At 32.0% G+C, this 60,804-nt stretch overlaps 2 protein-coding genes across 5 annotated transcripts; one reads left to right on the plus strand and one right to left on the minus strand.

The window, feature by feature from the left end:
- Positions 1-15,697: 15,697 nt before the first annotated feature.
- Positions 15,698-38,780, minus strand: LOC124359261 (zinc finger protein 37-like). Of its 3 annotated transcripts, none has more exons than XM_046811867.1 (4): positions 38,577-38,780; positions 28,096-28,220; positions 25,352-25,397; positions 15,698-20,845 (listed from the first exon to the last, which is right to left on the minus strand). In XM_046811867.1, exons 2-4 carry the CDS (start codon positions 28,099-28,101, stop codon positions 18,483-18,485), a joined length of 2,415 nt encoding a protein of 804 aa, XP_046667823.1. In that variant the 5' UTR covers positions 28,102-28,220; positions 38,577-38,780; the 3' UTR covers positions 15,698-18,482. The 3 variants fall into 3 exon arrangements, with proteins under 3 accessions (XP_046667823.1, XP_046667824.1, XP_046667826.1); XM_046811868.1 differs by having other exon boundaries at positions 38,534-38,780; XM_046811870.1 differs by lacking the exon at positions 38,577-38,780 and adding an exon at positions 34,229-34,327.
- A 6,476-nt stretch (positions 38,781-45,256) lies between these two features.
- LOC124359262 (protein archease) lies at positions 45,257-55,960 on the plus strand. 2 transcript variants are annotated; one of them, XM_046811872.1, is made up of 4 exons: positions 45,257-45,456; positions 48,722-48,746; positions 54,992-55,196; positions 55,762-55,960. In XM_046811872.1, exons 1-4 carry the CDS (start codon positions 45,432-45,434, stop codon positions 55,939-55,941), a joined length of 435 nt encoding a protein of 144 aa, XP_046667828.1. In that variant the 5' UTR covers positions 45,257-45,431; the 3' UTR covers positions 55,942-55,960. The 2 variants fall into 2 exon arrangements, with proteins under 2 accessions (XP_046667828.1, XP_046667827.1); XM_046811871.1 differs by having other exon boundaries at positions 45,260-45,686.
- The last annotated feature ends 4,844 nt before the right edge of the window (positions 55,961-60,804 follow it).

Genomic DNA, 60,804 nt, shown 5'->3' on the forward strand with positions numbered 1-60,804 from the left:
CTATAAATACGTACAATTCAATGACTGACTAATGATTAATCTTAAAATATAGCTTCAAATGTTACTAAACATTTGAACCAAAACACATTTATTTTACACAATTCAAATAATATTCTAGCTAATTAACCAAATGTAAAAAGGAGCAAGATCTAACTATGTACAGTAACATCATGCAAATTCATTAAAACACGATCTTAGTATATTGTGAAGAAAAAAGAAAAGAAAATATAAAAGACCTTTTTATGGAGAAAACACACAATGAAAAACCCTTTAATATAATATTCGTATTATTGAATATTAGTTCAACAACTTAGAATTACTGTTATGATTAAGCAATGATGTTACCTAATAATATCTACTAACATTGTTTTCAAAACAATTCTGCTTTACTATTGTCTTTTTTAAGTGTATTTCATGTACAGTGGATGGAATAAACATTCATTCATTCATTCAAAATATCTACTAAGCCATTTAGTAATCTTTGATGACTACAACAAAACATTCCGAGGTTTATGTATATCACTACAAATAATGCAGCTTTTAACCCAATGACGTATTTATTTAAATTGTATTTAGTTATTTAACCCTTTGCTTTAAAGTAGCCTTCGTTGAGGTTGCATACAACATTTTAAATATACAGTTTATTTTTTTATCAAGATGTCCTGCGGACAGATAGGCAAACACAATCATAAGGAAAATATCTTTTTACATCCCCCAGCAGACAAAAGAGAAACTGTGTCAGCTTATTGAGTGATAGGCTTTGACACTCAGCTAATTCCATGATTGGATATGCACCATCATAGAACTCATTGTTGTGAATGCGGAATTAAGTTTACTGCAAAGTTTACAGATAAAATTTTCCTCGAGGTACTTGTCACACGACACATTAACATTTTTGTTAATTAAGTTGGGTGTCATATCAGTGTTTAAAAAATAGAAGTCTACACACCAAGTTACCAAAAGATTGTGTATCTGCTGAGGTAGTTGGCAACACGTTTAATACGTTACTTGTTAAAGTCTTATATGATTGTACTCAGTTTTTTACAATTTATTTATTCTGCTATTTTGTCGTGCCATCATTGTTACTGAGACCATTATAAAAATGTTCACTAACTTTCATCCAAATCCTATAGAGTGACATGCACCCTAATCACTCAGTGTTACATATTATGTAGACGTGGATTCAGGTCGTTTTTTGTGGATAGACAGACAGAGACAGACAAATAAAATTTTTCCCTGGAGAGATATGCTTCGCTAACGTTTAGCCAATAATTACTACCCAATTTAAAAATGTATTTTACTTATCCTCGTCAACCAATCACAGGGCCGCAGCAACATCTATAAAATACGATAACTTTGTGGCAATCATAGGAAGTATCTTGAAGTTATGCTTGAGTGAAATAATAAAGTGTACAACTCTTTTATAAAGAAATAAATATATAGTAAAATCGTGTTTGTGTTTTGTGCAACACCTACAAAACAATTGGTCAAATGTAAAAGAAAATCGCAGATTATTTTTTGGAATCAGCTTTATTACCGCAGTCCCACACCCCTGTTAATACACTCTGTCTAACCAGGACTATAAGCACAAGAACTTCCACATCATATACCTTTTTAATGGAATGACGAATAACGATTATCCTACAAAGAGAGTTTTACATTCTTGATGGTCGATTGAACAGTGCCATTAACACGTGTGAACAATGAACAAACTCTTCTTATGTTCAAATATTTCTAGCATTTTAGACTCCTCACGCAATCAGTTCTCTTTATTACAAGCCTAATGATAAGCATTTATACTTTTACTTCTATTAGTGGGTCACATTACATTGCATAGTCATCCGAAACTCCACATTGTAGAGCGCTTCTATTTATGCAATGTGGAGATACTAGAAATATGTCCTCCTCTTAATAGATATTTTCGTATTATCCCTCATAGAAATAATAATTACTGCATCAAAAACTTTTGCAGGAAAAATCGTAGATGGGAAGAGAAGCATGTTGCCTAATTACAAGACGAGAGCTGGAAGTATAAACAACCTCTGGCTGTAACATGGAGGTATTTAAAGTCAAGAAAATCCTTCAGCGAATTGACACAATGGATGCAGACCTCTCAAGAGGAATCGCCTATATCTTCAAGAGTGCAACGCCACCTTATCCTATACTCTGTAAGGATAAGATCTAAAATATTCTGCACTCGACATAATGATGCTAAATTCAAATAATCCATTAATATTGAAAGGGATAATATAACTTTTGTCTAAAAATTAGCCACGAAGTAAGGTGTATTTATAACAGTTATAACTCAGAGCATGAAAGTCGCACATAGTTGCAATGTTATTTTTATTTATGTCAAATTTCTACAATAATGCGTAGAGATAAACGTTCAATTCACAAATATGAATTGAAGAAACTGTGTAACTGAATTAAAATAAAATATCTTGCCTCCAGGAGAACGAATCTCAATCCAGATTCTTTCAGGAAAAGCTTTTCTAGCTATATTTGAAATAAAATACATTTTTTGCGACACTAAACGAAGGAACATCCTGCTGATGCACCTTCCTCGAACAGTATCTCATTAGATGTACACCATCGCAATAAAAACATTCTTTCGCGTGTATCTTAGTCCAGTTTGTTATATTTTAGATCCATTAAGTAAATGTTATTAAAGTATCTTATTTCTGTAGTACCTATTAAAATTTTCTAGTTTTTAATCTCATGGAAATTGTATAAATAATAGTTTTACCACACTATAGAATCACTGTCCCAATGTAAAATTAGACTATTTTTAGTATTTTTAACATACGATAAAATAGTAGTTAATGCAACATTTCTTATTCAAAGCAATAACGTATACACAAAGTATGTAAACTGGAACATAGGATTCCGTTGGGCTAGTTGTTAGAAGGTCTTGTTTGGATATGGAAGATACAAATAAATAGACTGAGGTATGGTTGACCTCCTTGTTACAATACACGGACTAGGTAGAACCAATAGCATGCAATCAGTATTGATGTTCCAAGCTGACGTCAAACTCTCCAATGCATGGCTAAACTAGTATGTTGAGATCTATGGAGGAAGAAATCTCTGGGTGTGATCAAGGTGAAAACGACACTTTAATATAGTAATTTATTTTTTCTGAAGAATCAGTTTATATGTTGCAAAGAAATAAACTCATAGATAATTTTATTTCAAAATGTGCCATAGCAAATTCAAAGTGTATTACCCATAGAAATGCTCAATAGGCGTATCCAGAGTGGGGGTTGTGGGTTGTAACCCCTCCATTGATACAAAATTCAAGGTATATTTTTACATGTGTTAAACTGAAAGTACATTCGTAGTCGAACAATGCATCATAGTTCCGTTTTGTTTGAAGTGTGTTGATTTTTTATAACAACTGACGTAGAGTAAAACACTCAGGCTTTGTATTTTTCTAAAATTACGATTCCGTCTGCGACCCATGGGGTTTAACAAATTACAATAAAGATCTCACTTCCTGCGCTTCGGGCGAGAGAGACAGCGAGCAATGGCAATCACCGCTTGTCTACCAGTCATCGTGTATTTAGAAGTCCAAAGAAAGCTGTCCGAATCATTTCAAAATTGAACTTCAGAGATTCATGCAAAACCACCTTCAGGGAGCTTGGATTGCTGACTTTGCCCTGTCTCTATATCCTGGAGGTTGTTCTGTACTGCCGTTCTAAGTGTAACTTGGTTCAAGGCAGGGACGTTCACCAGTACGGGACTAGAGGCAGGGACAACTTCCGCGTTCAACAACACAGAACTGCAGCATTCGAACGTTTGCCGTCTGAGGTTGGTGTCAAGCTAATCAATAAGCTCCCTGAAGAGATCAAACAATTGAATGACCAAAAAAAATTTAAAACTCGACTAAGACATCTTTTGCTGTCGGGGGTGTTTTACTCGGTTGACGAGTTTATGGAGAGCCGCTGGGACGAAATTCAAAACTAACACCACCAATCCTCTGGTTCTGGTGTGGCAGTGGCAGGATTGTCTGGTGAGAATGAAGATGAGAGTGAATGAGAGAACCATGTGACTGTGTGCGTGAGTGAATGAAGTTTAGGCCTACCTTTTTACTATTTAAATATTTATTTATGACGTTTGTATGCAATTTTATAATTGTTACCGCAATAAAAATATTATTATTATTATTATTATTATCTCTTTGAACGGCTAATCTGTAATAGTCTTAACGTAGTTCTCATTGCTTTAGTTGTTTAGCCTTTGCTAGTAATATATTAGAGACTTTTCTTATTAATGAATACCGATAGTTGTAGTACTAACAATAATAAAATAAAAGTACAAAACCTTTTCATTGCGGATTTTACCATTTAGAAATATCATAATTCTTAAAAGTGATTACATTTTACTAGTTATTATTACACTTCTCCGGTATTGTTTCAACTCAAATTGCGTAAGATGTATACAATATTATATGCTTAACAAAACGTGTTTTATTCTTGACTTACCTATAAAAATAAAATAATGAACTTTCAAGTTTTTGGTGGTGAACTTCTGATATATATCTGAGGTTATGAGATAACCCATTTAATTTGTTTTATAACATATTTTAATCAAATGTTCACAAAAACTCTTTGCTACGGCATCACAGCATACGTTTGTTTCACTTAAGCTTGTTATGTGACAACTACTACTGTGAATTGGATGCTGTAATAAATGAGTCAGTTTTTAATATTTGTAAGTTTATCTTGTAAGTCTTAAAAGTCTCCCTCTACTTGACATTTGTTTACGACCCTCGCGTTGCAGAATCATCTGACTGCCAAAAGAGAGCAGGCATGACAGAAACACGTGCTCCTTAAATTCATACACTAGACATTTTTAACGATTGCCCTTGATCTTTATTCACTATCATAGAAAAGCGGAGTTTACCGGGAATTCTAGTCTTCTAAATCGAAACAGAAAATCTGCAGGAATCATGACACTACGGATCATAAAGATTGTTATACCTGTCCCATAGCCAATGGATATGGTAGCCTCTAAGGCTTTTCCGTGCAGTCTTGTACTATTGCTTAGTTTATGAGGGATCTCCGTACCAAATTTATTCTAGTTCTAACACATACAGTGAGGGAAATTCCTGGTGGGTTAAGATTTCGGAGAAACTAAGTAAGTGTGAGAATTCATCAGCTACTAGAACACTGTAATGTGTATTCTCATGTTTACGAGCATAAATTACACTGTAACATTAGACCAAGGTAGGATGACTTAATACAAGCTTTAACTTCGTCAAATCGTCTCAAATACATAAATATATGTTCGATGAAACAAACTTATAATCCATGGGTTTCCTCTTGGATTCAATTACATCTGCTGCGATTTGAAGGATCCTTCTGAGGAAGGATCCATAATGTTTGAAAAATATGATACGTATACCTTGTCAAACAGTTCCAAATCTAAATAAATTTTGAAACTATTTTGATATGGTGTAAAAAATAACAATATTGTTTTAGTTATTTACATAGTTCTGGAGTTGTAGACCACGAATGTTATTTAGGTGTAGCAAAAAATAACGCGAATCCATTGTATTGTTATGTTGCCTTATGTTATTTATGAAATGCGAATCGTTCACATTTAGTTCCTTTAGATCGTAATGTACTTGTGGTTGTTGCATATTAACAATTAATCAGTTGTGACAACATGGACTAAAATTTTCCATTTGTGCCTCTGCAAAATGAAATGCGCCACAGCGCATGAAAGTTGTTCAAATGAACTTGAGTATGAGTATCAAACTTTCATAAGACTACTCATTCTTCAGTAGTCTAATGAAAGCAAGTAATCGTTCTAAGTGTGGATTTCTTCGAATATTGTTAAGTATGGTCTGTGTTCCATATGTCCGTAAAATACCTAAACAATCTCCCCGACTTGTATTTCTGCTCTGCCCAGTCACCAACATACAAAAATACACTTATAAAACACATAATTTTGAAATGTGATTTACATTATTAGTTTACGCTAAAAAATATAATTAATTCATTTTCTCTACAAACATTAATAAAAAATAAACGCTATTCTTTTATTAATAAACTACGCACATTCGTTCACACATACTGACTTCAGATCCAGCACCTCCAGATACTTCAGCAGCTCAACAGAGTGAAACTGGACACCAAAAGAGGAGGTATATTGTGAGCATTTGTGGATTACAATCTAACCATTGATTATCTAAACAGTAGGACAAAACTGAGTATGCTGATAATGAAAAATTACTTTTATATTGAACGCTTTGGGTAGAAACAGGGATTAACTAGTTAATACAATCAAAAACAACGTGAAGTCACAAATGCGCTATTGACCACAACGCTTCGGGAATGATCTTTTGTTAAATATTATACTCGTATGTGGTAGCTTAGTGATAAGCGCCAGTTATAACTATCGTGGAGGAAACCCGATAATTTAAATTGATTTCCATTTAAACAGGTCACCGATTGACAAGGTTGAATCATTTAAGGTTAAGGTCTAACCTTAATACTACTAGGTTACTTAATAATTACTGTTATAGAGCTATAAATTACAACGTACATTTTGAACTTTTTAAAACTGATTTATTTGTGGCATATTTGACTTTTTATCATTCTTAACACCTCCTGCGAGTGGCAACATTTTCCTCCACACAATATCATAGAACATTTCTATCCTGGTTCTGCATCATAATATTGGAAATCCCCCAGCTTTTCAAATGGCAAAAGGGTTTTGTATTATATTTGCATCAATGCCTTCTTGGCTATCTCAAAAGGTACTGGCGTCATATCATACCCACTTGCAGACGGGATATAATGTCCTGAACATTTTATATACAAGGATATGACAATAACTAAAGACTTGTTGCATGTTATCTGTAATTTGTTTCAAAAATACATGTTGCTTTTGGCCGAGGCTACTGTGATGAACAAAACCACACGATATTCTCCTGTTAGAATAGGCATAGAGTATTATCTGACAAAATATTTAATTGTTCACAAATTATACATCATTTTTTGGACCATTGTATAAAATGGGAAGGTCATTGATAGACCGAAAGATACTTGGCCAATCTACATTAAGAGGAATTTAGCACTCTTTAACTTTATACAAGTAATTTTCTCTCAAAACTCTTATTTTAGAACGTAAACACTTTTCTACTTGTTTACGTAACTTATTTTAAAAGTATGCACTTTAGATGAAAACTAAAGACTAGATATGAATTGTTTGTTTCTTCAAAATGAAATATCTCTTATAGTTCTATGACTAAAATGAGGATCTAAAAACGTTTGAAATTTGACATTTATTGGGCATTGGGGTCAAACTAAAGGTAATTTAACTACAGCTAAATTCTAAATAAACACCATTTTAAATTTTAGTGGTAAAACGCACAAGGTATTTGGTACTTGAGGATCCTCCCATTAACGAATGTTGGGTGTTATTCCACAAGAATAGTGATAAACATCAAACACTTTATGTCTTTAGTGTAAAGGGAGATATCGCATTTTAAAGGTATAACTGATGCGCTTCTAAATACTTTAAAGTTTATCTTGTAGTTTTTACTTTTTGAAAATGGGAATGATGAAGAACAAAATATTCCAATTTTTTCTGTATGACCATTAGTAATTAAAAAAAAATTAAAGTCATTTTAGTTATACTATTTAAAAAATGAGAAACCTTCCTAAAATCTGATTAAAATCAAGATTAGTACAATCAGCTCTTAATATTTTCTTATTGTTACATAATTAGTATTTTTTAATAAGTTTAATTACAATTAAACTTATTAAAATTTATGGTTTAGTATTTTTGCTGTAATATTCCGCTCTTATGTAGGTAACAATAACATATCCTTTCTCAATACCATTGCATATTTTGACTGCTGGAGTACCTCTCTCAATTTATTATCAATATTCAGTATCATTGACACTTAGAGCTCCTTATGATTGATTTATCAGCAGGTCACATTATTAGTTTACTTTGTGTTAGTTTCTCTGCTAAAACCTTGTTTATTTTTCAAGAGCCTTTAGTTTATCAATTTACATGCTTTTTGTGTGTTTTATTGTTAATTATAGTGTTTCTTCATACACAAATGAAAAAGCATTCCAAATTTTAATGGTGTTAGGTAAAAATGTTTTCAGAACTACTCAGCTGCAGCGTATCCCTACGCTGAAGGCTATCCAGACAGAGAACCTCAATCGCGAATGGTTTTTCAGAGATTTGCATGTTGTATGCAAAAAGTTATAGAGCATTATAAGTTTTGGCAGATGTTCACTAAATCCAATTGACTCTTCCTGGAGAGTTGCTCTTGATTTAGGTTTGAGCCAAATGTCACTGTTGTGGATTTTGAAAGACAATAAAATGCACCCATACAGGTTATCGCTACACCAAGAGTTGCATACATTCATTGAATGCATTTTTGGGTGTGGGCTAGAGAAATGTGTCAACAAAATGAACACTTTTTTAAAAATGTACTGTGGTGTGAAGAGGCAAATTTCCGCAATTGCAAAGTAAACCGCCACAACATGCGATATTGGGCCTATGAGAACCCACTCTGGAAGCAGTAAGTTGATAATTTGAGGTACTGGACTTTGAATGCCTGGTATGGCATTGTTGGTAACGAAATTATAGGTCCCTTTCTTTTCACACAATACCTTGTTGCAGACTTAAACCAACTTTTTCATTAATCACCTGCCTAACTTACAAGATTTTTTTGAGAAGTCTTGGAAAATATGTGGTTTATGCACGATAGGGCACCACCTCTCATTACGCCAACAACGTTAGACAAAATATCAATGAACAATATCCTAGAAGATGGATCTCAAAAGGTGGTCTTGTCAACTATCTTCCATTGTACACACCTCCTGATTTGACATGCCTGGATTTATACATATGGGGGTATGTTGAAAGATATAATGAACACTACATTACCAACCACAGGCGAAGATATGGAGTGCTGTAAATATGAACAGTAGCCAAGATGTGTTGCGAGCAGTAGACAACTTCATTTCCAGAGTAGAACTGTGTTTAAAAAATAATGGATTGCAGTTTTAGAACCTCTATTTGAATAAAATAAGTTGAGTAAAATGTTTGGTATTTTTTTAATGTTCATTTATAAATTACAATTTGTATTGCTTTAAAGTTTTTCAAATCGTTAAGAATAAACATGAGTTTTAGACCCGTACAACAGTATTTTGTTATACTGGTACCTTTGACTTAATAGTACCAGTCTTCTTAACAATACATTAATATTCAAAATGTTTTGTTTTCTTATATTGTAAACATTTTTCAAGCAGTACAAATTATGGCTAAGGTATAATAAAACATTGAAAAGATTACTTCAAAACAGATTTCTGCTTATTTTTTAAAAACCATAGGAAACATGAAAAAAGTTTATATACTCATTTTTTTGTCTTTAAAATACCATATTAACAGCAAGCACTCATGTGAACACTCCATTTTTTGTTGCATGATAGTGTTTTATTTTAAGCGAAAGTGTACGATAGTGTAACACAATTTATAAGATTGTCTATCAAGGACAAGAATTGTAATGTCTGAAGTCAAATTAAGGTTATCACATCATAAAAAAAACCAATGTTTTGGAGGTCAATGACCAAAGTTACACTAAAATACCTTGGAAACATTACGTGAAAAACATATTTTTGCATATTTTCAAAAACCATTGCAGATACAAAAAGAATTTAAACACAAACTTTGAAATGATGTAGAACATTATTCATGTTACTATTTAAACATTTTGACACATGAATTTTGAATTTTTCAAAATTTGAGTTGAGGGTCAACACTAAATAATCTTTAAAGTAGTCATGTGGCATATCAGCATATAGCAGAGTTTCTCGTGAGCATGAAATTGGAATCAGAATAAACAAAACTCAAGTAAATTTTTTTAATACAGAGTGTTCCTTAAATTTCAACATTAAAAAAAACGACCGCCATTTGGAACTAATTAAGATAACTGAATTCTGTTTTCACAAATGAGTTCCTTATAACAAGAGGTTTTAAATTATGATTTGCCCTATGCTTATATTTTAAAATCTTTAGATTCAAACACTCGATTCTTAAGAATACATTGAAATTTTCGTTCTGACACGCCTTTTTTCTCTGGTCGACTGGATTATCTACCTATATCTTTCATATGGTGTCGCTGTTTTGTGGCCATGATTCAATATAAAATACAAAAACAAAATATATCTTTAAATTACAAATAAAGCTTTAAGAACCATATCCAATTAAAGCAGACAGTTTTCATGCAGAGAACTATTTTGAGAGAGCAATCTCTTAACATTCCTTGCCATACACGTTCTATATATAGCTTTGTTTTTATTTAATTACATTATAAATTTTTGTGATGTGTCTGAAGAAGATATCTTGGATATCGAAAGGCCTCACAAAACAATAAAATGTATTAAATATTGGTTTTATGTTTTTAATGTAATTTAACAGTGACCAATATAAGCTCCATCTACAGCATAGCTTTGTTTGTTCGGAAGATTATTAATCTTTGTGACACTGCCGTCTGTAATGAGCACCACCTCTGCAATGAATTAAATCTTAAAATTCCAAAACATAGGGCCATGTTTTTCAGAAATCAGCTCGTTTATTATGGAATCAGATTTAAACATTCATTGCGGCTGAGGCAGGATAGCGGGGATGCTTTTGGGAAGGGATTAAGGAAACTTCTCTTGTCAAAAACCCTCACAGTATTGAAGAGTTTCTGACTTAACAACAAAGGCTGACAATGAGCATGTAAATATTTAGATATAAAAACATATTACAATTTAAAAACTTATAAACTAAAATACAAGTAGAAAATGTAACAAATAAAAAACTTTTTATAGAAAATTGATGCTCTTGTACAGTGTATACTGTTTTAAATAAAAACAATTTGAGTTTAAGTTTAATTTTGGAACACTCAGTACATAGATTTTGATGAACTTATTTTCAATAGACTCCATAGGGTTTTATGAGGAAATCACTTTCTTTTATTTCAATACACCAAAAACCATTTTCCCGCTATAGATTAAGAGTGGTCTGCCTCACCCGGTGTGTGTGTGTTTATATATATGAAACAAACACAAACATCCAAAGTTTTATATGGTTTGACTAAAACTTAGATTTTAGTCCTATTTCCAGAAACAACTCAAACTATAAAAGGAGCTTAAAACAAACAAGAAGATTCAATCAATGATTATTTATTGCTATAATGAGAAACAAATTCATGAAAATAGAAGTAAGATATATAAATATATAATTATATATCAAAACTGATTGTTTTTCAGAAAGTGTGTGTGTGAGTGTATATACATATATGCTATAGAATAATCTATAATGAATGAAAATATAGTTACACTAAAAGTATTTAACAATGCCTAAAAATGAACACATTTCTTAAAATATTACTATACAACAACATTAACAACAATAATGTAAATGATTTTGAATAGGTATGTAAACATGACAGATTAGAAGATAACATGGAAAACCCTTTCACTGATCCTGCTCTTGTAAATAAAAAATTCAAGATTTAAATAATACATTTAAATTCTTAAATATTAATGTAAATTCAAAGTATATTTAAGAACATATTATTTATTATGTATGTTCTTAAATAAGTATGATAAATTACTTTAAGAGAACCTATTTCTCTTAATAGTAACTTAAGAGAAATGTTATGTATTAAGAGAAATGGAATTTGTATTTTTATTGCATTTAATAAAAATGCAAATTGTTACTAAAGCATTCTTTCTGTTATATTGATACTGAAAATTTAAGTTAAAAGTACAAAATATTGTGTTATCTATACATGGTTTCAGTTAAATTGGTGTTATTTTTTAATTAACTAGCTAAATGTCAATTTGAATTACATAAATTAATGTTTTTTTGAAATCTTTACTAAGTATGCACAGTGGAGATGTGTATTTCAAATTAAGCAACCATAAAAATGTGTTCACTTGATATTAAAATACTTGTATCTAAAACAATAAAAGTACAGCAACAAAATATATTATTTAATTTACAATACCAAATTAAAATAAAGAACTTGAAACTTAATCTCCTAGCGGTGAGGTTGCATGCAAAATTTACAGTCCACAGATTAGATCTTTCTAGAGATATAAACATCAAACTATAGTAAAATAATAATAACAATAAATCTTTTACTCCATAAAACATTTTTACGAGAAATGTATCGGAATCGTCAAATTTAGAAAACTAAAATTTTCCATTCATTCTACCAAGTATCTTTCATACATACATTTTTTGCAGTCACTCTCTTCCATTCATTCGAACTGTACCATTCTAGTCCCTAGTTAGTCTGTCAATCGAGTCTACCAATTGAATGCCATAAACTTGTCTGTGTGTAAAAAGCGTTTGCAACTAAAGTTGATTTCAGACAAGCTTTAATGCTTTCAGCATTGGGGCATTCTTTAGTGAATTTGGTAATCTGTTGAGAAAGAGAATTCCTGCCTGGGAAAGCAGTTCAAAACGTTCAAACAGTACAGTCCTGTGTGACCCAGTTCGATATTTGTTCCTGCTTCTAGTTACATAAGAGTGTATGTCGACTTCTTATAGCATTACATTTACATTTTTTTTTAATGACAGGTTTCTAAAATATAGAGGCAGGGTAATGTCAACATTTTTAGGTCTTTGAAACTTGCTTACACGACTCTCTAATGCGCAGTTTGGCAATTATTTGGATCGCTTTTTTTAAGAATGCAGATTCTTGAGAAATTTGAGTTTACGCAACCTCCCCACACAGATAATCCATAGGATAGATGTGGGTAGATTACTCCATAGTATGCCATCATCAGTATCTGGGTCAGATAGTACTCGGATAGTTTTGTCAAAACATAGATTCCTGAGGATAGTTTTGAGCAAACATTGCCTACATGACAGTCCCACATCAACCCTTGGTCAAGGTGTATTCCAAGGAATTTTGTTGTGCAGACCTTTTTAATCTCAGTATTGTCCAACAATACTGTAGGACTTTTTTATCACACAAACAGAATTTTCTGAAATTTGACTTTGTTGAATTGGTTCAGAGATTGAGTTCAATAAAGTGTGAACTGTGTTGTTGAGCTCAATAAATGCTACTTTTTCCAGTTCTTCGATCGAATTTGCGTTGAGACAGAGAGTCGTGTCATCTGCATACTGGACGAGTCATCCTTGTTGTACAGATGAACTGAAAACTCAGTGTTGCTTGCATAAAAATAAAGCTTGATGTATATATATATATATATATATATATATATATATATATATATATATATCAGTTCGTTCTTGAGATGTTGTCAGAAATTACATTTTTAAAGCCACTCGAGTGAAGTCCACTATGTTTTGTGAACTGGTGCCATATATCACATGCACAAGTAGACAACCTTGTAAATTTTCACAAAATTTGAAGAAAGTGAATTTTGTGTGCAGATTACATTTTACATAAAAAATCCATCACTGAAACTAAGGAAAGATTTGATAAATTCTACAGGGACTTGGCTCTTTCAATTTCAATGGTTAAGAAGTGGTTTACAGAGTTCCGTTGTGGTCGTACCGGCACTAGTCACCCAAAATAAAGGTCGATAAAATCCATGAAATGATATTGGATAATCAGAGAATGAAAGTGTATGAGTTGGCTGTAGGTATCTCAACCAAACGGGTACATCACATTTTACACGAATATTTGGACATGATACAGATGGGTGCCACAATTACTCACACTCGACCATAAGCGCAATCGTGTGACCACTTCAAAAGTGTTTAGCAATGTTCAGTTGTAGTAATCCGAACAAGTTTTAGTGCTGTTTTGTAACTGTGGACGAAACATGGATCCATCACAACAAGCCAGAGACCAAGGAACAATCGAAACATTGGGTAGCTCGGAATGAACGTGGACCAAAGAAGGCCAAGGTGAGTCTGTCAGCCAACAAGGTCATGGCCACAGTTTTTTGGAATGTACGGGGTGTCATTCATATTGATTACCTTGAGAAGGGTAAAATGATCACTGGTGAATGTTATTCAAAGCTTTTAAACAGATTTGATGTTGATTTGAAGCAAAATGGCCACATTTGACAAAGACGAAAAGTGCCATTCTCAAGACAATGCAAGTGTGCACACTTATAGTCACGATGACAAAAATCCATGAATTGGGCTAGGAACTGCTACCCTATCCAGCATATTCTCCAGATCTAGCCTCCTGTGACTATTTCCTGTTTCCAAACCTAAAGAAATGGCTGAGCAGTAGGAGATTTGGGTCGAATGAAGAAGTTACTACCAAAACAAATGCCTACTTTTATATCCTTGAGAAAGCTTATTATTTGGAGGGAATAAGAAAATTAGAAAACAGAGAAAGTATTCTCCTGTCTATCTACCCTAACAAATATAATTAATTAATTTTGAAATTAGATTATTAAGAGCAGTTAAACTAATTAAAATACATATTATATATATATTGTAAAACTTGTGGATAGCTCTACAGTGACCATATCTAAATAGAGAAAAAAATGGGTCTATTATCTTTTTACATGCATGATCGGATGCAACTCTCGATGAAACAAAGAAAATTCTAAATCTCTTTCCTATACCCACAAACAATAGAAAAATACATGACAATGGACATCGCCACCTATGACGAGAGATAAAATTGCCGTTCACTAAAGTTTTACAAAACCTTTTCTACAAGACACCTTGGTTGAAGGATCATTCAAATATCTCTTTGTGATAATAGAAGGTCAGTCAAGAAACAGTTTCATCATATAAGGAAAGAACCGCAGTCACTGAAAAGAAGAACTTTAACATTCAGTATACTAAATCTCATATAATCGCTAGTTCATGAATATAAAAAAGGAACTTCCCATGAACCAACAAACCAAACACTCTCATATGTACCCCATTAAAGTAAAGTTAGTAAAGAATGGTGAAGCCTACTTCACAGAAGACGTAAAAGATCTTCATAATTTAATACCTTTTTTCACTGTACATCAATTTTTTTTTGAAAGCAATAGATTATTTTCTATATTTATTTTCCTTTTTCAATGAGATTTACTGCATAAAGGGTTTGGGAGTAAAGGGATATTATATATAAGTATTTTGTGTAGAATGGGATAGTTGAGTGGTAAAACAGTTTTAAAAACATTAACAAAACCAATAAATTAATAAATTTTTTAATAGTAATGAAAATATTCATACAATCATTTTATTATAAAATTAAAATCCCTTATATGAAGCTAATCAATAATAATCATGTTTACAATAATCGTCTAAACTCAGTTTTGTATTTTCCACAAGTTTATAAACATCCATTTTACCGTTTTACAATATAAATTCACTCTCAGAACAGGATGTGAATGTATACTGCTAGCATATTCAAGTTTTCAACTTTATCCTTCTGTTTAGGGCATTCCTTATTGACTAATTTATTTAATGTGAACATTGTTATGTAATTATTTTCACTATAATACCAATTTTTAAATAATGTACAAAGTTTGTTCATGATTATTACATTTTTATTAAACCTCTTTCAATTCTGTATACTTAGAGAAAACTCTTCTTAAAAACATTACACAAATAACTTCAAGTACCCTGAACTAGCCATCAAAAATGTTGTATTAAGTCAACACTGTTAGGCATAAGCCTAGGACCCATACACAATTTGTTTCATGATGTGGCATCAAGAGGACAAAATAAAACGTTACTATACAAAATAAACAATGTATTTAGTGACAAAATACCCTATAGTAAAAATGTTATGCCATATAAAATTAAGTGCTATTGTTTAATGGAGAATATACAATCAATTTACCACAAAATAGCCACATATATAAATATAAATACATCTGATTTATAGTACAAATCCTTAAAAATCTATTTCAAAATTATTGTTAACTACTCCACTCTCTATTTACACATTATACTTAAATCAGGAATAAGTTTCAGGCTTGAAGTGCTTATCCCATGCCATGTATCTAACATAGCTCAATAGTAACTAGTTTATTGACTGAACCCCACTAAAAATGTTATGGTTTAGCTATTTCCCCTGCCACAGTTAGATCACAAACCCTGTACCATTTAAACTAACAGGATCCAGCTATAACCAGTACAGTGGTTGAATCACTCTCAGTGCTTTATACCAATATAGCTATTTCCCTTAAACATGGTGTTGGTACTTGGAGTGTGGATCAAGACTACAACAAAATTACAGTACAGTAGCAAAGTATAACAACTATTCTAATATAAGCCACAATGTAGCATATAATTCAATGTGTTATTTTTTTATTCATACAGAGGCATTATAACTGGCTACTTAATTTGAATCCCTTTCATGGATTAAATACAGAATGAAATTGTTAAAGTATTTTACAGTTGTGAAGGAATGAAGGGTTGACTTAGTCCATTGTTTTACGTTTTGAAGCATTAACCTTATCTGTTCATAAAAAGGGAAAAAGATTATTAAGGGAAGTTCTGTAGCGCAAATGCTCTATTTAAACTTGACTTCATCTTGGTTCAGGAATAGAAGTCCTGTAATTTTCACTGTTCATCTATTTTTAAGCCCTTTAAAACTAGAGTAGTCTACATTATTTGAAAAATTTTACATTTAAAACTTTTGAAATGCTCCTAAAATCCCTAATTTTTGAGACAAACAATAAAGATTTTAATTTTTCTTATAGATATACATAAATTATCCACCTAAAGGATGTTGTATCTATTTTAATATAGGAAAATATTATAACGGGGTTCACCTTTACTTAGACACTGTAGATACTATAGAAGTAATATAACGAAGTAATAGATAAATAGGTAGTTTTAAAGTGTAAAATATGTTTATATTTTGACTACTACTATTAAAACAATACATAACAAAATGAACTTTTGTACTTATTTTTTTAATAAAAAAAACCTGATTATTGCAACATGTTGTATTGGAAATATTCTTTTTTGGTGAAATTTGATATATTATAGAGAAAATGAAAATATGTTTTGTATTTTTTATTATTATGAGATTATTATTATCGTTTTTAGTCCTAATAAATATTTAATTTGTGTACTTTAAAGAAAATACAGTGTTCCGGCAATGTCGAAAACATATATGTTTACAGCCATTTTAAAAACAATTGGTTTATTTTATAAATATTTGTACTTACAAAAAAATATTTATTTTTATTATTTTTGGAAACAACTATATTCTGTCTAAAGAACAGTTACCCTAGAAGGATTAAGGACTGTCTACGATCTAAGTGCTTTTGCACATACACTCAAGATCTAATACATATACTTGTATTTCATCAAGGTTTTCCACTTCAAAACGTTTCAAAAAATTAAACACAATGAATTGAACAGAAATGTAAGGTTCCTCTATCAATAATCGACTGTGTTCCAAATGTACAACTTATATATATATATATATATATATATGTGTGTGTGTGTGTGTGTGTGTGTGTGTGTGTATATATATATATATATATACGTTGCACATTTGGAATCTAACATTGTTTAAATGAATAAATCACCAAAGTGTTTTAATAATTCATAAATTAGAGAAGCCAAAAATAAATGACAATATATTGATGCTCTTCATGTTCATTTGAATAGTCTGTTCTGGGTGGAATTCTAATTGGTGAAATTGTATTTTGCAACCTTCTTTTGTCCTTTTTATGAAATAAATGATTTGGTAACTTTTTGTTATATTTGAAGGGTGCAAAGAACACGAACTATGTGAAAAGTTTTTATAGCTAAGAAGTACCTCAAAATTGTTTCACAATGGCCAATCAGATTACATGTATTCTAAGATAGCCTTGTATAATACATCGATATGCAACACAATCCAATGTGAGAATCCTGCAAATGTAGTTCCATGCTTACTCCACCAATAGTATTTTCCTTTTTTTTAAAGACAAACATATTAAATTCTGCAGTAGTGATTGAATACCCCTGATGAATATTGTACCATAACTTAAAAAAAAAAAATAAAGAACAAGTTTTGAATAAAAACTATAAGTGTCTTACATGAAGACTACAAATGTTGCTCATTATTCTGTCGAAGGTTATACAAACTGGTCTCTTTAGTTGTCAATGTATTCAAATACTGTATTTAAAGTCAAAATGGTTACAAAATAAGTAGTATTTTAACAGTTACTTTGTTTTGTATTCATAAAAATCTTTATCTGCAGGATACGAAAAAAATACACTAAACTAAATGATAGTGCTGTAAGTACTAATTCTGTAGTTGATATAACAATTAAAAATTTGCTCCATTCTATTACTATTAATGCACATAAATTGTAAAATGTTTATCTTGAAAATCCAAAGCTGCACCTACATAAGTCGATTTAATTTAAGAATGATAGTTAAACCCCTACTTTAAAATTATTAGAGATCTCACACTAATGAATAATATCACAGCAATGAAAATTAATTGCAGATTATCGATGAACTGAAATGATCATTATTGTCATCATGAAAACAACACAATAATCTGTGTAAGACTAGCTGAATAACGTACTGACAAGTGCTGGGTCCCAAGTGTGACTGCTGGCTGTATGACGTTGTAGCAGCTGACGGGAGTTTGTCTTGTACATACAGAAACGGCAGGACAGTAGAGTGCTCTGCCTCAAGTGTCGGTCGAGATGATCTTGTAATGGTGACTGCTGGCTCTGGTAGTAGCACTGTACATAATTATCATCTGTAAACCTCACAGGTTCAACTAATAAATCCTTAGGTGACAATGCTTTTCCTCCACAAAAAATTTTTGACATATTTAAAGTTCCACAGAATTGATACTTATTCAACTTCTTTCTCATTTTGTTGTGGGAATTAAGCATAGCAATTTTTCTATTGTGTACCACCCAATCATTCTGTTTTGAACTGGTCTTCTTTTTAACTTTCAAACTGAGAGTTTTTCTCTGTTTCCCATTTTTCATAGTTTTCTTTAAGCGAGATTCCTCCTGTAAGGCACTTTTTACATCACCATGAATATCACTTTTATTTTCCTGTGCATTTAAACTTTTCCTAGAAGGTAAGTTCTGACGGAGAGATGTAACTCTAATCTGATCTTTATTAAATTTCTTCTTTTTATATTTTTTCCTCTCAGCAGCTTCTTCAACTTTCATTTCATTGACTCGGTTCTTACTTTTATTGTCATTCGGAAAAGATGTGACATTTGACTTTCCTTTCTTTGCCAACCCACTCGATGTTTTGCTATTATCAACACCACCTTCGAATGTTTCCTCCTTCTGGAAGTTCAGAGAACGCTTTTGTACTTCATATAATTTATCAATACAGATATGTTTTGAAAGGTCACTTGAATTGATACACTTAAAAGGACAGTGCTCACATTTGGAGTACTTAGGAACATGAATACGCATATGAAGTTTGAGGTAATTTTTCCTTGAGAAGACCGAGTTACACTTTTTGCATTTCAGTGGTTCCTGGGAATGAACTTTCATATGAACCTTAAGGAAGTTTTTTTGAGTGAATTTACAATTGCAAGTATCACAGACATATTGTTCATGAGACTTCAAATGCAACTTTAGAAGATATTTCTGAGAGAACTGCGACTCACAGTTAGTGCACTTGTAAGTTTTTTTCTCAATAGAATGTGTTTTAATATGTGATGTTAGAGCTTGTTTGTTTGCATAATACAGTTTACATTCTTCACACTGATATTTAGTAGTTGTTCTATGAAGCTGAGAATGTTTTTGTAATTTCTTTTGGGATTTACAATTGTAATCACAATTTTTACACTGATAATACCGCTTTTCTGAGTGATGCCTTAATAAGTGGGCATCTAAACTGGCTTTTAACGAACACTGGTAATCACAGTGAGGACAATTAAACTGAAAATGAATTCGAATATGATTTGCAAGGTTGGTGCACAATGAAGTTTTGTAATTGCAGTACTCACAAACTAAATTGTTTTTATCACTATGACATAATATTTGATGAGATTTATGAATTAATAATTCAGAACAGTTGAATTTACACATACCACATTCAAACTTTGTTTCATTTTGCGATGGTTTCAATTTTTCTTTGATAGAATTACATGATACGGTTCCATTTAGATTTATAGGAAGTTTTGTTCCGTTATTAATTAAATGAGACTTGAAATTGTCTAAGAAATCAGTCCTATTCCAAGTAGAACTTGTGTTTTGTAAATTATTTTTCTGGCCTTGATAATGTGATTGTTCAGGTTGATTAGAATTTGGTAAACTTGTTCTTTTGTGAACACTCTCATGACACTTGAGTTCTTCTAAGCTCACAAATTCACACTTGCACACAGAGCATTCTGTATTAAGCTTCAAAGAGGTGGGCGAAACATCCCCTACTTTATCTTTAGTCTCTACTAGTGAAGAGACATTCTCTATTGAATGGAGTCGTTCTCGATTTTTTTCCTGGCAACTAGTTGGAGATCCTTCGTTTTCTGTTAACATTATCGATATTTCTTCTGAGCTAAGACTTTCTTTTTTTTGCATTATTGTATTTAAAACATTCAAAGACGAAGCAGATGATGTATGTTGTAATTTTGGTTCCACACATCTTTTATCATCTGGGATGTTAGAAGATTCCAACCTTTGCTTTTTATTCCAATGGGAATGGTCACTCACATCATCTGTTGATTTTCTCTTGGTATCAGTCTCGGACTCAGGTGTAGTTTCCTGATATCCCATACTTTTGTGGATTCTGAAACACCTCAAAGCTTTTCTATCACTTGAACTGGTAAATTTCTTAATGTTTTCTTTATTCATGCTCTTCATCTCAAAAGATAGGACATCTTTTCTAGACTTATCTTGGACAGCATTTGAAGATAAACTTAACTCTTCTTTTTCAATTACCCATGTATCAATGTCTGAAAAAGAAGAATTGAGTTAATTTTTAGAATAACACAGTAAAGCGAAGTACAAAACACTCTTGTTTAAAGAAAAATCCTTAAAGTGAAAATACTATTACATATTAAAAGAAAGTGTTGTACCTGTGGCAATAAAATATTATTGACATTTGGACAAACACAAAATAGTTCAGTCAGAAGAAGGCTTACAGCATAATAAATCAATACTGGCTATAAATAACTTAAAGTATATTAAGGATAGAATAACATACATTTGGGTCAGAATATTTTTCTAAAATTGAGATTCTTTAGATTAGGCCTAAGTGTATTTGCCAAGTTTAATAAACTAATCTAAACTTGATTAATTTCTGAAATTTCCTAAATTTGATATTGAGTTTCCTAATCTTACTTCCTAGCCCAATCCAATTTCACAACCTTTAGGTCAAGACTAAAAGTTAAAAAAACAAAACTATAACTATAATAAACGTTAAATACCTGAACGTGATTAAATATAATTAATATAGATGTTAATCTATCTATTCAAAATGTAATGTTTTGAATCCTAGAAATGAATGAGTGTAATCTCTAGATCAAAATTTGAGAAGTATTAACATCACCACCTGACACTAGGAGGGTTATACAACTGAATCTGACCAACTACAAAGGGTATTAACGCTTTGAGTACTTATGATGAAGCGTGTAGTCCCTGGATCAAAATCTGAGAAGTATTAACATCACCACCTGACACTAGAAGGGTTATACAACTGAATCTGACCAACTACAAAGGGTATTAACGCTTTGAGTACTTTATGATGAAGCGTGTAGTCCCTGGATCGAAATCTGAGAAGTATTAATATCCCCACCTGACACTAGAAGGGTTATACAACTAAATCTGACCAACTATAAAGGGTATTAATGCTATGAGTGCTTGATGATGAAGCGTGTAGTCCCTGGAATCTAAATCTGACAAGTATTAACATCACCACCTGACACTAGGAGGGTTATACAACTGAATCTGACCAACTACAAAGGGTATTAACGCTTTGAGTGCTTGATGATGAAGTGTGTAGTCCTGGGATCGAAATCTGAGAAGTATTAACATCACCACCTGATACTACGAGGGTTATACAACTGAATCTGACCAACTATAAAGGGTATTAACGTTTTGAGTGCTTGATGATGAAGTGTGTAGTCCCTGGAATCTAAATCTGAGAAGTATTAACATCACCACCTGACACTAAGAGGGTTATACAACTGAATTTGACCAACTGTAATGGGTATTAATGCTTGGGGTAAAGAAAGAAGGTTGATGCAATAATTCTTAAGTTAAATATACTTTAATCAATTACTTATCAGAGTGTATTTAAATTCATTGTTAACTTATGATTCTAGTCTCTACATTAGAATCTAAGGAGTATTAATATCACCACCTGGCAATGAGAGGGTTATACAACTAAATTTATTGACTACTGAAGGTGTTAACACTTTGAGTGTTTGATGACGATATGTATAGTCTCTAAATCAGAACGCAATAACCATCACACCTACACTTGGATTCAGCTCATAAAAATCTTATATATAAGCATGGGTTGAGTCATATTATATTTTAAAGTTCTAATTTATACTGGTGGGAAACTGCAAATGGATTCCATTAAGGAGTTTCCCCTACCATTCTTCATAGCCAGTTCCAATTACTTAATAAAGTGAGAGAAGAAATGGTGGAAAATAGCAATTGAAACCTATCTTAAAATTTATAAATTTAATCTGTTCTCTAAATAAAACAATTTATGGGATGGCAATATTAAATGACTAAATACAAATTTAACAACCGTCTATGTGCAATACTAAGATTACAACCTCATTGGTAGTCTAATAAAAGATTTCTCAGAGCACAAAACCAGATGTATGTCATTATTTAGTGTATATAGTGTATTTTCACATATTTGTGTTGCTTGAGATGTTTTGAATTTTTCAGGAAAACGTTCGGACAGTCTACTTGCAAATCTGAAATTCTTTGTTATGATTTTAAAATCTGTTGCTTAAAATAACCAACTATGATGTTGTGACTTTTATGGTTTATTTTTGTTCCAGCCGCTGACAACGTAATTATTAATGTTAAATTTGTATTTAGTTAAGTAATTTTGCCAACTCGTAGATTGTTTTATTTAGCGAACAGTAAATAAATTTATTTATTGGTTTTGTTTCAATGACTCATCCTCCATTTTCTTCTATCGCTATGGTAAGTAGTGGAAACCGGGTAGTGACGGGGTAGAATCCATGGCAGATTCACACCAGTTAATTTATTGCAGTTAAAATTGTAATATCAACCCTCCTAGTGATGAATATGTTTATTATGAATGATAGGTGCATTTGGAGTGTTTCGCTGGGGGTTTCTTAAAAATTAATAAAAATTATTAATTTTATTGAAAATACAATATATTATATATACAAAAATATTCATAAAAACATAAAGAACAATTTTAAAGTAAATAAAACTACTTTCCTTTGTACATATCCCTTAAAACTTGCTCAAAAATTAAAAAAACTGTTTTTTGAAGAAAAACAAAATTTTTACCACAAAAACCACATAGTATAAAATAAAACTCACTAAACAAAGATTTGAAGATAGCAAATTTTTTCTAAATTTCATGAAGATAAATATACAGTGTTTGCACAATATTTTACTTGAAAAAAAAAAAACTGTTATGATGGAAATATTTTACACTATGTACATGGAAGAAACCCTTGCATTCACTCTGAGGCACTACTACTATCATGCTTTCTCTTCCTCCCTTGATACTTTGGTCTCCAAAAATGATCCAATTTATAGAAACACTCTATGAACACCAGAATTGCATCCTGGACACTAGAATCGCGATCTTCCCCTTTTTTTTGTGTGGCCAAATACAATACATAGCTGCTCTTGTCTTCCTGGTAAGAGTTGGAGGGAATGGCCTGCACAAGGATTTGAATTATAATCATTGGGAAAATTGTCTGCACTGATATCACTGTCACTCACATCACTCATTTGTTCTTCTAAAACATTTCTAATATCTTCTCAACGTAAATCATCCGCCATTTCGAACGTATTACGATCGGAATAAACTAAATTACAACGGTAAACACGCCGATACAAGTCATAGGTTAGCGACTGCGAGTAAAACACAAACAATGTTGTAACAAATGCCAGCTATTTGTTTATTCTTTTAACAATTCATCTGGAGACAGATCTAGAGGAAAGAGAAGATGTTTCTGTACACAATGCAGTAAATAACGGCCGAATTTAACCGAAGATAGCCGAGCAGCGATGACGATTTCGAAGGCATATTTGAACGTCGACGCATCGACATCTATCATTCATATTAAACGAATGAACATCGCTAGAGCGGCTTCTATCACTAAGAGGGTTAAGTACTTCACAAAATAGAAATGTCTCTTGTTTTATTAATACTTATTTTAAGTTACTGATTTATTATAAATAATGTTTTCTGCAGTATTTTTGTTATTTAATTTCTTATATATGCCATCATTTATGAATGGATAAAGCTTTTGATATGCAATATAACTATATTAAATGAGACATTTAAAATAAGGTATGACTCGACCCATGCTTACATCTAAGATTTGTATAATACCCTCCAAGGACTGTCCCTTCAATATAGCCAATGGTTATTAGCTAGAAGTTTAGTTAAAATAGCTATATAAAATTGTGCAAAATTTACAGATTTGATCTGCTATGGTTTAAAAAAATATTAAAGCGTTTTCAGATTTACAAACATAAATATCAACAAATCCAGATTTTCTGGCTAAGTGAATCTATTGTTGGGTTGAGAACATGAATAGTTTCCCTTAATTTTGTACAGTTAGCTGTGGGAATTTTGTTAGTTAGTGTAGGGGAAAAAGAGATGTTAATACCTGATTGTGGCAGAACATCCACAAACTAAGATAGTCAAAGCTACATTGTACACCCTCTTAGAGTGAAGAAGTCTTACTTGACCTAAGCCAAGGAAAAGTCGAGATTTTTGATGGGAATTTATTATGGATCTCTTTAAACATATTGAGACACTAAAGCTAAGTGACTCAAAAAGTCTATGGATTTTACAATAAACTACAATAGTCATTGTAATAATGCTGACTGGACTGGCTATTTGAAAGCATCAAATGTATATTAGAAACATAAGCTCTTGAACATTAGAGGCAAACGTACAAAAGTTAAAGGCATTTTGCTATTGTCTGTAATTTAATAGGAACAGGTTGTTAGAGGACCATAAAAGACCCTCACAATACTATGCGTAAGCCATGCCTGCTTAGAGAAAATGAACCAATATAACAGAGTATTGAAGAACCTGATAGAACGTAACAAAAGATTTATATTGCACAGATGGACAGACGGATGAGTTAGCATTTAACCTTTTTGTTTTTAAAAAATCCCTTAGACCATAGGAACCTATGTACTAAGTTCAAATTTCTTGAAAGCCCTTTTTGAAGTTCTTCAAAATTTATATTTATTCCATTTTACGTTCTTACCTGATTCAAAATCCATTAATTTATTTTCTTCCTCAAGATTTGTAATCTGGAACAAGAGAAAATTATAACAATGTATAATTTTGTTTATTAATATCCAAAAATAATTTCAAAACAACATAATATTGGTTGATGTATAGTTTAGAATATTAATTAAAAAGTAAGTGTTCCTTGGAAAAAAAATGGAAATGGTTCCTGGAATAGTAACAATGTTTTTGTTGACATAACATTTTTAAGAAGTATTACCAACATTAACTTCTTTGTGTTCCAGTATCTGATAACTATTTTAAAGACATATTATAATGCTTTTTTTTGTCTAGTAACTCAAACAAGCAAGTCTACAAAAGTTTATCTTTGAAAATCATCTTATGGCTTGTGAAATAAGTTGAAACTGCCATTTCGGAAATCACTCAATGATTTATTTAAATTTCTTTCTTCAAATCTAAATGTTTCATGGTTTTATGAGCAAGTTATAAATTTATAAGCACAGGCAATGTAATTAACAAGATTATTTTTGGTTGAAATTTAAAATGTAATTGTATAAAAAGTTGAATTTTATTGTGTTTAAAGTTTTAGAGATGTTAAGTTCTACAATACAATGCAAGAGCACTTTAATTTTTCTCATTTAACCAATAGACTACAGAAGCATTGAGATATTAACCCTTTGAGTAATGGGTTTGTTCTCAGTAGGAGTGCCCTAAAAAGTGAGTGTTTTTATTTTAAATTTCTGTTCAGGTGATTTGGGTTTACTGCAGTAGATGTGTTGTAAAAAACACTCAATTAAAAGTTTTTTTGTATTTATACAGATATTAATCTAATCACGCACTACAGTTATTGTATTTACAAAATATGAGAATAAGATAAAATATTCAAGATTTTCTCATAAACATACTAAGGTACAAGTTAGTAATAGTACATAAGTCTCCTCAGAAATCTTGGATGGTATGAAAGGCACGAAAACAGTCGGACATACAAAGCGGAACGTCACAATAACGGCACATCGTGTCCTGGCGGCGCAGCTCGCTGACGTTGGTCTACCTGCACACGTGGCATGCTCTCTTCAGCTTCTTATCTGTAGCAGGGATGGTGGTGAGAAAATGCCGAGCAGAAGTCTAAGGGGAGCATCATAGCCAAAAATCCGTCTGCAATTCATTCTTACGCCACTTTACGTAATCAGTAATCACACAAACAGCCACATTTATTTACTCACTGTAAATACAACAAAACATTTACAATCAGGGCAACCGGTAACGTAAAAGTCAGGTTACAACGTGTATTCATTACACAAACAGAAATAAAATCAGCCGATTACTTGGAACAACTGATTGAATACAGTCATATGGCCTGAACACCGTCAATTGGGTCTGAGAGAACTAAATAAAATAAAAGAACAACTGCGATCAAGTGGGAACGACAAGTGTTTATTATTTATTCTGTTAGATCGCACTCGTATTCAGGGGAAAGATTATTCATCACAAAACATTATTGTGAAAACTGTTTAGCACCATAGCGGTTCCCACACGGCTATCGGGATTACTGCAGGCAGCACGTGGGGCACTCACAAATTTGTTGCAGAATTACTAGTCAAAGGCTTAACGATTCTTAATACCGCGGCTCTTTCACTGGATTATGATTCAAAATATTTTATTACAAAAGAATGAGTAAAATTAACAGAAGTGATTAAAATACATTTGGAAAGTCACGATTTCACAATATCACAACTAGTGATGATGAACCTTGAAAACACAGAATCTTCAAATAAGCAGCAACTGATTTGTTAGTAGTACAAATATGTCCTCTATAAGAGTATATGTATGTTTATATCTTAAAATGTTTTATCATGGCTAAGAGTCGTTTGAAAATTTTGGTTGGCTGCTCTTACTGGCGGATTTGCTTTAATGGTAAAGAGACAAAACCTTTTTATTGATTATATTCTTAGATAGTTTTTACAATTAAAGAGGGCAAAAAGCATGGTTTTAACATGAAAATTTAGATAGTATGGGAAGAGCAAACCATTCATTGGATTGGAAAATATTATTTCTTTTTTCTTCTAGTGCCTTTACGGTCCCAAAACACTGTGGGCATAACTTTCATTGTTGAAGTTTCTTGCTTGAATTCCCGTGGCTTTGTTGGGGAGCTTGGGTGATGGCACTCACTGGTGTGAAGTTTTTAGTACACAACCTGTGTCTCATCACCAGTCACAATATAACTTAAGAACTCACCACCATACTTGTGATAGTGCTCTAAAAAAGAATGTGCCATATACACTTTGGTGTAGTTCTCCTGTTATAATTTTGGGCACCCACAAAGTGTATCTCAGTAGCAATATTATAAACTAAAGACCTTAAAACTTGTGGAAATTTGTCATGAACTTCATTAATAGTGAAGCACCTGTTTTGGTGAATTTCCTCATTGACTTTTTGTGTCAAGTCTTCATTCATGACAGTAAGCCACCCAAGCTGTTCTTCATCATGTCCTACACCATTTTCGCACATTTCCATCGTTCATTACATCCTCACCACAAACTCAACAAAGCAGGACCAACTTTTATTCATTTAAAAACTGAATTACTGAGTGCACTTCACAACCGACGGGATTAATGATTGACATGGCAACAAAGCAGTGTAACCACATAACCAACACCGGCAGAGATGTAAGAGTGGCTATCCATGAACAGAAGTTACGTGATAGGGCACAATGCGCAATCGCTTCTTATTTAAAAAAATATGAATCATTGAGATATTTACCTCCATCCCAGGTGACGGACTAAGTATGGTGACAACTTCCTTTGATGGGCTCCTCACATCCAGAGATGTGGACGAACCCACTTTAAAACCTTTCTTCAAAATGTTACCCAGTCTGAATATGATACCTGAAACAATATTCAACCTTAATCAAAGAAAATGATGCAGGTAATTTTCATAAATAATTTAGCGTAAAACAGATTAAATTTTCCTCTTTCACTCACACACATAATAGTATTTTTGATTCCAAACATAAAGAAAACTGTCTAGGTTAATTGTGTAGTAATTATTCAAACATTAAAGAGTACTTTTGATTCCAAACATTAAAAAAACTGTCTAGGTTAATTGTGTAGTAATTATTCAAACATTAAAAAGATTAGAAAAATTTCTTTTCAATATCATCTAACATCAGATCTTGATTTTACATGCAAGGTAGAATAATATGCTTGTCAACTGAAACTTCTAGATTAGAGTTTAAGAGATACATGTGATAGACCAACATTTATTTTTTGGTATTATACAAAGTCTGTCTACGTTAAATAATTCAAACCTCAAAAGATGTTAAATTTCATTAATGTGATATAAAAAAAATATTATAGTTGCTTGATCAGCAGTTTAAATTTTTACATTTTTATTAATAATATGGAACACTTTTGCTCTAAGATTTGGATACAGAATCCATTTCCTGATATTAAGGATATGCCAGCAGACTTCACAACGTATAAAGTAGGATCTAATTTACTTAACTATGATTTACTTAAAACTAAACATTGCACAACTTAGGAAGCCGGGGAATCATGGCACAAATCCTAGCACTATTTAAAGATGTCAGAAGGTTTAGAATATTCCTATATAGGCTAAATCAGAAGACGCAACAATGGAGAACTATCAGCTCAAAATTATATAGAAAGCTTCAAAAGAGAGTACGATAAGCTGATTAACTATTTTATTGAATCATACACACTTTACTGCATTTCACAGATCAGATATTTCCTGCAAGTACGTCACATGTCAATGAAACGATCAGTACTTCTGCAACAGTGGACAGCGGTGTTACCCTTCTCTCAGCCAATCCGAAGATCCTGCTTCCAATTCACTCCAGTGTGCAATGCAGCCTATTGGAAGAACTGTATATTAAACATGATGAGCTTACAAACTCATTTAAAAGAACCACTGAAGTCGTTGAGGTCGAAAATTAATGTTTGAACCTTCAACAAAGACTTGTTCGTGCAATGGATTGAGAGCTGCACAGCAATGGGTAAAAAAGTTAATTATATTATAAAAATAAAAATTTCTAATAAACCTTCAAAATAAATATGAAATACATACTGTTGAAAAAACATTAATTTTGTCCCAATATTAGTGTATAGAAATTAACAAACTAAAGACTCCAATATTCAGAAAAAATAATTACTAATTATCAAACCTAACATTCATGCCCCACATCAGATCTGTGATTGTCAGTAGTGACAGCAATACTCATGGACTGAAGTACCTCAGTTAGCGGCATATGCAAGTTTAGTGTCCGGCTGCTTAAGGTTGTGACATTTTAAAAGTTTTCTGGACCAGGACCCCTCTGTAAGATACTGATTGCCAGCACCATTGACTTAATGGCTGGCGAGCAGTATAACATATATTGCTCCCTGGAGGACTAAATTGCAACCAGACTCGCTGACACTGTGCTTGTCCTGGCCACCCTGCTGTACCACCACGATATAGATCCGGAACACCAATCCATGATGACACCATCATGCTCATGAACGCCCCTCATTGAGAACTTGGCTGAACATTAAACACCTGGGTGCTAAACCTAGACGGACTAGGTTCTTTAGGAGTCACGGTCAACACCTTTCTATGCAAGGCAAACTGTTAGCTAGGATGATTGTGAAAAGGTGGAATCCTTGAAACCTGCTTCTTCTGAGCCCCAGAAGCCTGTGTCACCATCCATCCGGTGCCCCTGCCATACTGTTACCCGTGTAGAGCCGATTGCTGCACCTCAACAATCATGTCATAACCACCACTTCACATATGCAGAGGCCATACATAGAACTGATTATATTAAGATATGATCTCCTGAATCAATCACTTGGAACCATTTTCATAAACTTAATAAAATTCCAAATTTTCTTTTGGGTGTAATCAAATTACTTATAAAAACACATAAATTACAACAAACTAAATTGTTAAACTGATGATATGCTATGAGATTAGACCTGGTGTATTCATTGTCACAGAGAACGGATGCAAACAAAAAACTCTTTATAATTACAAAATGGCTAAAGATATTTATTGAAACATCTAATAGGGTAATGTGGCATTTTTGCCAAAAAAATTATTAAAATTTGAACCCTTTAAAACTACAGTAGAGTCCCGTTAATCCGACCTAATTGGGACCGAGCCCTATTCGGATTATGTGATTGTTCGGATTAGCCAGAATTACAGAAAAATACGGTTTTAAACTTGAGAATGGGTCTATTTTGTTATAGAATTATCAACATTGTTTATTAAAACATGTTTTCTGACTGTTGCATTGTATTTCTTGACAAATAAACGTGTTTGCGAATACTAAGCACATTTACCGTATTTAGTGTGAGAGTTATATTGTTAAGCAATGTGAGCGTACTGGATATTGTACGGGTCCACGCGTTCTATAGTTGTACGAAACTACACGTCATCCAATAGACTCTCTTTAATGTGACAGAAGACAATAACTGAATTTATGTCTTTTAACAATTAATATTGTACTCAATAATAATATCAGTACTGTACGTCCAATTTTTGTTTGATTTCACTTCTTAATACAGTAATTTAACTCATACTTAACCTATAAGTTTCAATTTGGTACTGTATTTAACTTCATTATTTATGTACTGTACCGTACACAATTTGTCTTAATAAAATACTGTATGTCTATTTAATTAAAATTTTCTTTGTTTATGTACGAAATGATGCACCCATTTTCATATTTTATGTAATTAGTTCCTATAACTGTTAATTATCGTTATAAATAATTCTTCTTGGACCTGTTCGGATTAACCGACGTTCGGATTAGCGGGACTCCACTGTACTACAGTTCAGAATTTAATTTTGAGACTGTAGGTATCTTTTGAAAAGCTTTTAAATTCTCTTTTCCTAAATTCAACAAAATTTTTAATAATTAGTGATACCAATATTAATGTGATAATCCATGCTAACCTCCTTATTTGATAACACTAACTCCTTCAATTTAAATTTAAGGTCTCTGAACATACCAGCAAAAGTGTTACTCAGTAACACGAGTAAATATGATGAGTACCACCATCGATATCGTATTCCTGAGATGACAGTTTCTATTTACAAAACTGCGATCTGACCACTTTGCGCAGGGAGTCGTGGTTCATCGATACAATTGGAGAAATAAAATTGGTAACCAAAATTTGTAGAACCGTTCATTTTTTTAAATACTTGCCCTCTGAATACATATTTGAAAAATGAGTCAGACATTTTATTATTTGAAGATGTCAATAATGTGTATTAAACATTCAGTCAGGGTCACAATTATTACTTTAACAATGCTTGCCTGTTCAAAAAAATCAATCAAAAACACAAACCAGAAATAAGTTCATAGTTAATCAAAGAAATTTATATTTTTTGACTTCAAATGTTTTCATAAAATATTCATCAAAACTCAAGATCTTCAAAAACTTCTTAAGAACGAACCGAAGGATCCACAGAAAATTTGTATAAGCTGCTAAATCTAATGATTTAATATAGCTTTGTATAGCTATGAAAATGTATCCTTCAATAACTGGTGGAAAATTATTAATAACTAGCAGTTACCTGCGGCTTCACATGCAATTTCGTATGTTGTATGAGCACTTCTGGTTCAAGTGAATTATATTTCCAACGCCAATGTTGAGTTTAAATTCTTGCCACTATCAATAGAACATGTTAAAAAGTGTATATCTATGGCCATTGTAATTTACTCCGATCTTAGAATTTTTTGTTCCATAGCCGATGTTGCCATTTTCCTGATCAAGAACAAATACATGCATACAAAGCTTTGAAAGGCCTATTTCCATCAAAAGACAACTGAGATAGGTTTCATAAAAGTCTTTAAATGTATAATAAAAGTTAAACTACGTTGTCCTTTATATCTGCATTGCTAGCAGTTACCTGCTGTTTTATACACAATTTAGTAGGCATTGCATCTGTATGACAATGCTCGAGTGAATTATATTTCCGACGCCAATGTTGAGTTAGCCAAGTTGCCTCGATCAAGAAAATACATCAAAAAGTGTATATTTATGATTAATTACTTCGTTCTTAGTTCTTTTGTCTCATAGTTGATTTTGCCTTGATTCCTGATCAAGAAAATGTATATATCACAGATCAGAGAAGTCCACTTCTGTCAAGACTTTTACATTTGTAGCATAAGTTACCGTAGATAGTAACTTGAACTTTTATACCTAGTATTTAATATTTGTTAAAAATGTATAGATAAAGGAATATTAACACTGACAGTATTTACATATTTTTTGTGTATAAACTGAAAAACGTTTTTAATATTTTAGAATATTTAGAGCTGGAATTGGTACATTAGTTTAAAAGCGCAGTTAAGAGAATTATTATCATCTAGCATAATTTTAGCCGACAAAAGGAAGTCTTTTGAGTCAAATTCTGGCCATGTTATGATTCAGGATATCTTCTAAATCTAAGGTAGTTGAGTACTTACCTAATCGCTAAAATAAAAAAAACTGCTTGAAAACTAATGGTTATTCCATAGAGAATTTACACACTATAAGTGTAAACAAATTGAAAATAGTGGTTAAATTAATTTAACATATGTTTGTGCTATCATAAAATAATGTTTACACAGAACAGTTGATTACATTTGACAGACTGTCTACTAATATTTTCACAACTTTAGGGATCAAGATGTGATTTTTCACTGCTTTAAAAACCAGTCGGGTGTAGCCCGACCGCATTTTCTAAAAAAGAATAGGCCTATATTCATCCCAGAAACCTATATTCAGTACATTCGATTGAATAGTTTACGCATGAAAGCAAAATAAACAAACAAAGGCACTTTCGCATTTATAATATTATTAGGATTTTACTTGAGAAACAAATGTAAATAAACAATCCAAATCAATTTAAATAAATATTAAGGACAAAATTGTTGAAGTGGCAAATGAATGTAATAAATACTTCTCCTCTGTGGCAACATAGAATTCGTCCTTCAAAGGAGAAATGATAGGGAGGCCCGTGTTGGTGAAGAGGAGGTTGCACACAATATACAAAGACTAAGCACACAAAAATAATAGGCGATGCCAATGGAATATCAGCATGGTTACTCAAATTTTGCTTTAGATACTACTGAGACCTCTCACAAAATTAATCAATTTGTCATTTGAAACAGGACCTTTTCCATCCCTTTTGAAAAAAGCCAAAATCATTCCAACTTTCAAAAAGGACTACCCAATTATTGTCAAATCCCTCAATTGTTCCCATGTTTAATAAACTTTTTTTAAAGTTTTTTATGAAAGACTTGTAAACTTTCTGAAATTAAAGGAATTTTGAATTCAGAATAATTTGAAATCTAAAAAACAAATCCACAATTAATTGTCACGGTGAAAGTTTTTTGTAAAAATATTGCTGATTTATAGAAGGACAAGAAATTGTGCTTAGATTACTTTTAGAACTTTCTAAAGCTTTTGACTGTGTCCATCACGAGACAATATGTACCAGTCAGAGAAATGCAGCATCCAAGGTCTCCTGTATTTTTGGCTCACTATTATCTTAAAGAACGAGATCAATGTGTGGAGATTTCTAACGTTGTTTCAAACAAAATTAAATATGGTTCATGGTGTCCCAGAGGATTCTATCTTCAGAACACACCCTTGTTCCTTGTATCCTTTTTTCTTTTTCTAATTTATCTATGTAGAGTAAATTAAGTCATCCACCATAGAAAACTAATTCTATATGCAGATGGGACGATTCTTTGTTTTAAAAGGAAGTCAACATAAGATCTTGAAATATCATTGTTCAACGAATTAATCAATGAATATTCAGTATTTCGCTGAAATGAATCTGGAAATAAATCAGTTAAAATCTAATATCATCAATATATGCTTTAGACCACAATGATACTGACCGCGGTCTGCTATATTTGTGGATGATGTTCAACTAGAAGAAACAGATTCCACAAAGTTCTTGGGAACTTCCACAATCATTCATGATAAAGGTCCAACCTGGAATGATCACATTGCTAATTTCTGTGCTAGAATTACCTCCAGCGTATATACCAAGCATCACTAAACAAAATTCTGTTCCTGAAAGTTTTAAGAAAGGCCTATTAAGGCCTAATACACTCGTACTTTGTGTATGGAATGAGACTTTGGGAAAGTTATGCCAAAAGCAAAATGGAGCGTGATTTCAGGCTCCAGAAAAGGCTCTGAGAACCATTGGTAATTTAAACTATAAAGAATCATGCAGAGAAACTTTCAGAGAGCTTGGGTTGCTGACTCTTCCCTGCCTCTATGTTTTTGAAGTGTCCCTATACTGCCAATCAAGATGTAATTTAGTTCACAGAATGTTTCACCATTATGAAACCAGGGGAAGGGACGTCTCAGTTTAATATGATTTGATTATGGCAATACAATGTAAAATTGTAAAAAAACTTGAATTAAGATAAGACAGCTACAACAGACACTTTGAACATGGCATTGCCAAGTCAACTTGGAGTCTAAAGTTAAACCAGTCTTACACAGGAGTGCAAATTTAAATTATACTTCGCTAACATAAGAATTTTACACAAAGAGAAAATAAAATATTTTGTGATTTATTATTAGTTAGTAACAGACCATTAGATGAAAATCAGTGGTTAGCTTAGTGGAGGACATGAGTCCTCTCTATAAACAAGGTATCTATATCATCATTTGTATAATAAAATCATCTGCAAAAATTACTAAAAACTTCAATCCACATTGGAAGGCAAATCATTTATAAGAACTAAGAATAATAATGGGTCCAGCAGACCTGTGGTACACCACCTTCAATTAAAGCTAACCGAGAGGGTATGTTGTTGAAATAAGACCTTCTGAGTGCGATCAGTCAGGTAAATTCAAAAGTTTAGTTCAACACCATTTAGTCCATAATGTTGTAATTTGTTAAGGAGGATGTCATATGGATCGCAGTCAAAAGCCTTTGTCAAATCACACAAGATGGCAAGTGTGCTAGAGGAGTGTTCAAAACCACCTATCACTCTGAGACTTACTACACCATTCTTCTCGATCCAGAAACCGGTGCAAATACCCAACATGTTGAACGGATGTGGAGAACTGCTAAATAGACGAGGCACTGCTTGTCATCATCCAGATTCCTATTTGACGGAATAGATGTGGCGATCGGGTGTAACAGCAGATAGTTTTATTATTTATCGTTAGTATGTTAATTTTTAAGATTTAAAACCAGCAGAACTAGCCTATATTGCTATTTGAAATACATATTACATAATTTGGTTTGAAATTTAGTTTTCAGTATTTTTACTCAGGAATATCAAGGATTTGACATTCATGAATATTTATGATTTTATTGTGGTGGTGGCTGCTTATTATACTGCAGCTATGGTTGGATAATGAGTTATGTATAAATAGGCCTAATTTTCAATTCAAGAGTTGTACACTCCAATTCTTAAGCAATATAATGTTTTTGCATAAGACTCTAAAAACTGTTGCGGACCAAACAAATGTAAATGAAAACTGTAGGTTCAAAATAATCAATTGTATGTTTTGGTCAGTTTAATTTATTAGTGTGCCGTCTTTTAAAACAATATAAACTTTTATTGAGTAAATGAGAAATCCTTACCTTTTTGTCATGGACTCGACTCTTAAAAAGGTGTAGACTTTAGAACTCACTGCACTTTGAATTAAAAGTTCTGAAAGAGTTTATATTGAGACATATACAACAATAAAAACAGCTTTGTTTCCCTTTATAATAAGCTGATTGTGCCTAAAGGCCTAATATAAAGTTAAGGACCAAAGAAATACAAACTATAAGCTCTATCTAGCCTAGTACAGGTAATTGTTAATATAGTTTAAATTTCAAAAATCACATAAATAAAATAAATTTTGAAAAAACTATTTTTCATCAATTGTAACTTATTAGGCCCATATAATAAAAAATAAATGTATCTACAATTTACTATTAAAATATTATTTTCTAGATATTGGTTTTTTGCCATGGAATGGCGGCTGCAGTATAAGCGGCCACTACCACAATCAAATCATGATCGATTTTAAATATCCATACTATGCAATATGATATTGATCTAAACTCGTATTCATAATTAATCATTACCAGCTGTTATCATTTCATTACGTACTGAGTGGCTAGTGACATCATTGCCAGCTGTTGTTATTTCATTTATATAGGCCTAGTGAGTAGGTTAATGACAACAAGAACGTATTTCTTTTAATAAAGGGTTATGCTCATTTTACTGTTAACCATAGTACAAAGTTCATAGATCCTGTAACTTCTGCAAACATCCAAACTATAGAATCGAATCTAATCTAATTTAGGAGAGCTACTAAGAAATCCTTAAAAACTACTCAGAATGCATTGCTGATTATCTTCCAGAATATACATCAACGAGAAGTAATGATTATTGGTGGTGATCCATTTGAGCATTTTTTAAATGCTGTCACTCACGTCTACACTGTGAAGTACTATGCGACTTACAAGTAGTTTAAATACAAATATAATATTTTATATAATTGAAATAAACACATTTCTATTACATATAAAAGTATAAATTCTCTACCTAACTTTTTTAACCTGAAATTTAATTCACTTTGACATTATCATTTAAAATTTAGGCTATTCAAAGTAAAATCATGTTTGGAAATACATTTAAAGTGAAATCATGTGTTTGCTTATTGGCTAATGGTGGCAAGAACAATATTATATAAATTTGTTCTTTGTTTCACAAGGAGTCATGTTTATCCTTAAAAATAGATAAAGGTAGGCCTAAGCTAGTAAAAGTTGTTGTTTTGTTTGTAACTATATTGTTATATTCTATATTATACTTTAATTTATAATTTATTCATATTCATTTATTAATTATTTATTAATATATATTTTATAATATATTCATTTAAAAGATTTTAAACCGGAAAACTAATTGTTCTTTCAAATATCTATTATGTTTATGGTCCGACATTTAGCTTTCAGTACTGTTAGATAGGCTAATTGGATGGTCATGAATAACGATAATTGGATATCATCCAAAAGATTTTTTTTTTAAATGAAAGTAAGAAATAAAACTATTAAAACTTTGGGGGAGACTTTAATAAGTGGGCTACACTCGTTTTTTGGTTGTTTTTATCAAACAATTCGATATAGGCCTATTATCCAACTTTAAAAAAATGTACGTATAAAATGTATGTATGTAAAAATCGTACACAATAAGAGTCCTAATAAATCACCGTAGCAGGAAGTAACTCATACATTACAATTTTAAACACTTAAATTTAACACTAACATTACAAAACCAACTATGGCCCAGGCTTAAATATCAAACAGACCTTAAGATATTTATAACTTGCTCAGGTTGATATCAATGAGTAACTGCTTTTGTGACATGGAGGAAAGAATTCTCCCTATAGGTTAAACCAGGAGCCAAACCCACATGTTGAAGCTACTTATACAAATCTCATCACTTATAAGAAAGATTTCTCATATTCATCGCCATTTTCAGTATCAAAATATTAGTTACTTTTGCTGTTTATTGTATGCATTAAATTTACTATAACTAATAAGTTGAAATCATATGCTGTTAAATAAACTGTAATATAGAATTAATCCTTCGGATAGCCTAAAACGAATAGAAACATTTAATAAAAACAACCGAATAACGAGTATAGGCCGCTTATTAAAGTCTACCCACATTTTGTATAAATAACGTAAAATACAACAAAACATTAGCCTATTTTAAACAAAAGAAAATTAGTTAACTATTGTAATATTCTATTTACAAAAGTTTCCTGCATTAAACAAGGACAATGCATTGGCATACCAGACAATAGTATTAGGACTATAGGCTACTCCTGCATACAAATGTGACAATCTAAATTTCAAGGGCCAGACCTAGGCTATATGATGCAAAAATTTATTAAATGGAAAATTGCTGAAGCAGTGTCTTGCCTTTACCCGTTTTCAACTGCCAATTCTAAATTGAATCAGTGGTAATTGAAAGGGCTAGCCTATAAAATACCTAATACGGAATTGAATGTATGAAATTCTAGGCACCTCCACTGCAGAATAGGCCATAAAGCCTTGTTGCCTACCACCAGGCACCAGTTCAAATGTTGAAAATGTGAATGCTAACTGTAAATATTAAAAAACCAACCTTTAAAAATGCTTAAATTTTGTATTTTTGAAAAAAACATGAAATTATTACCATCATAATTCAACAAAACTTTGTCTTCAATCTTCCAACTAACCTTAGTAGATGAAACTGTTTTGAGCTAGCGTAAACCAATTTTGAAGAAAACGACACTCACATCAGATATTTTTCAAAAAATGTATCAAAAAAATGTACTGTTCCATAACATAACTTAAAAATATATCAATTATTCTAAAATACAATCCAATCACCGTAGGCTTAACAATAACACATTTAGGCGGCAAACGTAATAGACATAGTAAAAAAATCTTATTCCACGGTTTCAAAACAGAAACGTAAGCAATTAAATCGATGCAGCACAAGAGATATAATTCTGAAAGCACGTCCGGTGAATCCGGTGACTACAAATAAAATTGTCATGTAACTTCCCATTACCTATTAAAACTAATAATACTAAACCCTTGACTTTACTTATATTGTGTTATTTAATCAACAATTACTACTAAACGTGTTATAAACAAAATTTGAAAAAAAAAATGCATTACACTAAGTTTAATGTATAGTAAAGTGATTGGCTGCATGTGATACAGCCAAAATACATTTGAGGAGATTCCTATTAGAATAGTCCGTTATACATTTATTTTGTTACTCCTTCCATTGGTCTCCCATTTCACATATGCAACAGTATAAAATCATACAATGAGTTCCCCACAATAATTCATATGGTTATTTTCTGGTTAAATAATAACTCCCCTAAATTTATTAACAATTAATAATAACGTTGAAGAAACAAGAAATACAACTACACTAGAAAATATTAATAGAACAAGAGAAGGAGAGGGAATAATACATGAACCAAACTTAAAGTTAAATCAAAATTGTTACTTTAATTAAATTTTTTCTCTCGGTCATTGGCTAGTTTTTAAATTTACAAACTAACCATAAACCTTACCAGTAATTAAGTATTGATAATATATTCAATAATAAATTACAATTAATACAATATTTCTAGAACAAAAATTATTCAAATCAATATGAACATCTAGTAAATGTTATACATTCAAGAAATAATTATTATTTAAAGTCCAAAAACCTGACGAACATGAAAAAATAAAAACGATATTTTAATTTAAGTATAAACATGCTTACCGTTGTCAAGTAAAGTCACAGCAAAATAATTTTTACGCCTTTAAGTTTAGTTAGGTATATTGAACTAAACTTTGAGATATACTCTGCTATATAATGCTATTCTAGTGTCTGTGTCAATTAAAACGTTTCTAACGAACCATGGGAACATTGAATTATTTTCAGATTCTATGAAAACGCAGTAGTCCAAAGTTAAATAACCTTATTTAGTGACGATCTATTTAAAGGAAAGAAATGTGATTTTCTTTGAAAAAACCAGTATATTGTCGAAAATTTTGTATTTAGCTACAATCGTTTGTTCCAAACACGAGTTTGCCATGTTAACCACATATAAAAATGGATACCCAAAAATTTGATAGATTAGATGAATCTTGGAAAAGTAGGAGAACAATTTATCACGTAAAAAGTAAATATAAAACAAATAAATTTATTTACATTCATCTTTATTCTGAAACGCTTACGCCTATCAGAAACTAAATTTAAAACATTTTGCAATATCTGCGAAGCCACAAATGGATGTAACGAGAAGCCAAGGTTACAGTGTAACTGCAACTATTTCATATTTTTTTGGTATATGTGCTGTAAAGAGTGAGTACGTCATCCGTGTAAGAAGGCTCAATAAACTTTCCTACAGATCTCTAGATCCAATCTATGTCAGACTTAAATAGTTGTTTTGAAATGCAATTCTTTAGTGTCTTTAAGATATATCATATTTAATATCATTAAAGAAATGATGATCTATTTGTGATTTTATATTAAACAAAAGGTCACCATCACTTTGCAGAACAAAATTTACTCTTTTCCAGACTTTGTTTAATTCCTTGACCACTTAATTGCACCTATTTAATTGTTGAATGTTGAAATTGAATCTTAATTGATGAGTTTGGAATCAAATTTAGGTCAGTAATCAATGGCTGCAGCCATTTCCGAAAAAATCTAAAAAGCATGTAACAGATGATGAAGAAGTGGTTTACCAGACTTTGGCATAAGAACTATTCGGAATAGCGGGTACCTTCCATTGACATAAAATGTACTTAATATTTAGAACAGCATTGAACAATATAATTAGGAAAATAAGTATTTGTCTGTGGCGTTCTTCTAACAACTTTCCCGTAATAAGATTGTAGTGAGGAGATTTGTTAGTATTTCAGCTCTCTTATTACTTTCTTCATTTCTAAAACTGTAAAAAGGCTTATAGTAACTGAAGTGTTAACTTAGGAAATTCTATGAAGTCATTTATTACAGGGCTTTCACTATAATATTCTTAACTCAGAATACTGGTTTTTAGGCAAATCATTCAGGTAGTCATTAATGAAAGAGCAGACCTCATTGGGGCCTTTTTCCCTCTGTTTCGTCATAGACAAACATAGTACTAATTCTTTTTCATGTTATAAATACAAAATACGTTTATGGTTGCCTGAGATAAAAAAAGTTCCTGAACTGGGACTATAGGCAAATATATGTTTTGCATAAATCTATTGAAATTGATAACACATGGGGCTCTTCAGCTTGTGCCTGTTCAGAGTTTTCAAACTCCAGTGCAGAATAAAACTTTTTACTTCTCCTGATGTGGACCATTAGTTCTGCTGACGCAACACGCTTAGCTGCGTCATTCAAGTGGGGAGATTTCAACTTAAGTTTGAGTTCCTCGCAAGTGCAGCAGGTGTCAACTTGGGGTCTACCGAACCGGTAATTGAAGTGTGCCTGTACGTATTTTTTGTAGAAATTCCTGCTTACTGCTAAGGCTGGATAATTCTCAGTGTACAACTTGTGCATTGTGTTGTAATTTAAATCAGCACTTAAATAGTACACTGTTTTATTTAAGTAGTGTGATTCTTTGACCGGGAACGATTCAATATGAATCTTGACTGCAGCTTTTTTTCTAAATCAAGAGAAAAATAAATGTGTTTTCCTCTTTTATCCTCCGGTGTCTGGCCCTTTAGTTTCAATTCTTTGATTCGCCTTACTATTTTGAACGACACAGAAAAAACAGATAAAAAAGCTTTCATACATACGTTTGTTCTGGTGCTACCAACCAACAAATTGTATTTGTACGATGCTGATCGTTCAGTAGAGTTGTCTTTCCTTTGCCTCCTTCTTTGGACTTTACATACATCTATAAGCCCTTGGATGTACAGGTCCTGTTCATTTTTGGATTTTATATAATGGAATTTGGCAAATATATCATTTATATTGTCCTCTCCTATTTTTTTCAAGTCATTTCCAACGACACCTGCACAAAAAACAAACAAAATCATCAGAAAAAGCATTTGAAAATATCGAACTGTACTAGGCATACAAAAAATCAAACAAACCCATTAAAAAGTAGAGTAACTGATGTAGGCTACTTACCTTGCACTAGGCCTAGGCTATATCTAATAATTTTTTTAAGAAATCAGTAGTTTTCTCTAAGTTATTATTGTAAAAAACTTACCCGCAAGATAACTTCGGACGTTTTTCATTCACAAAGTTTTCTTTGTGGTTTGTGTATGCCTTTCCTTTCAAAATGGAACATTTTATGATGTTCCTCTTGTAGGACTCAGGATCATATTTCCTCTTCTTTGAAATATTATTTTCAATTACAACTTCGTCATTTAAAACAGGAAAACCATCGTTTGACATGTTAAACACAAAGCATTTGACAACAAAAGCAAGTTATAACCTTAAAATGCAGAAGGTTAGTCTGGAACAACAATCTGGGAATGGGAAACAGCTGAGACACAAACCAAACAACACAGCTGGAGACAGTGCTGCCAACAAACGTTTTGTTAAAGGGACACAAGTCCCGGACTAGTGACCTTTTAACAAAACTTCCAATACCAAACAAGCTCTGTAGCTTATGCTATGTGGTGAATTTGTGCCTTTCTAACACAGTTAGATGAATCTATGTCTGAAGAATGCAAAACAGTGAAAAAGTGAATTTCTCAAAAAGATGGACTAATGCCCTTTTAACAAATCGCGATTCAATTATAGTTTATACATGAGAGACAGCAAAAACAAATTATGGTTATCATTATTTCTGACGTAAATAGACAATTGTGCTAGATAAATATATAATTGTTATTATAAAAGAAATTTAACATTATCTAACTGAAAGTCAAACGCCCGTATGCACCGATTAAAAAAACATAAGATAATAAAGTAAACAAAGGGAAGAGTCAATCCCTTCTGGCTAACACAGTCAAGAGGATATAATACACATTTTTGCAAAGTAAAAAGTATAAGTACTTTGTTGATTTAAATAATATGATTACTTTTGTATAAATAGTAAATATAATAATTATTACAACAATAAACATTTGCTAATAATTTTGTTTTACGTCTTTTTAAAATTAGTAACTGTTATATATCTTAGAGGAAGATGTACAGATAACAATACTTATAATTTTGTATCGACTGGATGGCCAATTTATTGTTCAACAGATTCGAACAAAATATTGATTTCTTTGTGGCCAAAGAGATGTCTCAAAACTATATGGCTATCATCTTTTCTTATAATCCTGTATCGCATCACTCGGCATTGATAGTGACTATCTATTCAATCTTATATTAAAATAAATGGCCCTTTCACTGGAAAACAAAAGTACTGAATGTGACTAAATTCGAGATTTATTGAATGCTACTCTAAGGCTGAACATTCCTTTAAAATCCGGTGAGAACATAGATATTTCCGTTGAAAATTTGACTTCTTCCTTACAATCTTTTTCCTGGAAATCACCTTGTATGTTGCGGTTTGAAACTAGTATACGATATGTATTTTTTATGGTTATTCGACATGTCGGAGACATGTCGATTGCAAATAATCTTAAAATATTTAAGGAATAATCGATAAAGCAAACTTTAATAGAGCTTCAAGACGATTGTAAAGTAAGTTTTCAGGAATTCGCGACCAACGGCCAACCTTTCCCCTACTAAGGTGACTGACTCCTACTTATTGATAGTGGCTAAAAGGATGAAGAGTCCTCAAATCCAGTCCCTCCTATTTATAAGCCTTAAAGTACTAGAGAGAAAAGCGAGATATAAATGGCAAAGTTTTTTTTACCAACTATTTTAACGTGTTCAAATCTAACCCTGCAGACAACAATTAGCAAATATATATTACCAGAACATATTCGTAATAATTGCGGGACATATAATCTATAACGTAAATATGAATAGTAACATAGATAGAATGATAACTAAAATAGAACTCATAAAAATCAACCTTGTTACATTTTAATAGATTACAAAGAAATATTTATGGAATTTCATCCACCGTTAAGCTATGTCTACACTAGTGCGGTTTCCATGCGTTACGTTGCATTTATAATGTTGAAAGTATATTGCACGTAACGCATACGCTATACTTTCAACACTAAGCAACATTCAAAGCAAGCTCGAATTTTCGTGTTGAAATCTATGTTGAAAAAGAATCCAAACTTGTCGGGGATTTTTTCTTTTCAACACAAGCGTCATCAAAGTTAGTCAATCAGTTTACCTTTCACAGCAATTTATTTGGATCAAATAGTCTAACTCATCGTTAAAAGCTTAAACATTTTTATTTAAATTTTTCAAACTTTTAAAAAGTGTTTTTTGCTTACCTGAGTTATTACAGAGTAAAAGGATATCATGATTTATTGACGATTATAAGAAACATCCTGCATTTTGGGATTTAATTTCTAAGTTGTATACAAATAAAACAGTGAGCTAGGATTCATTGGAATAGTAGGGAAAGTATGGAAGGGTAATAATCATCCTATTCTACTACACGCAAGCCACCTGGGAGTACATCCACACCTTTGATCAACATCAATAGCGTGAATAATGTGAGATTATGTACTATGATCTAAATACACGCACTACGATAGCAAGATGTGCCTCAGTTGATGATGAATCTTTTGGTATGCCCAAATTATTTAAAAATAAAAACTGACCATTCCAATATAAAATAGGATTGTTCTCTTTTCAATTTTAATAAAATAAAACTTGTTTGTTATCTTACCTTCATCAATTCATTGCGTAAAGTCATACTAATTGAAATCAAGTATTAAAACAAATCTTTTTACTCAACTTGATGTAACGCTTCAGCTCTTCGATAATAGCTTTTTAAAACAACATAAATCAATTTTCATATAGTCCTTTTTGAAACGCAAAATAAATTCATAAGGGGCATAAATTAATCTACTGTTGCAAGGAATCTAAGCGTGATAGCTAATATGATATCTGGAGGAACTGCACCAAAGAAACGTGCGTCTGAATTTGTAATATTTGGCCTAATATGTCTAGGATTGTATCAAAGTTAGCTTTTGACATTCTGGTGAAGTTGTGAAAAAGACCATTATACACACGTATTTCTCCCATAATTTGATAATTCCGTTTCTTCAAATAGTGCTTAATCCATCGTCTTCTATTCTCCTTTTCCAAATTTTATCATTTCATAAGCCGCACTTATTACGAGAGATTCATTCAAGTTAGTTAAATACATACTATATTGCGTTTGCTGCACGAAACTGGTAAATAAATTTAGAGAAAATATTTTTTCAATAAGGGCATGCAATGACGCATGCAATTAAAATGCAAGTTGAAAGGATTGTTGAATTGAAACAAATCGAAACCGCTGGTTGACCTAGTATAATTATACTTTTTTACCTAGGATATACTTTTTTTATTTGGGGTGTTTGTATTTTATACTCTTTGGGTTCCTGTAAATAATCAATGTTATTCTGAGAAATAAATAATATATTATACCTCTGAAACGAATTATGTTAATTTAGATTACTGGAAACTTCTCAACTTCACACGGTGATGTTGGCTCAACAAGAATTGAATGAAACAAAATAATGAGTCAGTGAGTGAGTGAACCAAAATGATAGGTTATGACGAAGTTAGGTTATGATTGTAAGAGTCTTCCGCGTCTAGTTGTTTTTTCTTTACTATCACTTGAAACTAAAATAATCACTGGAGATTTAGCTAATATTAAAGTAATGATTTGAATATTTAATAGGACTGTATTGTACTTCTAGACTAAAGATGGCTAATATAACGGAAGAGGATTGGAATCTTCCACCATGCAATTATGAATGTTAGTTGTAATTTAATATCTTGTTCATATTAATTTTAAAGTAGTATTTTATTCACAGTTTTTAGTTTACCCTTGAAGCAACTCTTACAAAATAATACACTTTTTAGAAGCCTGGATCTCTTTGCTGGAATACATAACTCTAGAAGCTAGCTTATGTATGGATTGTAATTAGGCCTATAAATTTATAGCCAAAGTGTTTATCAGCTTACAATGTTTTAATCTTTGATATGGTATGGGGGCTGCAGTATAATAAGCGGCCACTGCCACAATCGAATCATGATTATCGAATGATATCTAATCCATCGATTTTCATGACCATCCAACCATCTAAAAATACTAAAAGCAAAATGTCTGGCTTAATATAATAGATATTTCAAATAACAATTTAGTTTTTAGGCCTTAACTTCAATATATTAATCTTACAAATTAACATATATATATATATATATATATATATATATATATATATATATATATATAAAAATAAGGCTATTGCCATTTATACAATTTAACATAAATAAAAGTCGTTTGACAGGTATTTGGTCTTCCGATCATATGTTAGTTTGCTTATTTAAACGCATATGTGACAGATACGGCAAAATACAAAATAATTGAATCGGAAAAAGTAAGCGCTCTGTGGTGTAATGGTAGCACATTCACCCGGCAAGTGAGAGATCCGGGTTCGACTCCCGGCGGAGCAAGTACTTTTTGTGATTCAATGTTTATTGTAATTAAATAAGGCTATTGCCATTTATACAATTTAACGTAAATAAAAGTCGTTTGACAGGTATTTGGTCTTCCGATCATATGTTAGTTTGCTTATTTAAACGCATATGTGACAGATACGGCAAAATACAAAATAATTGAATCGGAAAAAGTAAGCGCTCTGTGGTGTAATGGTAGCACATTCACCCGGCAAGTGAGAGATCCGGGTTCGACTCCCGGCGGAGCAAGTACTTTTTGTGATTCAATGTTTATTGTAATTAAATAAGGCTATTGCCATTTATACAATTTAACGTAAATAAAAGTCGTTTGACAGGTATTTGGTCTTCCGATCATATGTTAGTTTGCTTATTTAAACTTAATGTGACAGATAAGGCCAAATACAAAATAATTGAATCGGAAAAAGTAAGCGCTCTGTGGTGTAATGGTAGCACATTCACCCGGCAAGTGAGAGATCCGGGTTCGACTCCCGGCGGAGCAAGTACTTTTTGTGATTCAACGTTTATTGAAATTAAATAAGGCTATTGCCATTTATACAATTTAACGTAAATAAAAGTCGTTTGACAGGTATTTGGTCTTCCGATCATATGTTAGTTTGCTTATTTAAACGCATATGTGACAGATAAGGCCAAATACAAAATAATTGAATCGAAAAAGTAAGCGCTCTGTGGTGTAATGGTAGCACATTCACCCGGCAAGTGAGAGATCCGGGTTCGACTCCCGGCGGAGCAAGTACTTTTTGTGATTCAACGTTTATTGAAATTAAATAAGGCTATTGCCATTTATACAATTTAACGTAAATAAAAGTCGTTTGACAGGTATTTGGTCTTCCGATCATATGTTAGTTTGCTTATTTAAACGCATATGTGACAGATAAGGTCAAATACAAAATAATTGAATCCGAAAAAGTAAGCGCTCTGTGGTGTAATGGTAGCATATTCACCTGGCAAGTGAGAGATCCGGGTTCGACTCCCGGCGGAGCAAGTACTTTTTGTGATTCAATGTCAGTATCTTGAAAACCATTCAAAATTCAAAAAAATGGTTTATTATAAAATGTTTATTAAATATTATATGCATTCCAGAAATTTTGTTTGTTTTTTCTAGGTACGTTCATAAATAACTTGTCTTATTTGTTTTGCCTGTAGTGATAAGTAACCATACCAAATTTTAATACTCTAGTTCAGTTTTGGTAGCCTGCAGGACTATCTCCATCATTACATTGGCCTGAGTAACGGAATGTTTGGCTTATGTCAATCATTGATCCTCCTGAATTTTATGATATAAATCAAAGAGGAAATGTTAAACTTCACTGAATTTGTTCTTGTAAATGACTAATTGGATTTTTAGTACTGTACATGTTAAGTATTGTTAAGTCTCAATACCTTACCATGTTTTTGTGGTATTTAATTTAGGTATTGAACAAGCCAGATTTTGTTAAAATATAATAATATTAAATAATAGAAATTCGTATAAATAATATGCATTAGAATTATATTAGACCCGTATTACTTAGTTAAATAGCTAAGAAAAGTATCTGAATATATATATATATATATATATATATATATATATATATATGTACATATATATTCATTTTAAAACAAAATTCTCATACATTTTATTTCTTATTTGATTGTCAATTTAGTTAGGATTATGCAGGAGGAAGGAGAAATAGGTCTGTTTAATAAATTTTATGCTAAACTTAATAAATAAAAATGTGAAAAAACCATTTTTTTGCCTCAGCATTTTTACATATAGATCTAGGAATGAAGTATTTTTCTTAGTCCTCATTCTTTAGAAAATAGCATGTATATTTTTGATAATTGTGGATCATAAATAAAAAACTTATAAATGTTTTCAAACGTTTGAGCATTTTTTGCATCATATGAATATTCAAAATGTGAAAATTTAAATCTTTAAAAGCTTCTAAAGTTGAATTAAAAATGAGGCTGTCTTAAAATTTGGCATGGTTACTAATTCTTCACCAAGTTTCATTAAGATTTTAGGGTATGAATATACAGACAGCAGTGCTATACAATGTGATGTGAAATTATTAAATACAGTTAATATATGGAATAAAACATTTATTTTATGTCATATGTTATCATCTGTTTGATAGTTTTGCATCCCTTCATATCATGGTCTGTGTATTCATACCCAAAGATATTTGGTGAGATGTATAGCCCAGTTGACTTAACATGGAATTATCCTTTAAAGTTACTTTAATTAGATAAAAATGTTTAATATAATGTTATCTTATGAGTTCTTATAAATTTTAAAAGTTTATATTTCATTATTTGGACTTGTTTCAGATTTGGACCACACTGCTGATGTTCAGTAAGTTTCTTTACAAGATCTTAATGTTTTCCTCAAGCCAGTTAGACAATATTTTTAGCTGACAAAGTTTACTTCTCTTATATTAAAAGTATTTATCAGAAATAAAATGTTCAAATTTTAACTGACATAAACATAATAATATTCAAAATTTAAATGAATATTAAAAGTGAGTGCTTTAACCCATCACCATTTATAATCAGGGAAACAATACTTTACAATATTAATAAACATAATAAGCATTAAATGTTACAAAATGATGTGATGAATGGTTAAGTTCAAAGATGATGTAATATTTTTTCTTACACTAATATGGTGGTATAAATACCCATATACAGATTGTGTGAAAGTGTAATATATTCTCAGGTGATGTGGTCACTATGCTTATTAGAGAACAATCTATCTAAGTTAGGTACCATAGTTCAGATGGCAAACAACTTGTATATAGTCCTTTTTTGTTAATTTTCAATGCTATTGATTTTATACTTTATAGAATATTGTTAAACTTCTTTTAGCCAAAAGCTTATCTAACAATCTATATATCTTAAAATTGAATGTAATAAGTTACTTTCATCAACATGTGCCATCAAGTAGCTACAAGAGACTCATCCAGTATCAATTAATAAAGTATTTGTAATGCTTTTCATCTGTTATGGATAAAGTAGAGAAACATATAGAAATAATTCAACAGTAAGTTAAAGAAAATACTTGTTCTATTTAATAATTGAATTTACTATTTTAGAAATTCAAATTAATTAATTGTAAGAAAGAACATCACATTAATTAATAATGGTTCTCTTTGACAAATATAATCTTCTGCTACAAACATTCAGAAAAAAGTAAAAATTGTTCCAAAACAATATAAAACAAATAATAAATTTGAATAATGTCTTAAAGTAATTAACTGTAAACAATTTACACTATTAGAAAATAATGTAATATGCACTCTAACAGAACATATTCAAGTAGAACACATTTTAAATTGTGCTATTAGAAAACATTTATGAATATAACTTTGTTCATTTACTGTTTGTGTAATAAGTTTCTCAACAAACCTTTTGTATTTATTTTAGAAAATGTAAGTGAAATAAATTAAAGTGATGGTGCCTCTAGCCTACGCACAAGTTGTGTATCCATGTCTGAAAATTCCAGTTAATTTATATTTAATTTCAGGAACAAGCATAATCCAACCAAAATAATGTTCTTTACTAAAAGTTACCCACGTCTTCACACGCATTTTCACACTGAAAAACAAGGACATCATGGTCATATTTCTTTTGAATGCCATTTCTAACTCAGAGTTAAGTGATATTTACTAAAAGATATTCTAACCTCGTGATCAATTCAAAATTTAAATTTGGTATTTTGAAGTCGGAAGGTAAAATAGTTTTAAACATTACCTAAGAAATAACTTTAATAAATAATTTTAACATAAAGGGATCTTAAAGTCAAAGTTCTTATTTTTTCAGTATTATTTGATAAATGGTGAGACTCTATGCAATCTTGAAACGGAATTAGCCATATTTTAGAGTGTTTATGATTAATAGCTTCAAATGTTTAACAAAATAGACTTATGATTTTTAATTTAGGATTTGCATGTGTACAAGCACTTCTATTAGTTTATTTTTCCGACACCATGGCTGTGTTTGCTTTGTTTCTCAAATCACGAAATATATATATATTTTTTGGTGGTCTCAAAATCGTACCGTCTCGAAAACAATCTGACATCAACTTTAAATTGTGTTTGAAACTTCATTTTTATATGAGGAACAACAATGAGTTCGATTATGGTGCTGTCACTCCATGGGATTTGGTTGAGCGTCACTGAATAAATTTGCATTAATCTTATGAGTTACCATGATGGCAACGAGAAAATAGTAAAATAAATAAATTTGCAAACAGACAAAGTACACTAATAAGATATTTTAACACTGACTTATTACTAACATATGTAGCCTAATTATCCTAACACATACAATACCATTTTATGGTGAATTGATGTGTAGTCTTTTATTATTTTAATACTGATGTTAAACGTAATGTAATAAACAAAAAAATAGGTTTAAATAAATAAAATAATAAATTTAAAATGTGAATGCATCCCAAGGCAAGATATCTCAAGATAAGTTTCATCTTTAGACTTGAGATTTTTTATGACCCTAAATTCTACATAAACAAGTGTGTGCCTTTGTCTATGTGTGCTAATGAACTGATGGTGCATGTCCAACCATGGAATTTGGCTGAGCATTGTTGAAGTATATCACTCAGTAGGGTGATACAATTTCTCTTTTGTTTAGCCGGGGCTGTAAAAATGTCTTTTTGCAATTGTCTTTATGCCAATAATGAAATGAGCTATAGACTTTAAATTTTGCATTGAACCTCAAAAGGAACCTCATTGAAGGAACTATTTGGTTTGTGTTCTCTTCATAGAAAACCAAAGGAAAAGACATTTATGAGGTTTAAAGAAAGCAGTTGACAGAACTGAAGGCTTTGGGAAAGGTTCTTCCATTTTTACAGATGGGGCACCAGCAATGGCAGGTAAAAAGTCTGGATTAGTATGGTTGTTTAGGGAGAATGGAGTAACTTGTCCAACAATTCACCAGGAACCTTGCTTTATATAGAAAATCCATCAACCTGGATCAAGTTTTTAAACTTGTGAGTAAAATTACAAATATGATAAGAGATGGAAACCGAGCCCTTTTACACAGACAACTGAAGCAGTTTTACAAAACCCAGCAGCTGAGAATGGAGACTTGTGATTATACATCCATGTAAGGTGGTTAAGTGCATGGGACGATTCTTTGCTGTAAAACAAGATATCCCCATATTCCTTAATAAATATGTGCCATATGACACCACTGAACTTCATAAAAAGTTTGAAGATCCAGAATTTTGTTTCAGTTTTCTTTTCTAACAGACTTGACCAATTATCTCAACATTTTGAACTTAAATCTTCAAGGATAAAATCAAACTATATCAGATTTGATTTGCTAAGCATCATCAATGCAAACAAAGTGAAAAATATGAGCTTTTTTAACCTGGTTAAGCAAAGATGTTTCTACTTTTTCACCCATTTCAACAATCCATCATTTATGGTTAGATGTGAAAGTGCCACTGATTAAAATTTCTCCGCTATTTAGAATCCATCAAAAGCTTTTGCCATTCCAATAGCACATTTTTTAATTAACACTTTCAGCCCCAAGCAAAAAGTAGACTAGTTTACTCCCAGCCCACGATATTTTTATTACTGTGAGCCCAGCCCCATGTGTATATATTTGATTCACACTATGATTTGCACTGAGCCCCGTGTGCATCATATTGCTTCACACAAAACTACTGTTTTAATCAAGCTGTGAGCCTTTTTTATGCACACTTACATTAAAACTGCATAGCATACTGTGTTCTGTGGGACTGTGGGACCACAGGGCATTGATGGGTCATAAATTGGTTGGCGGTTGGCAACACTGCATTGTTTACAAAAACAGCTGTTTTGCCCAGATCTTGGCTTGGAGTGTTTGTGTTTGGATGATTTCTTTATGAAATATGAATTCTGAAGACTTAAGAGACCAACTTAACATGTCATTTTATGTTAAGTTACAACGAATGTCACAACGAAGGTTACCAATCCCGTGTGGGTCGGTTACAAGCTGCAAAGAAAACACCTCAAGTTAGAACAAAGTGTCCTGGTTGTCCAGAGCAGAAGTACATGTATTTGGACTGCTTTTTTCAAAAAACATCGATGTGTAAAAAAATAAGATGTAGTAGCCTACCTGAATAGTAATATCCAGATTGTAAAATAAAATATGTTCATAGTAAATCTATGTTGTTTTTTGCCAAAACGTTTGCCCAATCAAACAAATTTGTTAGCAACTTATCTAATATTATATCATACAATCCATCCTTTAGGTTAGGGTACATTATGTAAATACGTTAGGTAAATATGGATCTTTTTGGGATTATTCATATCCTAACATAACTTTAGATGGAAGCCGTATAATGGACAAACCATTTTTATTTATTTCTATTGAGACATAACCTAACCTAATATATATTACCAAACAAACTTTACCTGGCTTAACCTACCAAAAACACTTACTGTCAAGGAAAGTTGATTTCATTTAGCTAGAAATAAAATAATAGGCCAGATAATAGGATTTTTATAAATTTCAGCTCCGTGAGCCAAAATGATGCACATGTTGAGATTTGAAAATGTGTATCATATTGATTCACAGTGGGCCATTGTGGTAAAAAAGAAAACAAAAACATACATTATGGCCCATATGCATCATAATGATGCACAGTCTAAAAAATGCTCTAAGAATGTTATTATTCAGTTGTTTTGATTTTTTTATGCATGAAGGCAATCAGAGGAATGATTCCACACGTTAGTAAGCCTTGGGCTGGGGATAAACTTTTACACTTTTTGGCTGGGTTTTACAGTGTATCAAAATGATGATGCACGTGGGCGTGAGCTCATAGTGCAACGTGTATCATATTTATACATATGGGGCTGAAAGTGTTAAACTGTCATCAGTCAATAGTTTCTTAGGCCTGGCCAGTTTGAGATAAGGCATAAGATGCAAACAAAGGATGAGTTTGGGAATGCAATATTTTTTGGCACACCGAACACTGCAGTTTTCCATTATTGTTAACAATCAACTAATCACTTTCCCAACTTGCCTTCTAACTCCTGTTTTGCCATCAATTTTACATTTTACTTATTTCCTACTCATTTTTGTACCAGCATTTATTGTTCAACTTGTTGCTAATGTAATTTCTGTTAAATTCTCAAACAAAATGTTCACAGATCATATATAGGGTGATTCCGATAAAAGTGCTTTTTCAGGGTTGATGGAGAATGTGAATACAAACATTTTTTGTACAGTATACTTTGGATCGCAAATTTTCCGTTTCCAAGAAAATTGAGAAGTTGTGAAAAGCCTCTTTGTAGGTAACACGTAGCGTTCCCATAGAAATTAGGCAAAAAAATCGTAAAGTTGCAGAAACATAACTGTTTTCCTTTGTAATAACACAAAATGTGAACAAGAATGTAAAATAATTATTATTACAGCAAATGTTCCAAATTTCCCCCATTTGTATCGATGCACAGCTGAGCTTTTCGTAACATCCACTATCATACATTTTGAAAGTCGGGATTTTTCTCTCACTTGGTGTAAGATCGGGAGACCACGTAGGCCAGTGGACGGGGCCATGAAGTGGTTTGCATGAGGTGGTTTTTTAATTTCTAATTAAGAAGAAAAACACATTCAGTAACTTTGCATTTTTCTGACCAAATCTGAAAGGGAACACTATGTGTTGCCTACAAGGAGGCGTTTCACAAATTTCAATTTTTTTTGGAAATGAAACGTTTGCGACCCCATGTGTATTGGACAGAAATTATGTATATTCATATCCTCTATCAATCCTGAAGAAATGCACACTTTTTTTACAATAAATGTTCAAATACTTTTTTATAATGATTATTGAGAATAAAATCCCTGACTATTTCAGTCAAGCTCACTTTGAAAAGAACAATAATACTATCCAACAATAACAAAGGTTACAAGCGACTGCCACTGCCAGCAGTGGCAAAAGTCAGACTGTCATGGCATAGTATTCTGTCTGTCTGTGTTGCTCTAGCAGTGGCAGTTTGTCGGGGAAAGCATTATATTGCTCGGTTCACAAGCACAACCATCAGGCCGCCAGTTGGACACCTCTGTGACATAAGTCAGTAAATACATAGGTCAATATTATAAATAGAAAAAGTTAATGTTAACCTTTATGAGCGGTCACGTGATAAGCTCAGATAGCTTGAATTTAAGTACTATCTCGAGTGATGTTTTTCTTCTTTCACCGAAAGTGCGGGGTGGCGCTGAATTGACGACTACAATGATGGCCAGGGGCATTTCCAATTGATAATTTTCCGATGTCAGATCAGGTTGGATGATCTGGACAAGTGGTACTATCACTTTGCCTAGTCTGTTAATTTACCAAATTCCTGTTGCTTTCTAGAATAAAACTGTTTTAGAGCACAATTATGATGTAAGCAAGGAATATGATGAACTTAGCAATTGACACATGCAGATTGTTATCTAAACACTTAATTCCTAGTTGTGGGCCATAGTTCTTTAATACTTTTTCACCTTATCAAAAACAGTGAATTGTCTTAAAATTATTCAAAATGAAGGAGCGCATGATTGGGAGGGCCTTCTAGAGTCTGTAGGACTATTCTCTCTTTGTTGTTTCAGAATACACGCATGGGGGGAGACTCTGACAGAAGCCTTTGAGCAGTGTGCTAATGCCATGTTTGGCTACATGACAGAGATTGAGTATGTTGAGATGGTGGACACCCAGGACATTGAGGCTGAAGGCCATGATATGCTATCCTTGCTTTTTCACTTTCTGGACGAATTTTTGTTTCTATTTAGTGCTGAGCCTTTCTTCATTGCCAGGGTAAGTATTTATGTATTAATATAGTAATAGATTTTACAAAGACAAATGTCTGAAAATTCTGCAATGATCGTTATACTAAGTAATGAGGCACAGAAGGGCTCCATAACATTTATTCTGCTGTAAAGTTTACCAAAGAAGTAGCTTAGAATATTTCATTTGTGTTATTCCCAGAAAATCCATCTAATACTATTGAAAAGAACAAATTTACATGCAACGTAGACTAGTTTTAATTCAATACAATTAGTCTTCCTTTGCAGTTTCATGAGTGTTTTTTTATGCTAGTTCACAGTAGAGAAAAATAATCATAAACTTTTATGAAAGTTACACATTAATAATCACATAAACCATTGTTTGTATGATTTCAACTGAAATTTATAACATTATTGAGACTGATACTTTGTATTCAGTACCACAATGGAAATTATAATAGTTTTAAGTATTAAACAAAGCAGTGAATTTAGGTAATAATGCTACTGTCCATTCATATATAAACATAAATTTTGAACTTTTTAAAATTGAATATAAGTGTCTTTTGTATCAATTTTATGTATATTTTCTTGTCTAGAAAGTAAAGATACTCGAATTTGACAAAGAAAATTTCAAGATAAAAGCAAGAGGATTTGGTGAAACGTTTGAAATTGGAAAGCATCCTCAAGGAACAGAGGTGAAAGCAATCACGTATTCTAACATGCAAGTGCATGAAAATGAAGGAAAGTCTGAAGTATTTGTAATTATTGATATATAAATTTATATAATTTGTTGAACCTTTATTTATTTTCCTTTTCTCCTCAATTGTTTAATATAGGATGTTTAAAAGTCAACATTATCCTGTTAGTTGTTTGAACATTAACATGTAGCAAAAGGAAAGTAGAAGGAAAATTCTAAACAATGTCTTCAATTTAACATGCTCTAAAATTTGGGAGAATGTCCAAGCCTTATAAGAGATATTTTCAAAAGGCAACCTTCTTCTCTTTGTGATACATTATTTAAAAGGAAAGAAAATATTGTAGACCTTGTAGGAAGATCAGAATTTTAATCTGAAACTATAAATCAGTTACATTCTTATTTTCATGAGCCTTTATAATTCAAATAAAATCTACAATGTCAAATTAAATATAATTCAAAATGGTAAAGGTAAAATGTTAGTGACTTCATATTATTGCTGACAAGTTTAATTCTTTGTTCTCTGAAATAAACCCAACAGAGAGCTCAGTAAGAATTAGAACAAAAGTCAAATTACTTCATATGACCTTTCAAAACATGGCCCTCGTTTAGTTTTGTTTCTATCTGAAACATCAAACGAAGAAGTTGAAAGAGAAATCTGGTTTTTGAATCTCAAGCATTCTAGTCCAGATGGCATTTCGTCATATGTACTACTGAGTCAAGTCAGTGATTTAGTGTCAAAGCCACTTGCATGCCTTATTAACTTTAAAGCCGGCAAATTTCCAAATGCTCCCAAACATTCAACAATTAGACCCAACTGTAATAAAGGTAGAAAGGTGAAGTGACAATTTCAGACCAATCACTCCTTCCTGGTTTTTGAAAGAATATTCATGAAAAAGACTCCTGTCCTTTATGGATAAAAATAACATCATATCCAGCAGCCAGTTCAGCTTTACAAAACAAAATCAACATTTTGTTGTTGATGGTATTAATTCTGTTGTTTCTTCAATAGCAAGTACACTTGAAACAGAAAACTGGCGGTTTGATTTAAAAAAAAACGTTTGACTTAGTGGATCATGACTATTACTATTCATGATTGACAGACTAGGGCTAAGATGTTCTCCCCATTCCTGAATTAACAATTACATTAGCGGAAGAACCCAATCCGTTAAAATACCTTTTATAAACAAGAATGATTGCAATGCATGAGCTGAATCTTTCATCTACTGTCGTAGGAGTTCCACAAGGGTTGGTGCTAGAACATATGCTCTTTCTTTTATTCATTAATGACCTTCTTTTTCAAGTATCAGATGAAGAACACTAAATAATCTCTCTACTCCAACAACCTAAAAAACATTCTAAAATTAAATGGATCTGGAGGAGTGTTTTTAAGGTATCAAGGTGCATTCAAAATTCCTTGGAGCATGGGATGTGCACATTGATCATGTTTGCGCCAAAATCTGCTCAGACATCTTTGTTCTGAGGTCTTTAGCAAAATACTGCCTGAGTCAGGTACTGATTACGGCGTATTATGGTTTGATATACCCCCACCTGGCCTATAGAGTGATCCTTTGGGGAGCTTGTGCTAACACTAAGTTCCAAAGAGCTTTCAGATTCCAAAGAAGTCACTCGAATCATCGCAAAAATCAATTCAGAGAGTCGTGCAGGCAAGATTTCAAGAAATTACAGCTGTTGACTCTGGCAGGTCTCTACATATTGGAAACAACTATGTTTTGTATAATAAATGCACCTTAATTAGAGGCCAAGACATACACATGTATGAAACAAGTGGCAGAGCAAACTACCGAACTGGTAGACGCAGAACGGTGGTTTATGAACGCCTGCCCTTACAAGCGGGTGTTCAATTCCTCAACAGACTGCCCAATTCAATCAAAGATGCTCCAACGTCAAAGGCGTTTAAGACTTGCCTAAAACGCTTCTTGGTGACTCAAGCATTTTATAATGCAGGTGAGTTTTTGGCTTTCAACTGAGAGCCGCCCAATTAAAATACTGACCCCGCTGTTCGAAGTGGGTTGCATTGGCGATGAATGAAAGGGTGTGATTGTAAAGATTGTATGTGTGTATGTGTATTATAGTATGAATGACAGAAATTGTAGGATATCATTATTAATATTGACGTTTGCCATACGGTGTAATTATTGTCTCAGCAATAAAACAGATTTAATGATAACTGGATGATGATGAAACACAAATTTAGAAAAGACGGTAAAGTTTGCTGTAAATGTATAACACATAAACTTCTTTTAAATTTAGTTTTTTCTAAAACTCTCTTGAGGTAAAGGTTCTCATAAAGTTTAATCGAGTTTCTGCTTAAAATACCCTTTATTTTTTAAATGACGGTAATATAGACTATTGACGAAGTTTACTTGAACATTCCTCAACACTTCAGTCGTGATGTTCCTGCTCTCTTCTGTGATAAAAAGCTGCAGAATTTCTAGATTCACGGGTAGAGTCGCTAAAACCTTGTTCTTAAAATGGCCCGACAGGAAAAATTGCATTTTGTTATATCGGGCGATTGCACTGCTCATTTTAGCGGACTATGGTGGCAAATCCAATCTTTCTGTAAACTCACTGTCTAAGAGAGCACTATGTTGGGGCGTACCTTTGTGCTGGATGATGGATTTAAAGTCTTCTTCACAACCAATAATTTCTAAAAGCCTCGGAATGGCGGCATCTACTAACGGTGATAAAAAAATTGCGGGGTATTAAACGCGATATTCATGCGGGGTTTCGGACCATCAGTGCCGGCAGTTGTGCCTATGTAGAGCACAATATAAGAAGAAAATGTATTCGTCACTAAAACGTATATTATTCAAGCACTTCTTTACGCGACTAACAAACGAAAAATCTTAGTCATTTTCATTTAATTCATGTAACAGGTTGATTCTGTAGCGATATTTTCTTTTTAATTCTGCGTAAATCAATAGGCGTGTTTTGCGTAAGTGTTTTCACTCACTGCTGCGATGATTTTGTAACATGGAGTAAAACTTCCAACTGCGTATCTTCATCCTGTTGGGGTCTTTTGTCATAACTGTCATCACAACTTGCCTTAAATATTCAATATAAAATGGCCTTTTAAAATGAAGTTACTAAAAAGTCACACTCCCTTCCTTGTTACAAAAAAAGTAAAAGCAACCGCTACTTTTTGTTTATTTGAGCGGAGATCGGCCATGATGAACAATCAACGGTGATATATAAAATTTAGTTAGAAATATAAAAGAGAGAAAAGGTGTTGAAAGAAACATATAGGTTATACGCGTAAACAAAACACAACATAATAAATAAAAAAATAGTTTACAAAATAAGCTAAACCTTTCATTTTTTGTAATTAAAAATGAACAAATCCTTCAACCACAAAATCGTAATTTTTACTGAAGAATCACGTTTTTGTAAAATGCAGGACGCCATAACAAACTCCGCTGAAATAGAACTACACATGAAGAATTATGTCACACACCCAAACATGACACAGAAAAATGTTTGATCACCGATACAGCGTACGTAAATCAGAAATACTACTGAACGGAGTACCACTACCTTCTCAGATCAGATATCCCAGCTCTTTAGGCTTGTGTGCATCAACCTTATTAGATAAGTGATTGGGGCTTTTACTTTCAGCCGATTAATGTTTATGTTTGGTTTAAACTCTTCTTTATTAAATTGACAATAAGAAATTGGAAATTTTGTAATAATATTGGCGTGTTTTGAAATGAGAATGGTGTTCAAAATCTGATTTTACGTCAAAAAGAAATCTTCATTCAAAAAGTTTCTTTGCTATAAGTTTTACCTGTTGCCTGTAAAAATCATCACTTGCGGTCGTTAATAAAACTGTGTTGTATTTATCTCTCAAAAGTGCTTCTAAATTGAAACATTTTTACTCATAATTTTATTTAAAAAATTAAATGAAATTTATTAATTTTTAAGAGTATTATTACATTTAGCGTTGATCTTGAATGCCTTGAAAACCAATGAACCTGAGCTCTTCCAGTCTGGGCTGAAATTCTTATTTCGCAGTATCTTTTCCAAAAGGTTTTACATACGGGAGTTTCAATTTGAACATTTCGAACTGTGAAATATATAAATAAACGAAAAAGTAGATTTTTTTTAAATTTGTCCAGGAACTCTTCCAAATTTTATTTCTCTCAGTTCAACAATTAGCAGGTGGAGGACTTCACTCAGTAGATAAGAGGATTGGGAGCGACAAATGATGCCTTCATTTCGTGTGATACTCTCTGTACAGTTTTCATTTTGCCACAAGATTACTACAGGCGCTCTCCGCGCTGAGATTACTTCGCTGTTGTCTGCAATGGCTTAAATGTATGTGTTCTGTCAGTATTATCAGCAAAGTGATTTAGAAATGTTGATGTGTTATCGGTGATTTATGTTTTATTCACGTGCTGTTTATTTAATAGCCTTTGAACAAATTCATCTTTTAAAATATCGATGGTATACAAGTTGAAATAATTGAAACAAAATGTAGTCAATAGATCGTATTTTACCTCGTTCTGTTTGTTCTGTCGGCTCTTCTATGTGTTGGTTGTAGTATTTACACCACTTTAATATTTGGATAATGTGATATTAAATTAGTTCCATAGTTATTTTGTAACAATACAGTTTTGTGTTGACACACTATTTGATGATTCGGATAAAATATAACAGTTCTATAAAACTAAATTAGAATTGAAATATAAATGTTATAGCCAGTCACTTTTTATGTTTTTTATTATTTGTTTAGTGTATTATTTCTAAGTTATAATATCTAATATTTTCAAGATATTATAATATTGAATGACTAAGTTTCGCTCATATGTCCCGTTCTTGTCGTACTAGAAAACTTTTTATAAACTGAATATCTAACCCCAAGAATTTATACAGCCCAAAAAATCAGCTAGTCTAAAACAAGCTAGTGACTGAAACAAACTTG

Source organism: Homalodisca vitripennis, chromosome 4 (assembly GCF_021130785.1).
Source record: "Homalodisca vitripennis isolate AUS2020 chromosome 4, UT_GWSS_2.1, whole genome shotgun sequence".
In the NCBI taxonomy this organism is placed as follows: domain Eukaryota; kingdom Metazoa; phylum Arthropoda; class Insecta; order Hemiptera; family Cicadellidae; genus Homalodisca; species Homalodisca vitripennis.

What these genes read in the sequence shown, in the direction of transcription:
- LOC124359262 (XM_046811871.1), top strand. Translation starts at nt 45,635, where the DNA reads ATGGCTAATATAACGGAAGAGGATTGGAATCTTCCACCATGCAATTAT. An exon ending in GACCACACTGCTGATGTTCA is followed by an intron (nt 48,747 to 54,991) that starts GTAAGTTTCTTT and finishes TTGTTGTTTCAG; the next exon opens with AATACACGCATGGGGGGAGA. An exon ending in AGCCTTTCTTCATTGCCAGG is followed by an intron (nt 55,197 to 55,761) that starts GTAAGTATTTAT and finishes TTTCTTGTCTAG; the next exon opens with AAAGTAAAGATACTCGAATT.
- LOC124359261 (XM_046811867.1), bottom strand. An exon ending in ATTAATGGATTTTGAATCAG is followed by an intron (nt 20,846 to 25,351) that starts GTAAGAACGTAA and finishes CTTCTTTTTCAG; the next exon opens with ACATTGATACATGGGTAATT.